Here is a 72,089-nt window from a genome sequence, read left to right on the forward strand (position 1 = left end):
CATCCAAGAGAGCTTTAAAAAGCCTGTTGAATTTTGTTTTCTTCTGGGTATAATTAGTGAATTGAAGAGCATGTGAAATTTTTCAAAATACTTCCTTAATCCTTAGAAGCTTTAGTCACCAGCTGTCAACATTGAAAGCCTTGAGTGGTAGAATCTTGAAGAGATGTTTTCTTTATTTTCAAAATGTCAAATGTCTACCTTTCTTCTTTCATTTTTTCTCTCTACTTTTTTGGCGTCTCTCTTTTTTCTTGTATTGAAAATGTTCATTCATTGAAGACTTTAACTGAGAACAGAGGCATTGATGATTCAGAGAAACATAAGAATTCATGGAAAGCTACCAAAAAAGAGTGAGAAAGCAAGGCATAACTTTAAAAAGTATTACTTTCGACATTTACTGTGAAAGGGAAATGGAAAATGATATTTGAGTAATTATTTTAGAAATCTTTCTAACTTGTTTAGGTACTCAGAACCTCTAGCACTTTAAACACTGTAGGTAACCTATGAAGAAGTAATTGTTTCTAATATAAGAATGATGAATGGTTTAAAGGGCCATTCTATTCAAAATTTTATCTCCTACATGCTCCTGGGACGATTTGCCCAAGGGTTAATAAGGTACGTTTTGCAGACACTGTTAGACCGTGCTTTTCATTTCCAAGACAGTCTGTATGTGTGCGTGCGTGTGTGTGTGTGTGTGTGCGCACGCGCCCCTGTTGGTGTATATGAATGAATGTGCACAAGTACTTACAATAACTATCTTGAGAATCCTCGTGAGTCTAATTTCCTTTCTGGCTATAATTTGTGAAATGCTTTGTGACATTATACAATGGGAAGAAATTAAAAAAACCAGTCCCTCTTTGTTTAAAGCAAAAGCAGCTTGGTGCTCATCATGTGGTCAGTAAGGCAAAAACCACTTTTGTTTATTTGTTTGTATGAATCTAAATTCTTATGATTGTCCTAAGATCTGCGTAGTTAAACAACAGTTTCTGTTTTCCTAACAGCAGAATTGTTCTCTCAAGGATCAAATCGAAGTTATCCAACAGTCCTAAAGAGAAAAGTAAAGTAATAATCAAAAGAATGAAAAGTACCGTGATTAAACAGTTGAACCACCTTGATTAGTAAGCTGTTTGGTGTGTGAGATCTAACAGCAAAATAAAGGTAAAGAGAAATTAATTTCCTACTCTAATATTCAGAAGATATTCTAATGTGCTTCTAGAAAAATTTCCTGCTGTAAGAATATTTCTGAGAATGAAATCCTTCTTTTTAAAAATTTTCTTGCATCTTAAGTCCTAAAAGCAGTATTAATATTTGCTAGAAAATACATTTCACTTTATTTTGAATGCTTCTTCAATATATATTCTCTCCCTACTTTTCTTTAGACGACACCTGTTACACGAAGCTTGGCAAGATTTAAGTTGAGGCTTGACACTGAATTAGTTTCCCCAGAAACATTTGCCTCTCTCATTTCACGGACCTAGTGACAAGAAAAATAGGCAAAATTGGTCACCTTTCCATTGATCCAAGTGACATCTTTGCTTCTCTTTCACTTATTCTAGTTTTAGACTTCTCTGGTTTTGAGACCCTTGACATATGAACTTAACTCATTGTTTTATCATCTAAACAGTATGAAACTTGTCCTTTCGCTTTCTCTCTTAACAGTGGGGGTAGGTCCAAGGTAAGCCAGAATGCCAGTTGTGGGGGGAAGTATTGCTTATGAGTCTTCCTACTGGATTTATCTGAGGTAGGCTTTCAGTATTATATGATAATTTGCATCTCTCAATTCAGGTCTTATTTTTCATATGTTCAAGGAATCCCATGATTGTCAGGCATCCTAACATCCCACAAACCCAAACACTTCTTTCTTTAATAAAGAAACTGAGATCTAAAGATCTTAAGTGATTTGCCAACCTCGTGAAAATAATTGGGAGCAGAGCAGAGAATAGAGTACAGATTTTCAGGCTTCTATTTCTGTCATTTCTACTACTTCATGTGGCCTTTTCTGAGGCCTAAATCATCTTCTGTGTGGTTACTCCTTAGAAAGGAACTAAATGCAAATCAGAGAATTTCAGTATTTTTAATATTCATTTGAGAGTCTTAGCTATTGGATTGTTAGAACATGTTCCACAAGTCATAAGTGCAGGGTGGATAAAGTTACGATCTGTGGCAATGATTACTGACTTTCTGAGCCCCAAATAGCCTCTTATGGGAAGAATAAAAATAATTTTAGGTTTCCCTGGATAGAATTAATTGTACATTACAAGTTCCTAAGATAAAGAGGCATTTTGATTCAATTGGGTTTCTATCTCCCTTCCCGTCTTTCTTTTCATACCAGTTGAGGTTCTGCCACCAAAACATTCAGTCCTTGAATGATAAACCCCTTTGACTCCAAAGGGAGCCAGCCAGCTTGAGTTCATGGCTTTGTAAAGACTCTCACAACACTAGAAATGGAAAGTACTTTGGAGATAATCTCATCCACATCTTTCATTTTACTGACAAGATCCAGAGAGTTGAGTTGGCTTGTTAAGACCACAGATATTAATGGGGCCACAGCTACAACCTGGGATTCCTACTTCATAATCCACTTCTCTTTCCACTACTCCATGATATAATGAGATAGTTTAATACCCACAGATGGTCCCTGACTTACAATTTTTCAACTTTACGATGGTGAGAAAGCGATAGCATTTAGTAAAAAAACATACTTTGAACTTTGAATTTTGATCTTTTCCTGGGTTAGGGGTATGCCATGCAATTCTGTCTCGTGCTGCGGTTCTGTGGCAACACGTCGCAGCTCCCCGTCAGCCGTACTAGGGTAAATGACCGATATACACTCACAGCCCTTCTGTACCCATACTACCATTCTGTTTTTCACTTTCAGTGCCGTGTTCAATAAATGACATAATATACTCAGCATTTTAATATTAAATGACGTCGTTAGATGGTTTTGCCCAACTGTAGGCTAATGCCAGGGTTCTGAGCACATCTAAAGTAGGCTAAGCCAAGCCATGATGTTCGATAGGTTAGATGTATTAACAATGTTTTTTTTTTGGGTTGGGGGGAGCTCCTGGGTGGTTCAGTCGCTTAAGTGTCCAACTCTTGATTCAGGTTCAGGTCACAATCTCACGGTTTCGTGAGTTCGAGCCCCACATCAGGCTCTCTGCTGACAGAGTGGAGCCTGCTTGGGAGTCTCTCTCTTCCTCTTTCTCTACCCCTCCCCCACTTATGCTGTCTCTGTCTCTCTCAAAAATAAATAAATAGGGGCGCGTGGGTGGCTCAGTCGGTTAAGCATCCGACTTCGGCTAAGGTCATGATCTCACGGTCGGTGAGTTCGAGCCCCACGTCCGGCTCTGTGCTGACAGCTCAGAGCCTGGAGCCTGTTTCAGATTCTGTGTCTCCCTCTCTCTCTGACCCTCCCCGTTCATGCTCTGTCTCTCTCTGTCTCAAAAATAAATTAAAAACATTTAAAAATTTTTAAAAATAAATAAATAAGCTTAAAAAATGTTTTTTGGACTTATGATTATTTTTAATTTATGATGGGATTGCCAGGACATAACCCCATTTTAAGGCAAAGAATATCTGTACTTTTTTTGTCCTAGGTAAAAAGTAGAATTAAAAAAAAAAAAAAGTGATAGTCTGGACATACTGCAGGCATTTTTGTTTGAATTTACTATGAAACATGGATGCAGATATCTATAATCTCATTTATCCCCATGGATACAAACATGGAAAGATTTTCAGTTTCCTTACATTCAGCGAATCAATTCTTCAGCATTTTTCAATGATCACAGTAGAAGTTGAAGACGCTGCTTCTATAATTGTAATAGGTATGGTGGAAAGTTTTGGGCAGAGAAAACATCTCTGTTACATTAAATCAGTGATTATTCAATGAGAAGAAAAGTACAATCTATTCATTTGTTTCACTTTGCTCCAACAACTTCGAGGCAACTAAAATATATGTAAATACCAAAGGAAAATGATTAGGTATATGTTGTTTTCATGGCCACTGTGTCAGGGGCAATTGTAAGTGCTCGTTTATTTCCTTTTCTTCCTGAGTATACAGCATAAGTATATTTCCCAGCCTACCCTACCTTTAGATGGGTTCAGGATACTGAGTTTTGGCCAATGCAAAACAGAAGCAACATATACCTTAAGACCTGGTACCTGGTAACCCGTCTCATGATCCCCACACTCTATTTCTCCTTGTCTTCGGCTGGACGCAAAGTATATAGTAGAGTAACATGAGTTCTCACTAAGGTGGTAAAACCACCTTAATCAAAGACATTTATATTAATAAAAGACATTGGTCTCCAGTTTTCTGTTCTGTAGGGTGTTTGTCTGGTTTTAATGTTAGGGGATGTCTCCCTTAAACTGCAAATGATTATGGTAAGTGTAAGAAACAAACCCCTGTGGGGTCCCTGGATGGCTCAACTGATTAAATGCCCGACTCTTGGTTTTGGCCCAGGTCATGATCTTAGGGTTCCTGGGTGGGATTCTGTGATGACAGCGGAGCCTGCTTGGGACTCTCTCTCTCCCACTCTCTCTGCCCCTCCCCTGCTCGCTCTCTCTCTCTCAAAATTACTAAGTAAACTTAAAAAAAACCCACAAAACTTCTGTTGTATTAAGAGATTAGGTTGTTAGTTGGCATAACTGTAATGTAATGGTGGAATCTTTATTTCCTGGAAAAGTTTGTGTATAATTAGTATCATTTCTTGCATAAAGGTTTAGTAGAATTCATTAGTGAATCTTTCTTCTTCTCTTTCTCCTTCTCCTCCTCTCCTACCTCCCCTTACTTCGTCCTTCTCCCCCTCCTCCTTCTTCTTTAAATATTCATGGCACTTTTAAGGTTACTTTTTAATTGAGTGAGATTTGGTGGTTTATGTCTGTCATGAAAACCATGCATCGTTTTCCTTGCCTATTTACTTGTTTGTCTTCCCCATTAGATCATTATAGACTCCCTTAAGAGAAAGGCAACTGTACTTTATGTTTAAGATTCCAGATCTGAGTATAGTGTGCCTACACAGTAAACATTCAATAAATATTTCTTAAACAAATGAAGAGGCGGATGAATTTTTAGTGGGTCTGTGAGGAATTTCATAGGGGAAATCCAGAGATGGATCAAGAGGGATTAAGATAAAAAAAGAAGCAGAAGCCCACAAAGAAAGACAGCAAAAACATAATCAAGAGGAGACGAGGGCAGGGCATGGTGAGGGAATGGTGCAGTGTATATCTTGGGATATTGAGGTAGAACTTAAGCTGGATTAAGATAAGCCAGAACTAAGCCAAGGGGTTTACTGAACAGAGGAGCTTGGATATTAGTCTGTGTACTCTGGGAAGCCATTGAAGGTTTTTGAAAAGGGGAGTTCTAAGAACTCTTCTGTGTTTAAAAAGATGTTTCTGGTGGCACAATGTGGGACTGATTAGAGAACATAGAGACACGAGGCAATGAAAGCAGTTAGGACGCTGCTGAAATACTAGTTTATTGACTAAATATGGGGACTCCAACTTGGCCATGCTGGAGGTGCAAGGAAAAGAAAAGAGATTTTTTTTTTCAAAAGTAAGCTCTTTTTTTTCAAAAGTAAGATTCTTAAGATCTTTGCACTTGCAGCGGTGGTAAATGAAGAGATGACGGGTAATCCTGAGTTTGGGTGGACAGTGATGCCATTAACTAAGACACAACTTGCAGGGAAAGGGCGGTTTTGCTGCAAAGGGGAGCCATAACCACAGCCAAATAGCAGGTTTGGGGACTCAAGAAATTTGAAGAATGTGAAGCCACATGTGTAGTAGTAAAAGCCAAAGCCACTGAGATAAATAAGAACAGTGGATGGGAAGAAGCCCTAGGAATGGACGAAACACTCCATATGCGTAGAGAAAAAAAAAAAACAAAAAACAAAAAACAAAAGCTGGTGATGTTCAGGCAGAAGAAGGAGAAGAGACGAGAAAGCACAGAGATGTGATTGCCTTTCAAGAGTGCCTTTCAAGGTAATGCTGCGGACTGGGAGGAGTAGAGCCATTAAGAGGCGAGAGCCATGAGTCGGGCAGATTTCCTATGGAATCTCTGCTTTAACGTCTGTACAGTATGAAGGCGATCTTACGACGTATCTCATATGGCTGTTGCAAAGAATAAATGAGAAATAATACCGGTAAAGCGCTTCTTACATTGCGCGGCATATAGTTAGCCAGCAGTAGTATCTACTATTATCAACAATAGTAAAAGATGCTGCAGAGAGGTTGAGAAAAATGAAGGTAGAGAAGCAGAGGTACGTTTTGCTTCTCTGGAAGGCAAGGCTGGTTACAAACCTGTTGGGACTACTCTTACTCAGACATGGGGTTTTCATGTCTTTCTGGAATACAGATAACTTAAAACGCTCACCTGCAGGATGTCTGGATGGTGTGTGTGTGTGTGTGTGTGTGTACCTGAATAAAAATAGTTACTTCTAAATAGGTCTGATAATTTACATGAAAAGAGGTTCCAAGGAAGATATCAAGAAGGTTACTGTTTCTCTATTTCTTTTGGAAAGATATATGAATAAATGCCTTAAAGAACTGAATCAAAGGCAAATAGATTCTAATTTAGCTTTATTTCTTTTCCGAAAATTAACTTCTTTCATCACAGCATATTACTTTTAATAATGTGTATTTATTTTTGAGAGAGAGAGGAAGAGAGAGTGCCTGTAGGGGAGGAGCAAAGAAAGAGAGGGACAGAGGATCCGAAGCAGGCTCTGTGCTCACAGCAGAGAGCCTGACGCGGGGCTCGAGCTCAGCCATCACAAGATCATGACTTGAGATGAAGTCAGACGCTTAACCAACTGAGCCTCCCAGGCGCCCCTACCATGGCATCTTACATTTCTTCTTATTGCTTTAAAGCAAATAAATAATTTAGGTTTTGACCACGATTTGAACTTCGGCCAGTTTGCTTGTGAAACGAGCCAGGAAATCAACAAAAGCCAGAAGCCTCTGAATTTTCATGTTCAAACAGAATCTATAAAATTAAAAATAGGGGCGCCTGGGTGGCGCAGTCGGTTAAGCCTCCGACTTCAGCCAGGTCACGATCTCGCGGTCCGTGAGTTCGAACCCCGCGTCAGGCTCTGGGCTGATGGCTCAGAGCCTGGATCCTGTTTCCGATTTTGTGTCTCCCTCTCTCTCTGCCCCTCCCCCGTTCATGCTCTGTCTCTCTCTGTCCCAAAAATAAATAAACGTTGAAAAAATAAATAAATAAAATTAAAAAATAAATAAATAAAATTAAATTAAAAATCATTTAGCATTTTGATTTATCATTTGATAGTCTAATCAAATTAATATTTAAACATTTTTTTCTGTGGAGTTTGGAAAGCAAACTGTGAAATATGAGATAGAATCTCAAAAGTTGGAGCATCGTTCTGAAAAATGTAGTTTAAATGTCATTGAATGTATGGAAAGTCATTTCAGTCAGAAAAGAATAGCAGGCATGCTCAGCTACATCGTACAGCACATACATAATTTACACACATGCGTCGTGGGTACTGATTCCTTTTCAGGGTGAATGCCCAACAAACATGCTTACCTAGTAGAGAGTTTTAAGCTTTCCCACCTACTTTGTGATTTTGGCAAAGGAAACACAACTGCTTACTCACCTTTCTTTCTGTTTGGTTCCACATTTATTTCAGTAGAGCGAAATGACTGGCTTTCCTCCACGGCACCAACATAACGCCTCCAGAACTGAAATCCCTAGTTTCACTCTTCTGGCTAAAAAAAAAAAAAAAAAGATAAAAAAACAAAAGCCATTTTTAAACTTTCTTCTTTGCTAACCTCTTAAGGCACAATAGCAGACCCTACCTTTGATTACTGCTGCGGGTCTACTGTGGTCATCAAATATTACACAATAAACTGTTTACATAGCAGTCCTTTTTACAGGTTTTAAATCTTCCCAAGCTGCCAGTTTCTGAAGCTGAGTCCGCCAGCTGGCAGACAGAGAGGTGCTTGTGTGCTAGTTGATTGAGGTAATTAACAGCCCAAACTGTCAGAAGGTGACAGCAGGCAAAAAGTTCTTGCCCCGGGGTCACAGCTGGACTCCAACAACTTGCTCCTGATTTACCAGTAAAACTAATAATGTCAGTAATATTCGTATTAAATTATAAAATCAAGGGTCAAACTAAAATTCTGGTTTGTACCACAAATTCACCAGCAGCAAATTAGCGATAATGTCTTACAGTGACTCTGCCCTCTTAAACGACCGCAGGGAAAAATCAGCAAGTACCCATTTTGGCAACAATCTGTGGATTTGATACACTTAAAGAAGCAAAGTGGTGTCTTTCACTTGGATTTCTTTCCATAAATGTAGCTATTAATAGGATATTGTTTAATGTTTAAGAAAATACTGCCCCCCTCCCTCCAGGCATTATCAGATCATGCTTAGAGCAGGTTTGCTTATATGTTTGTGATACTGAATTTAGTTTTCACTGTTGTGTGTTTGGCTGAGCGCAGATATTAGATGATGCTTATCATCAGAGTTATACTCGCTTAATTTTGCTTTGCAGCTCACATTGAGCATCTTAATTCACAGTGTTATATTTTCCTACAGTGAGCTTGGGTGAGAGGTAGGGGAAGGTAGAGAGTAGATGGATGGATAGACACACAGATAGATTGATAGATTCAGATACACATCCTAAGCATATCTTTTAAAGTGGTTTCCATTTTTGAGGTATAATCATTATTATCAGAAACTTTTCAAAATTTTAAGAGAAAAATTCAGGGCCTGGCTAATTTGAATGAAATCTTAACTTCCCAAATTTTGTTATACCTTTCTAGCAAAAGTCACATTTGATGTTACAAGAGACATAAGCAATTACAACTTCATGTAAACATTTTCTTTCACATATCCATAAATTCCTAGACATTGTGTAGCATCATAAACTTATGGTCATCTAGAAAACAAGTGTTAGGTTTGCTTATTTATAAAATCAATAAAAATTACTTTTTAGACTTATCAAAGAAATTTCATAGAGGCCCCTGGGTGGCTCAGTAGGTTAAGGGTCCAACTTCAGCTCAGGTCATGATCTCACGGTTCATGGGTTCGAGCCCTGTGTCGGGTTCTGTGCTGACAGCTCAGAGCCTGGAGCCTGTTTCAGATTCTGTGTCTCCCTCTTCTCTCACCCTCCCCTGTTCATGCTCTGTCTCTCTCTGTCTCAAAAATAAATAAAACGTTAAAAAAAATAAAAAATAAAATAAAATGCACTTACAAACACATCGAGTCCTTTGAAATATGGTTCCATCTCCAGTCTTAGACATGTGGGGGACTGAGGGCAGAAATCCGGAAGAAGAAACCTAACAGGTTATCTTTAGTCTCCTTATCTTTGGAACCTGAATAAAGTAAAATGCTAGGCTGAATCAAACAAGTTAGCCCTTTTCTAAATCTAATTGTTTACTACATATTATAACACTATGCTAAGAACTCTAGGAAGAAAAATAACTTTAAGATGTGGTTTCTACTGTTTGCGAAGTTTAGTGTCCAGGTAGGAATAGAAAGAATAAAATTATAAAAATAAACCAGTATGTAATAATTTAAGTTGTACAGTGAGGCTCATTGGATAGAAAGGCAGGTGAGAAAAGGCCCAGAAGTTGATAAGGTAAGTTTGCCTGGAGTGGAAGGCGCTGAATTTCTGAGGATGGATTTATCTACAGATATTGATAAGCTATCAAAAGTTTTTCAAAAAGAGAGCACAATGATGAAGTTTTCAGAAATTAGTTTTGCAGTCAAGTGCAGAACAGAATTTGTTGAGCAACAGTAGCAGGTAGAGAAACGATTAGAAAGTTTCAGTGACCATTGTGGAGAAAACAGATGAAAAGATAAAGATATAGGAGAGCCTGGTTGGCTCAGAGGGTGAAGCATAGGCTTCTTGATCTTGGCACAGCTCGTGGTCTCATGGTTCCTGAGATCGAGCCCCCCCGTTGGGCTCTGCACTAACAGCGTGGAGCCTGCTTAGGATTCTTTCTCTCCCTCTCTCTGCCCCTACCCTGCTCTTGCTCTAAATAAATAAATAAATAAATACACTTAAAAAAGATATATATGTATATCTACGCAAAATGTAGGATCATTTGTTAGTTGGTTTATATCCCTCTTTGGCAAGTCACTTTTCTTGTACTAGAGGCTTTAAATAAACCTCTAAGCCTTTGAAGACATTTTATTGCCATTCCAGAAAAAGGTAGGACAACCATTTGAATGTCAGCACAAAGGATTTGACACCCACCACTGAGTCCCCATCCAGGAAACAGCATCGGCTCGAAGGAGGCTCAAAGGCGTGGGTCTACTAAGGTCCTGGTTTAGATGATCGCCGGAAGTCCTGCCTGGTATGTGCGAAATGATTAAGAACCATTCTGATACATCTGATACAGCCTGATATTTAGGAAGCTCAGTCTCTAATTCAGAAGACATCCTCCCAGACATAGCTGACCCTTCATGAACAAAACTTACTAGATAAAATTCCTTAGCCTTTTATAGAGCCTGGAATATAGTAATTTCAATCCAAAGTGAATATTAGAACATTGGTAAAGACTCTTAGAAATTATAATACTGATAAACAAACACTGGACTTCAATTAGCCTAAATCTTCAAATGATTGAATTTTCTTTCTTCCAATCAACTTCAAAAAGCTTTTTTATCATGGACATTTTTATACATAAAAATAGGGAGAAGAGTAGAATGAATTTCCATGTACCCATTACATAGTTCAATAGCTATCATTTTGTCAATCTTTCATTTATCCCTCAACTTTTATGGGAAAAATTTTTAAATTGTTAAAAGTTAAGCTTTAAATATCATATCCTTTCATCTGAAAATCCTCCAGACAAGAAAAATGCTCTATTCTTTCATTTCATTTTATTTATCAATTTTAAAAACTTATGTTAGGAATAATAAATCTTTGCCTATAAGCAGGATTTTAGAAAACATTATGTTTTTTAATCTGCTTATGTTTTTTTTATTTTTGTCATGAAAAACCTGTGAATGTGTGTATGTGTGTTCAAAATTATCATTCTTTCCTTTTTTTTTCTTTTTCTTTTCTTTTCTTTTCTTTTTTTTTTTTTTTTTTGCCTCTTGGGCTCTAAAGTTCACCCCTGTCATTTTCTATTGCTTATATGGTTTCAAATCCTACATTTGGATCTGATTAGTTTGGAATTTATTATGTGTAAAAAAGATCCAGTCTTAAGTATTTGCATATGATTATTCTCTTGACAACTGGGATCTTTTTGTTGACTCCTGTATCCTCAGATTCATCCAACTTTACATAACCCTTATTTCTGCCATTTTTGCTTCACTTACAATCTTTGGTCACTCGCTATGCCATTAGATTTCATTATAGTAAATGTCCCATATTAAGCAACTGGGATACAGAGAGGAATCGTTGTAGTTGTTATAATCCATATGGATATATAGACAACTAGACAAGAATTGTGATATAGCACATCAGGTCCCTCAGTATGAACTAATCTGTGAGTACCATAGACAGACTGAACCTAGACCAGAATAATGAGGGAAAACATCCAGAAGGACATTCAATCTCACTAATTTTTAAGGATAAAGTAGGAATCAATTAAGGAAAGTGGTATTAAAGTTGCAGGAAAAGGACTCTGGATGCCAGTAAAAGGAAGCAGCACGTGTAAAGACAGAAATCAGAGACAGAATGATACCTTCAGAGAATTGCCAGCAGTTTCCTATAACTGTAGAGAATACAAGACTAGAGACATAGCAGCTTGTTTTTATGGAGTGTTTGCCGTGTACCAGCCACTGGACTAAGAATTTTACATGCATCATTTCTTTTAATCCCTACAACCATGCAAATGCAATAGTACTATTATATTCCTTATTTTGCAGGATGGGAAATTGAGAACCAGAGACATGAAGCAACTTCCTAGAATCACACAGTTAGGTAGTGGTAGAGATAAGATTGGAATCCACATTGTCTGGATCCAGGGCCCACATTCTTCATGGCTCCACTGTAATGCCTTAGGGAATCTGATGGGTCACCAAATGGTTTCAGCAGAAGAAGAATGTGTTTAAATTTTAGAAGATCCATCTGGAGGAGAATGTATTAGAAAGGCATTGATAAGTGTGTGGAGATTATTTTGGACCTTAATGAAAGCTGGATGGGAAATGCTAGTTCTAGAGTTGACCTGAATGGTTATAATGGGGAGATACAGGGATGAAGATATTTAACAGGTGAGCCTATTGGATGGGTAAAGGAAGACTGGAAAAATGGATTTGGGTTTTGGCAGCTGAGTACATGGTGGTACATTAGTTACTGAATAAGCCAACTGATGATAATTTCTAGAGAGAGCTACAACATAAACTTTGGGGTTATCTCGATGGAATGTATAGTCTATATGATCATTGGGGCAGCAGTTGGCAACCAATGAAGTTTAATTGTAAGATGATAACATTTAGTACATAACTGTGTCAGATGATTAAGCTTATGTTGGCCTGACATGTTTTACCCAACAGTATTACTTACTAATAGGACATGTGGGCAATGGCCAAACATGACCAAACACAGATGTTCTCTAGAATTCCACAATATGCTGAACTGTCTTTCAGAGTCCTAATCTCCCAAAATATTTTTGGTTTATAATCCTCCATAATACCTTTCCCTTGAGGATATCTGTAAGATTGTTGGGGATTATTTTTGCAGAATTGGGATTGCCCAATATTTTCTTAATGTAGTGTTTGACGAACATGTCAAAATAAAAATCAGGTTTTACAATTAAGCTAAAGAGGCAGTTTTGTAGTTAAAAAACTAGGCTTTTTGGTCACCATTTAGTGGTGCTTGCCAAATATAGTATTCGTTTAGAACATACTTTCTTTGAACATTCACGTCTTTGTGACTCAGTCTAGACTCTTGCCATTTGCTCCTTATTAGGGCTTTTGAGAAAATGTAGTGGGTAAAGAAGATAACTGTTCAGCTATTTAATATGCTTTCATATAGAGTGGTGGTTCTAAACAGTTCTATAATAAGATTTCTTTATATTACTTTTTGTATACTCTAGACATTTCAAGGTTCTTTTTGGTTGTTGTTGCTATTGTTTAGATAGAAAGAGTGCACGAGAGTGGGGGAGAGGGGCAAAGGGAGAGAGAGAGAGCAGTGCAGAGCCCAACTTGTAGCTAGAGAGGACCCTGGGAACATGATCTGAGCCAAAGTCAGGAGTGGGTTGTTCAACCGACTGAGCCACCCAGGCCTCTTGTCATTTCAAGTTTTTTGTTTTTTTTTTTTTAATTATACTGTACTTCATTATCAAGTTGTAACTTTTTCCCCATTTCATATCAGAGTTTCCGATCAACATGAAATAACCAATGTTGCCCAATGAACCAATAAAGTTCCAGTCTAAATTTAAAAAAACATGACCTTAGGATTAGTCTGTGTAATTTCATCTTAGGTAAATGCAATATTTCAATTAAACAACATTAACAATGATTCACCAACTTTTATCAGTTAGGATTTGATTTGGTTGAACTTAACAAGGCCCAAAATAGCAGCGGCTTCAAATAGGTTTATTTCTCTTTAACCTAATATCCCAAAGTAAGGATCCTGGGGATAATATGACAACTCTGCTCCATGGAGTTTTAAGGAAGATATACTCACTACACCAGCATCCCTAGGTGTAGTAGGCCGATAATGACCCTCAAAGATATCACATCCCAATCCCGAAACCCTTAAATCTTTCCTTATTTGGGAAAAAAGTCTTTGCAAATGTGAATAAGTTAAGAATTTTGAGATGGAGAGACTATCTTGGAGGATTCATGTGGATCCTAAATGTATCTTATAAATGGAGGGAGAGGGAGATTTGACACATATACAGAGGGGAAGGTGATGCAAAAACAGAGCAGAGAGAAATTTGAAAATTTTGGTCTTAGAGAGTGGAATACTGTGGCCATAAACCCAGGAATTTCATTCTCAAATTTGAATTCAAAGAACAGAAGATTCTCCCCTAGAGACTCTGGAAGATGCATGGCTTCAGGCACTCTGACTGGGGCCCAGGGATACTGAGTTTGGACTTCTGGCATCCAGAACTGTGAAAGAATAAATTTCTCTTGTTTTAGTTACCAAGTTTGTGGTAATTTGTTACAGCTGACACAGGGCACTAATACACTAAGAGATGGTACATAGTCTCATGGTTCAAAATGGACAAATATCACCTATTTTCTGACAGAGAATGTGTAGACAGAGGAAGGTATACATCCGTTCACTCACTTACCCACTGCAACAGACACGTATAGCAAGCCTGTTAGATGCCAGGCATTGTTCTAAATGTTTGGAATGCACCAATGAAAAACACAAAGACTCCTCTTTCTTTTTGGATGTATATGCTAGCAGTTGAAGACAAATATAGATAAACCATAAGATAAGCAAATCATATATTATGTTAAAGATAAAAAAAATTCAATACAAAGAAAGAAAAACTATAGCAGAGGAAGGGGGATTAAGATGGTCATTCAGAAGTAACGCAAGTTGCAGTTTAATACATTCATCATGGTAGGCTTTGTTTCATTGAATAGGTGGGATTTGAGAAATGACCTGGAAAAGTGAAAGTTAACCAATACAATATATAAGATAAGAGCTCTACAGGAAGAAGAGACAGCTAGAGTGGGAATGCTGAGATATGAGAATGCCTTCTGTGTTTTGGAAACAGTAAAGAGGCTAGTGTGATGGAGTACAGTGAAAATAGTAGACGATGTCAGATCGGCAAGGAAAGGACAATCCAGTGGGACCTTGCAAAGTATTGTAAGGTCTTTGATTATTGAAATGGAAGGTATGAGCTGAGAAGTGACATGATCTAAGTATAAGAAGGATCATTATAGCTGCACTGTTAAGAACAGATTGGTGGGGGGAAGGAGTAGACTCAGCGACCTATTAGGTGATTTTTGTAATAATCCAGGTGAGATATAATAGTAGTTCACATCAGAGTTGTAACAGTACAGATGGAAATACGTAGTTGATTTCTGGGTAAGTCTTGAAGACAGAGCCAACATAATTTCTGAAAGATTGACTAGGAGTTCTGAGGGAAAAAAGAGGAACGAAAAATGATTTCAAAGGCTTGAAGTTGGCCAACTAAAAGGATGCCGTACATGAAGTGAGGGTTTGTTGGGATGTGGGGAGGAGTGTCAGGGGGAGCCCAAGGTTTGAGCTGTTAGATAGCTACATAGAGATGTCAAGTGGGCATTTGACTATATGCATCCGGGAGGGAATCTGGGAGAGAGGTCTGAGATGGAAACATCCAGTAAGACTTTTTGCTTCCAGCAAAAACAGACTATCTTCTTTCAGACCAAGGCACTTACCAAGAATAATTAGAAAATCTAGGCAAAAGTTAAAAATAATTGTTTGTAGGTTATTGGTAAGCTAGTAAAGCAGCAAAGATCTGAGAGGATATCTTCAGACAGAAGTGAAATGATACTGATGGAGGCATGGAGACACATTAAGGGAACAAAACACAATAAAAGGTGAGTATGTTAATATCTCTAAACGAAGATTGCATGACTTTTCCTTTGGATTTGAGGTATTCGTAACATTAAAATATATCTTAATAATTACATAAGAAAGATGGGTAATTGGAGTTCTACTATTCTTGAGTCTTTGCAATTTCTGGAAGGAGGTGAAGTTACAAATTTATATCAGATTTTAATAAGTGAGAAAATCATGCTATAATCTCCAAACTAATCACTAAAAGGAGTAATCTATCATTGAGAGCAAACAAAATATGATAAAATATTTGATTAATCGTATAGAAAGAAAGAGAAGAGGAAAATGGAATGTAAGACAGGCAAGGAGAGAAAAAAAAAGCAAATGGTAAGATAGCTGATTTAAATCTCAAGATATCGGGTCTTATATTAAATATTACATAACAAAGACTCTCATTTAAAATATATCAAATTCCTTACAAAAGCCAACTTTGTGCTACTGATAAGAGATATTCCTCAAATACAAAAACAACAAAGAATTGAATGCAAAAAGGATAAAGAATCATCCACAAAGCAAACTAACTAACGAATACCAACCTTGATTTTAGATGTTGTGTAATGATAACAGTTCAATCCAGCAAGATGACTTAAGAATTTAAAATTTGCATGCCCTTCATACACAGCTTGAAAATACACACAGCAAAAGTTGACATAACTAAAAGGACAAACAGAATACCCACCGTCATTTGAGGACATTTTAACGTACATCTCTCAGCAACTGATAAGATGGGCAGAAAAAAAATCAGTAAGAATATAAATACAGTTCACTTATTGGATAGAATTAAATAAAGGGGCGCCTGGGTGGCGCAGTCGGTTAAGCGTCCGACTTCAGCCAGGTCACGATCTCGCGGTCCGTGAGTTCGAGCCCCGCGTCAGGCTCTGGGCTGATGGCTCAGAGCCTGGAGCCTGTTTCCGATTTTGTGTCTCCCTCTCTCTCTGCCCCTCCCCCATTCATGCTCTGTCTCTCTCTGTCCCAAAAATAAATAAACGTTGAAAAAAAAAATTAAAAAAAAATAAATATATAGAGCACTGCACACAAGAACTGCAGAATATATATTTTCAAATGTAGCTGTCACATTTATCAAAATTGGCCATAAAAATAAATAAATACAGATTAAGTGGGAAATTTCTAACATAATCACCAATATAATTCTTAAAAGTACATGAGTTAAAAAAAAACTGATGGAAGTTGGAAAATGCTTTAAACTAAATAATAATGAAGATATGATATACAGATACTTTATGGGGAAATTAGACAGAAATTTATAGCTCTTAATTTATATATTAGAGAAAAAGATGAATAATAAATTATTTCAAGTATCCATCTCAAGAAGTTGTGGAAAGAGTAACACATTAAACATAAAGAAAGTTGAAGATAGCAAATAAAAATAGCAGCAATCACTGAAATAATTTCTTTTTGAAAATAAAATAAAATTGATTAACATCTGGAAAGATTGGTAGAGGAAAAACGAAAGTTACTAATGTTGGCATGAAAGCAGAATGATCACCACATATTCTGTAAATGGCAAAAATTCTAAAATTTGGATGAAATGAGCTACTTCCTAGAGGAATGTAACCTATCAAAAACTAAAGCAAAAAATTTAACAAATGTGAAGAGTCTTGGGGCGCCTGGGTGGCTCGGTCAGTTGGGCATCCGACTTCAGCTCAGGTCACAATCTCGCAGTTCGTGAGTTCAAGCCCCGAGTTGGGCTCTGGCTGTCAGCCCAGAGCCTGGGGCCTGCTTCAGATTCTGTGTCTCCCTCTCTCCCTGCCCCTTCCACACTCCTGCTCACACTCCATCTCTCTTTCTCTCAAAAATAAATAAACGTTAAAAAAATTTATTTTTTAATGTGAAGAGTCTTATATCAGTTATGGTAATTGAATCCGTAATTAAAAGATTCTTTGCAATAAAGTTTCCAGGACTAGTTGTCTTTACTAAAGTGAATTCTACCACACATTTAAGAAAGACATAACACCATTATTAACATATTCTTCTAAAAATAGAAAGAGAGGGAATATTTTCCAATTTGCTTCATAAAGCCAGCTTAATTCTGATACCAGAATTACAAGGCCTCACAAAAACTAGAAAATTTCAAGCCAATCTCTTATGAACATAGGTGCGACATTTTCTTAACAAAATATTAACACTTTATACCCAACAACATATAAAAGTGATAATATATCACAATGAAATTAGGTTTATTCTAGGAATGTAAGTTTGTCTTAACATTCTAAAAATAAACCAGTATTAATTAGCACATTGACAGAATAAAGAAAAAAATGATATCTTTATAATGGCAGATGCAGAAAAACATTTGACACAATTCAACATCCGTTTATAAAAAAGAGATATTAGAAAATTAGAAATGAGATGGAAACTTCATTAATCGAATAAAGGACAGTTACAAAAGAATATACAGTAAGTATTATACTAAATGGTGAAACAGTGAATACTTACTGAAATCAGAAACAAAAGGTTTGTGACATACAAATGGTATTCAAAGGCATGGTGCTTGATGACATCAGCCAGAGAATGTATATGGAGGAGAAGAGGACTAAGGTATGAGTCCTAGAGAACTCCAACATTAAAACATCGTAGAAAAGAGAAAAGTACAAAGGAGATTGAGAAGGAATTCTATATGAAGAAGAAAGAAAACCAGAGAACAAGTAAGGGAAAAACATTAAAGAAGAGGGAGGCATGAATTGAGTCAAATACTACTGCCCAGTCTAGATAAGGACAGAGAAATGACACCTTGAGAGCGACCTGGAAATCAGAAGAATGGTTGAGAGTAGTTGTTTTGGTAAAGTAGAAAAGTATTGGAAACAGTGAGTTTTGACATGTCTTCTGAAAAATTTTCAGCAAAGGGGAGAAAGGAAATGAAATGGTAGCTGGCAAGGTAAGTGAGGTAAGAGAAGATTCTTTTAAAAGATGGATGAAATGCCATCATGTTTTTGTGCTGACACAAAATGGTCTAGGAGAAAGGAAAAGTATTAGTGATCTGGAAAAAAGATGGGGAGAATTATTGGAATGAAACCCTGCAGAAGGCAAGAGGAATGGGATCCAGTGCATATGAGGGGCAATTGGCAAGAACAAGAGATAGTGAGGAAGGGTCTGAGAGATGCCTACAGATTCCCTTCACACACCATTGACCAGAACTATAGTATGTGACCACATCTAGGTACCATAAGGAAGATTGAGATTTAATCCTCATTCTCACTGGCTATATGCCCAACTTTCTATTATTATTATTTTTTAATTACTGAGGACAAAACAGATGGAAATTTAAGTGGGGAGCACTAGAATCATCCGATATACTAACATTTTCTCAGCTACTACAGTTTTAAGCATTGGAGGGACTATGGACATTTTTTAGATTTCTGATATCAGTTGATAATTTATTTACACTGAGATGGTTTTAACAGCTTAAGATAAAATAGAGGTGAAGGGAATTAGCATTTATTGAGTGACTTTTAGATGTCAATCCTTTGACAAATCGTCTCATTAAACCTTTAATGATCCCATCAGGCAGGCATTATCATGCTTATTTTATTGATGGATAAACTGAAACTCAGATTGGTTAATAATTACTTGAAATTATGCAGCTAATAAAGTCAGACATACCCTTAGGCCTATCCAGGAATAAGACTAAACACATTATATCCACAGCCTTTAGATGTATTGGAAATATATACATTTTTAATTCTGAAATAAACCCTGTTCTCCACTAGTGTGAATTAACCTCCCTTTTTTGCTTTCCTGGCATTTCATAGATATCTATGCTATAACATTTATCTCATTAGTTTTTTATTGTATATTTATTTGTCTGTGCTAATTGTCTTTTCCACGCCTCTCACCCTTCCATAATTGTGTGATGAATTCTTTAGGAACTGAGATTTATCTTGTTCATTTTTGTACCCTATTTTTGATACAGAGGGGCACGGAAATAATGTTGTTGAATAAATGAGTGCATAAGTAGATATACTTTAAAACACATTAAAAGTTTTAATAGGACACAGAATGTGTCCCGTTTAGAAAAAGATTGACATATCGTGGGGCACCTGGTGGCTTAGACGGTTAAGTGTCTGACTCTTGATTTCGACTTGGAACATGATCTTCTGCTTCAAGAGATAAGCTTCATGTTGAGCTCTGTGCTGACGGCTCAGAGCCTGCTTGGGATTCTCTCTCTCTCCCCCTCTCTGTCTCTGACCCACCCCCACTCATGCTCTCTCTCTCTCAAAATAAATACATAAAAATCATTTAAGAAAAAAAGGGAGGGGCGCCTGGGTGGCGCAGTCGGTTAAGCGTCCGACTTCAGCCAGGTCACGATCTCGTGGTCCATGAGTTCGAGCCCCGCGTCGGGCTCTGGGCTGATGGCTCAGAGCCTGGAGCCTGTTTCCGATTCTGTGTCTCCCTCTCTCTCTGCCCCTCCCCCGTTCATGCTCTGTCTCTCTCTGTCCCAAAAATAAATAAACGTTGAAAAAAAAATTAAAAAAAAAAAAGAAAAAAAGGGAAAAAAAAGAAAAAGATTAGCATGTCAGACTACATTAAAATTAGGGGATTTCATTCCTCTGAAGACACAAGAAAGTATTACAAAAATTCCCAGGTATTTTCCAAACATCCCTAAAATGTTTTAAATGTTTCACTGTCATAACAGAAATTCATGTTACTTTAAGAATATTTGTGCAGTAATTAAGCTTTAACCCAGACAAAATGTTAAATTAATTGCAAAATGATAGATTCCATTACAAGGATAGCATTTCTTTTGCTGTAAATTCTGCATGAAATTGTTTCCTCAGTCTAAAAAGAATTAATTTATTCCTACTGGGACATCATTACCATTTTAAGTTAATATGCCTTTAATTTTATTAATACTCCCATTTTCGCAATCTCTTCTTTCATTGTTTTTATTTCAGAGGAAGTTAGTTCTTTGTGTAAGAAACATGTTTTAGTTATTTTCTTTGTGATTGAAATTTAAAGCATTTATTAAAATTATTAGCTATTATGTGACTGTTTAGCAATTTGTGACTATTCCCATTACAAAGTTTAAACTTTGTTGCCTTGAATTTGTGAGTGGAAGAGTCACTTCAGAAATGTAGGCATCTATTTTTTTTTTTAATTTCAACCCATGGATCTTTGACAAAACCAGTTAATTAACAATATTTTCCATTTTTTTGACTTGGAAAAGCGGAACAAAAAGAAAGACTATTTTTTGAATCATGAGATATTTCCCATATGTTATTTTGTTAGTCATCAGACCAGTTTGAATATAGGCACTATATAACTAGATTGCCAAGATGAAAATTTTGAGGCCCAGAATATTTAAGTTTTTTGCCCATAGTCATAAGCTATTAACTGGTGGAGCCTGATTTTAAATCCCTAGATGTATTACCTCAAAGCTCATGAATCTGCTTTTGTCAAGGTCATCATTCACCTCCATTTGCCATTGTCTTTCTCTACCAATCAGTAGTATTTGGCAAAATTGATCACCCCTTCCTTCTCTTTCTTCCCCGAAGTCAGTTCCCTCTATTGAATGTTGATTTTCACAGACCAGAAATACAAAATAAAAGTAGAAATAGGCCCCAGTTAGAAGCGACAGGACCGACCTCACATGACCCCTGCTATAGCAACTTGACCTGAACAAGAAGCATATATCCTAAAGGTTGGAAATTAGGAGGATTTTGATCCTGCATTACCCTGCCTCTGACCCAAGCTCTCCCAAGTTATAGAGTCATCCCTGAGAAGTAGCAGATAAGACACCTCTCCTGCTTCCCCAAGGAAGGGTATATCATCAGGAGAACTTGTTTGGATGGCACATAACCTGAGGATGACATTTCACACAAGGAGAAACTGGTACTGAAACATGGATGGAGAGGCTAAGGTGTGACAGGACAAGTACAAGGAAAGAACATTTCCCTCCTCTCTGCTTATCAGATCCTGTCACGCAATCCTCTGAGCTGGGGAAGTACTGGCTAGTTCCTCTTCTTCAGAGTCCTTTCCTGCTTGTCTTCTTTTTTTTTTTTTTGCTTTTGTTCTTTCCTGAAAAGTTATCTTCACAGGACACAGACTATTTTCTTGAAGGCCTCACTTAGCTGCCTTGAGAATGACTTGGATAATGAGCTCCTAGAAGGCATTGATTTCTTTCCCACATTTAGTTTTCTTTTCTTTTTCTTTGACTTGTCTCTCTCAGAAGACTCACCATGGACCCCTTTATGTTCTTTCATGGCTTTGTCATATTCCCTCTGGTATCCTCAGCCTTGCAATCCCACTTGTCTTTCTTCTCTTTGGACATTCCCCTCCAGGTCTCGTTTGCCTTCTTGGAAAGTTTCATAATACTAATGTTAAGACTGTCTGACTTGATCTCTTCTCACTCAGGATCGAGCCACAGCATCTATGCATAAATATGCCTTTGGGGGGGGCACTGAGGCTTTTTCCCTTCTCCAAAGGCTTCTTGCAACCTTTATGATTCTTGGTCTTTTTGAGGTGTTTCCTCTTCTCACTGCAGGCACTGTCGTCCTCATTATTGGAGGAACTGGCAGAGGGCTTGTTGTCAAATCTTTCTGCCATTTCTTCTTCCTCTCCTGAGCTGAATGACTTATTCGTTCCTTCTCTTGAGTCATCTCTACTGTTGATGGCATTCTCTAAGTAGGTATCCTATTATCAAGTCCAAGTGGGCGTGGTGCTCCTCTTCATCGCAGTTAGAGCCCTATTCGCTGTAGTTTTGGTTTACCTCTCTTCCAATATTTCATTTTTGATGTTGAACTTTTTGCATTAACAAAATCAGGTTCCCATGCACCTGCCTCTTGATGCTTCTGAAGGTGCCCTGCTTGGTCTCAATATCAAAGTCAAAGGAGCAATGGGGGTGAAGCCACAGCAAAGTTGACGAAGGAGATCTTCTCAAAGCAGATGTACACGGGTGGCTTATGAACGTAGATAAACCTTGCTCCGGCAGATGCAATAGTCTTGAGCCTGCCTTACAGGAGCAGATGATGCACATGCACCGAGCCCCCGAGCGCCCTTGGAAGTTGCCTGGAAACTTGTGGTTGACCGGTGTTTTCATGACCCAATTAACATCTCTTGGAGGCATCTTGACATGTTCTTGGTGATCTGCCTGTCAAAGGGTTCCTTCATCTCTTCCTTATTCGTAATAGGAGTCAAGAAAATGTCTTTGTTCTTGGGGAAAAGAAGGATCAGGAAGTGGCATTAGGTTTGATCTTGCCTGATGGGCAGATTCAGGCTAATCACAAAAAGCCTCTGGTGCTGGTCGTTGTAGAGTAGCGAAAAGAGATTAAGTATCATGGCGTAGGGGATCTTATAGTCAAAGAACTTGCTGTGCAAGTGCAGAAGGTTGGGGTAGAGCCAAATGTTCTCACGATCAAGAGAAGTCACACATTGCAGCTTCTGGAAGATGTATCCTCAATGCCTCCAGGATTATGTACATCTTAGCATGCATTGGGCAAAGGCCTCAATCAGGTCCACATCATCCTCTAGGGTGGGAGACCCACAGAAGTGCACCTCCGTGAGAGAGATTTTCACATCAACATTCTGGCGGAATTCTGGTGTCACCTCATTCTTGCCTGTGGTGCACTGAGACATGTTGCTGAGGAGTATTTCAAAAAGCAGATGGCCACCAATGTCAAAGGAAGGCAGCAGTCCACCAAACTTCACCGTCCCTCAGCTTCTGCCCTTCATAAATAGGACCTCCTCCATTAGTTCGAGTTTTGAAGAAATCAGAGTTCCCTAAATCCAGATTCTCATATGCCATCATACTTGTAGACGTGGCTGTTCTTTTTGAGTAATTTAAGTCCATGATCCAGAACTACATTGTACTAGATGACCTTCCATTAACGCTCCAGCCTGGATGTTGTCCACTTTGCCTGTCTTGCTATTCTTAAATATCACACCCAGGAGCCTCAACTTTAGCCAATTAGCATTCATAGAGCCTTTCACTTCTTCAACGTTTATTTATTTTTGGGACAGAGAGAGACAGAGCATGAACGGGGGAGGGGCAGAGAGAGAGGGAGACACAGAATCGGAAACAGGCTCCAGGCTCTGAGCCATCAGCCCAGAGCCCGACGCGGGGCTCGAACCCACGGACCGCGAGATCATGACCTGGCTGAAGTCGGACGCTTAACCGACTGCGCCACCCAGGCGCCCCGAGCCTTTCACTTCTGATAGGCACCTTGAACCCCTGACTTTCTGCCATGAGAACAAAGATTTGTCTTACTTGTTCCCCACTGTTTTTCCAAAACAGTACAGAGCCTATTTTGCACTCAGTAAATATTTGTGGAGCAAATGAAAGAATTAAGGAATGTATGCCTTTCATAGAACAGCTTCATATGGATTGTGTATAGGTTTATGTCCCAGCTATGCCTATATATACGTCAACAATACCTCAGTAATAACAAATATTGTTTCTATAAATGACATCAATGTTTACCCTATCATTCACATAAAAAAAAAAAACAACTAAGGGCTTCCTGTTTCTGGTTCCACATGTAAAGAGCTTGGAAGTTGCCACTCTATCCTAATAACAAGTAAAATGCTGAACAGACAGAAAAATCAACAACTCTTCTAGGATCCAAAGGAGAAATGAGAACACAGGGCCCTCAAGATAGGAGAGACAGACAGGCGAATATAGAAAGTCATAGCTCACAGGAGCAGAGGCTCATGTGTGGAAATTGCCATGTGAACCAGGTATTATTGGAGCCTAACTGTCTTAGAGGGAGGGAAAAACCAAATTCCAGTCGCTCTAGCTTTCCATGTGGAAGAAGGGAATATCCAACTCCAACCCACTCTAGCCATCCTTTACCACTGAAGGATGGAGGAAAAAAACTAAGAAATACTTCTGAACTTCATAGTCCAGGGGTATAGGCTTATTAAAAGTCTGAGACCTAATCTCATGACTATAGAACACTTTCTCTTTCCCCACATCTCACCACCACATTACTAAAGACCTATTTACAGCAACTCCTTTTACCCAAGTACCTCACATGTGGCTCTTGAGAAAAAATTACACGGTATACCAAAAGGCCCCTCCACCCCCCCCCCCCACACACAATTTGAAAAGATAGAACGAGTGTCAGAACCAGACATGGCAGGACTGTTGAATTTATCATACCAGGAATTTTAAAAACTACGATTCATATGCTAAGAGCTCTAATGGATAGAGTAGACAGCATACAAGAACAAATAGTGATTGTAAGCAGAGAGATGGAAATCCTAAAAAGAACCAAAGAAAAATGCTAGAGATAACAACAACAATGACAACAACAACAACCAAAAAACACACTATAACAGAAATGAAGAATGCCTTTAATGGGCTAATTAGAAGAAAAAATCCCTGAGCTTGAGGATATGTCCATAGGAACCTCCCAAATTGAAAAGCAATGAGACAGAGACTGAAGGAAAAGAACAGAATATCAAAGACCGAGGGACAACTACAAAAGGTGTGACATACGTGTAATGGGAATTCCACAAGGGGAAGAAAATGAGAAAGGAGCAAATAAATATTTGAATCAATAATGATGGAGAATTTCCCTAAGTTAATGTCAGACACCAAGCCGTAGATCCAGAAAGTTCAGAGAACACCAAACAGGATAAATGTCAAAAAAAAAAAAAAACAAAAAAAACCCCAAAAAACCCTATACCAGGCAGATATTTTTAAACTACAGAAATTCAAAGCTAAAAATAAAATCCTGAAAGAAGGCAAAGGGAAGAAACACCCTGACTAAAGAGGAACAAAGATGTGAATTACATCTGACTGCTCAAAAACCATCCAAGTGAGAAGGGAGTGGAGTGAAATATTTAGTGTTGAGAGAAAACAAAACAAAACAAAACAAAAACACCAATTAGAATTTTGTACCCTGAAAAATTATTCTTCAAAAGGGAGGGCAAACTAAAGCCTTTCTTACATAAACAAAAATTAAGAGAATTTGTTGCAAAAAATGGTAAAAGAAGTGCTTTACAGAAGAGGGAAACAATATAGGTCAGAAACTCAGATCTACATAAAGAAGGGAAGAGCACTGAAGAAGAAATAATAAAGTTAAAAACTTTATATTTCCTTTTTTTTTTTAACATTTCTTCATTTTTGAGAGACAGAGAGAGACAAAGCATGAGCAGGGGAGGGGCAGAGAGAGAAGGAGACACAGAATCTGAAGCAGGCTCCAGGCTCTGAGCTGTCCGGCACAGGGCTTGAACCCACCAACCGTGAGATCATGACCTGAGCCGAAGTCAGACGCTTAACTGACTGAGCCACCCAGGTGTCCCAAAACTTAAAATTTTCTTATCCTTAATTGATATCACAGATAACAGTTTGTTCGAAACAATACTAGTAACAATGCATTTAATTGAGAAACAATTTGATAAACATCACCATGTAAGTTTAAGGTGTGTAGCATGATGATTTGATTTACACATGCTGTGAAATGATTAACACAATAAGTTTTGTTAACATCCATCATTTCATATAGATGCGATAAAAAGAAAGTAAATCCTCCTTGTGATGAGGACCCTTAGGATCAATTTCATTAACAATTTTCCTAGATATCATACAGCAATATTAACTCTAGTCATCGTGTTGTACATTACAACCCTAGAACTTATCTCTTATCACTGGAAGTTTGTATATTTTGACTACATTCCTCCACCTACCCCCCTCCACCCTCTACCTCTGGTAACCACAAATATGATGTCTTTTTCTAGGAGTTTGGTGTTTTTTGCTTTGTTTTCTTTTATTTTGATTTGTGTTTAGATTCCACATATAAGTGAGATCATATAGTAGTTGTCTTTCCCTGACTTATTTTATAATGCCCTTCAGATCCATCCATGTTGTTGCAGATGGTTGGATTTTTCTCATTTTTTATGCCATTGTATATATATGCCACATTTATCCATTCATCTATTGATAGACACTTAGGTTATTACCATGTCTTGGCTATTGTCAATAATGCTGCTATGAACATTGTGGCGGGGCGGGGGGGGGGGGTGCAGGTATCTTTTCAAGTTAGTGTTTTCGTTTCCTTTAGATACATTCCCAGAAGTGGAGTTGCTGGATCATATGGTAGTTCTATTCTTAGTTTTTTGAGTATCCCCATACTGTTTTTCCATCATGGCCGTGACAATTTACAATCCCACCAACAATGCAAAGGAGTTTCTTTTTCTCCACAATTACACCAGCATTTGTTTTCTCTTGTCTTTTTTATGATGACAGGGGCAGGTGGTGATATCTCATTGTGGTTTTAATTTGCATTTTCTTAATGACAAGTGATTGTTGAACATCTTTTCATGTACCTGTTGGCCATTCATATATTTTCTTTGAAAAATATCTATTCAGGTCCTTTGCCCTTTTTGAATTGGATTATTGTTATTGTTATTGTTATTATTTTTGCTTTTGAGTTGTAGGAGTTCTTTGTATATTTTGGATATTAACCCCTTATCAGATACATGATTTGCAGATATATTTTTCTTATTCCAAGGGCTGTCTTCTTACTCTGTTGATGGTTTCTTTTGCTGTGCAGAAGATTTTTAGTGTGGTATAACCCCACTTGTTTATTTTGATTTTGTTGCCTTTGCTTAATGTGTGATTTCCAAAAAAAATATTACCAAGACCCATGTCAAGGAGATTTTTTCTTGTTTTCTTCTATGAGTTTAATGGTTTCAGGTATACATTTAAGCCTTTAATCATCAGTTTTGAGTTAATTTTTGACTTTCATTCTTTTCATGTGAATATACAATTCTCCCAACACCATTTATTAAAGACACTGTTTTTTTCTCCATTGAGTATTCTTGGCTCTCTTATTAAATATTGGTTAACTGTATGTGCTTGGATTTGTTTCTGGGATTTTGATTCTGTCCTACTGGTCTATTTGTCTGCTTTTGTGCCAGTAATGTACTGTTTTAATTACTATAGGTTTATAATACAGCTTGAAATCAGAAAGTGTGATGCCTCCTGCATTGTTCTTCCTCGGGACTTCTTTTGCTCTCCAGGGTCTTCTGTGGTTCCATATAAATTTTATTAGTATATTTTTTAATTTCTGTAAGAAATGCCACTGGAATCTTGATAAGGATTGCATTAAATCTATAGATGGTATTTTAGCAGCATTCAATATTATTTCTTCCAATGCATGAACATGGGAAACCTTTCCATTTATTTGTGTCTCTTTCAATTTCTTTCATCAGTGGCTTGTAGTTTTCAGAGTAGAGATCTTCCATCTTCTCAGTTAAATTTATTCCTAATTATTTTATTGTTTTTGACGTTATTCTGGATGGAATCAATTGTTTTTGTTTCTTTTTCAGAAAATTAGTTGTTAGTGTGTAGAAACACTACTAATTTTTGTGTGTTAATTTTGTATCTTGCAATTTCACTGAATTCACTGATTAGTTCCAACAGTTTTTTAGTTGAGTCTTTAGGATTTTTTATACATAAAATTATGTCATCTCCAAATAGAACAGCTTCATTTCTTCCTTTCTAATTCTGATGTCTATTATTATTATTAATTTATTATTATTATTTTGTCTGATTTTTCTAGCAAGGATCTCCAGCACTATGTTGAGTAGAAGTGGTGAGAGTGGGAATCCTTCTCTTGTTCCCTATCAGAGGAAAAGCTTTTAACCTTTTATCATTAAGTATGATGTTAACTATAGGCTTGTCATATATGGCCTTTATTATGTTGCAATGCTCCTTCCGTGTCTAACTTATTAAATGTTTTTATCATAAATGGATGTAGAATTTTGTTAATTACTTTTTTTGTGTCTATTGAGATGATCGTATGTTTCTTTACTTTCAGAAACAACCTATTTGATTATGTGTGCTTATGTATGCATCTTACATATGTATATATATTTATACATATGCTTATGTATGCTACAATAAGTTAAATGAATGACAACAATGATTCAAGGGATGGGAGAGAGGAATTAAGATTATTTTATTATTATAAGTTACTCACACTACCATGAAGTGGTATAGTGTTATTAGAAAGTGTTCTTAGATTTATAATAAATATGTAGTATAAATTCCAGAACAACCACTACAAAAAGTTTTAAAAAATAGCATAATTTGTACATTAACAAAGGAGAGAAAATGGAGTTATATAAAATGTTCAATTCAAAGGCAGAAAAAGAGTAGAAGACAGAAAAGCAAAAAAGAACAGGAACAACAAATAGAAAACAGTAATAAATATGATAGATATTAATCCAACTATATCAATAATCATCTCAAACGCCAATGGTTTAAATTGGACAATTAAAAGATGGAGATTGTTGGAGTAGATCAAAAAGCAAGATTCAAATATGTGTTGTGTATAAGAAGCCCACTATATATATATAAAGACACATATAGACTAAAAATAAATGGATGAAGAAATATATACCATGATAACTCTAAAAAAAAGCAGTAGCTATATTAATTACACACAGAGAAAATTTCAAAGCAGGGAAAAATATTAGCAATAAAAAAGGACATTAAAGAATGATAAAGGGATCAATTCTCCAGGAAGGCAATGATTTTTAACATGTAGGTGCCTAACGTTGGAGCAACAAACTACATGAGGCAGAAGTGCAAGGAGAAATAGATAAGACCACAACAGAGTTGGAGACTTCAGTATCCCTCTATCAGAAATGGTCAGATAAAAGAGGCAGAAAATCTATAAGGATATAGTTGAACTCAGCAACACCATTGTTCAACTGGCTATAATGGACATCCACAGACTACTTCATCAAATACAATAGACATGCTTCTTAAGCTCACATGAAACATGCAACCAAGGCAAACCACATTCTGGGCCATAAACACACCATAGCAGATTTGAAAAAATAGAAATCATACAATGTCTGCTCTCAGATCACAATGGAATTAAACTAGCGGTCAATAACAGAAAGATGAGTAGGAAATCTCAAAACACATGAGTTTAAAGAGCACACTTCTAAATAAAGCATGGATCAAAGAAATCCCAAGAGAAATTTAAAAATATTTTCAACTAAATAAAAACGAAAACACAACCAAGTTTGTAGGATGTAGCAATAACAGTCCATAGAGAGAAATTTATAACATTAAATGAATATATTAGAAAAGAAGAATTGTCTAAAATAGGTAAACTAAGTCTCTTCCTTAGAAACTTAAAAAAAATAAGAGCAAATTAAATTCAGAGTAAGCATAAGAAAAGAAACAATAAGCAGATATCAATGAAATTGGAAATAGGAAATCAATCAACAAAATTGTATACTTGTTCTTTGAAAGATACATAAAATCAATAGTCTTGTAGCCAGGCTAAGTAAGAAAAAAAAAAAAAAAAAGAGAGAGAGAGACAATATAAATTACTAATATGCGAAATAAAAGAAAGGACAGCACTACAGATCCCTTGGACATTAAATGGCTAATCAAGAAATGCTATGAATAGGGGCGCCTGGGTGGCGCAGTCGGTTAAGCGTCCGACTTCAGCCAGGTCACGATCTCGCGGTCCGTGAGTTCGAGCCCCGCGTGGGCTGATGGCTCAGAGCCTGGAGCCTGTTTCCGATTCTGTGTCTCCCTCTCTCTCTGCCCCTCCCCCGTTCATGCTCTGTCTCTCTCTGTCCCAAAAATAAATAAACATTGAAAAAAAAATTAATTAAAAAAGAAATGCTATGAATTAACTCTATGCCCATAAACTGATAATCTAGATGAAATTCCTTGAAAAACATAAAATACCAAAAGTCACACAAGAAAGAATAGACAAACTGAATAAGCCTATATTTATTAAATAATTTGAGTCAAAAATTAATAACCTCTTCAAATAGAAAGGTGGGGTCTAGACAGATTCACTTTCGAATTCCACTTCACATTTTAGGAAGAAAATGTATCAGTTATTGACAATGTCTTTCGGAGGACAGAAGCAGAAAGAATACTTTCTAACTCATTCTATGATGCTAGCATTACTCTAATACCAAAATCAGACAAAGGCATTAGGAGAAATAATTTCTCTTTGAGCATAGATGTAAAAATTCTCAACGAAATAATAGCAAATAGAATTCAACAATGTATAAAAAGAATTATACACCATAACCAAATGATATTTATCCCAGGTATACAAACCTGACTGAACATTCAAAAATCAGTTTATGTAGGGGTGCCTGGGTGGCTCAGTCGGTTAAGTGTCCAACTTCAGCTGAGGTCATGATCTCATGGTCCATGAGTTCGAGCCCCGTGTCGGGCTCTGTGCTGACAGCTCAGAGCCTGGAGCCTGTTTCAGATTCTGTGTCTCCCTCTCTCTCTGACCCTCCCCCTCCCCCATTCATCCTCTGTCTCTCTCTGTCTCAAAAATAAATAAACGTTAAAAAAATTTAAAAAAATCCGTTTATGTAATCCATTGCATCAACTTTCTATGAAAAAAACCCCACATGGTCATATTAGTAGGTGCAGAAAAAGCATTTGACAAAATCCAACACCAATTCATGATAAATAATTTTAGTAAGCTAGGAATAGATGAGAATTTCCTCAACTTGATAAGAAATATCTATAAAAAAACAAACAACCCCCCACCCCGCCCCAAACAAACAACAAAAAATCCCTATAATCATATACACTGAATATCTGGGTTTCCCAGATTCAAATCCAATCACGTTCATTGTTCATTTTATTTTTCTTCTTTCTCTTTCTTTTTAACAATTGAAATATAACTAACATATAATGTTATCTTAGTTTCAGGTGTACAATATGATGATTCAACAATTCTATACATTACTCAGTGCTCATCAAAATAAGTGTACTCTATCTCCTTTATCTATTTCACCCATCCTCCCACCCATCTCCCCTTTGGCAACTGCCAGTTAGTTTTCTGTATTTAAGAGTATGTTTTGGGGGGCACCTGGGTGGATCAGTTGACTGAGCAGCCAACTCTTGATGTTGGCTCAGGTCATGATCATGGTGTCTTGGAATCAAGCCTCGAGTTGGCATCCATGCTGAGTGTGGAGTCTGCTTAGGATTCTCTCTCTCTCTCTGACCCTCTTCCCCCTCCCCTGCTTGCACTCTCTCTCTCTCTCTCAAATAAAATTCAAAAACAATTGTATTTTTTTGTGTGTCTCCCCTTCTCTTTATTCATTTGTTTTATATCTGAAATTCCACATGAGTGGAATGGTATGGTATTTTTGTGTCTCTGGTGAGGATGTGGAGAAAAAGGAACACTTGAGTACTGTTAGTGGGAATGTAAATTGGTGCATCCACTGTGGAAAACAATATGGAGGCTCCTCAAAAACTTAAAAATAGAATTACTATATGATCCAGTAATGCCACTACTGGACCTTTACCCAAAGAAATAAAAAACACTGATTTGAAAAGATACATGCGCCCCTATGTTTATTACAGAATTATTTACAACAGCCAAGGTATGGAAGCAACCCAGCTGTCCATTCATTGTTGCCTATTATCTTCAGATGAAGATATAACAGACTCTTTAAGATTTTGTCCCAGTTTTCTTTTCTAGTGGTAGGTCTCCCATTCTATATTCTAGCACCTCATACTTCACCTTTCCAAACTTCTTTCAGAATCCCAAACATGCAATGGTATATCTCACTTTAGAGCATGCTTATCTTATGCCTTGGAATACCCTTACTTTGGTATTTCATTTGGATACTACCTATTTATCCCTCAAAACTTAGCCTACAGGGCACCTGGGTGGCTCAGTCAGTTGAGCACCTGACTCTTGATTTGGGCTCTGGTCATGATCTCACGGTTCATGAGATGGAGCCCCACCTATGGCTCCATACTTACAGTGGGGAACCTGCTTGGGATTTTCTTTCCTCTTTCTCCCTCACCTTCCCCCACCACTTGTGCTCACTTTCTGTGTCCCTAAATAAATAAATAAATAAATAAATAAATAAATAAATATTTTTAAAAAATTAAAAAGAACATTTTAAGAAAGGTTAATCACATGAATAAATAATTGAGTGAACAAATAAAAATCTTTTCAAATTTAAAAACATTTCTCACATGTGTCTTCCCTCTCTTTTCCTACTGGCACTTTTCATTTCGGGTTTTATCCATTATAAGTAGAACGTTGTAATAATGCCTAAGTAACTTCTTTCAATATGAGGTCCCTTCTCTCCCTACTTTTCCTCTCTACACACACACACACAGTGTCACAGGGTCCTGGGACACACACACACACACACACACACACACACACACACACACGCCTATTCTTCTATCCTGAGCACTATTACATTAGACTTTCTTAAAGATTCTTGTCTCTATTCAATCCCTTAACTAACATCTTTCTGCCAGTTGTTTTTCCAGTAAATCTCTTTCTCCCCACTTGCATTAATGTAGATGATATTCATCTACCTCATCCACGAATATGCGCTGACTGCTCTTGCTCTGAGATTTGAAACCCTTTCTTCAGATGACTTCCTTCAGCTTGTATGTGCACCTCAATTTTTATCAGAAATGGATACATAACATGGATTATAACCCCGACTGAATTATTAACCTCTTGGGAGAAAAGCATGCATTTTAGATGTCTATAGCATTCTATAGAATAAAATTCTGAATTAAGAACACAGTATGTAATCGGCAATGATTTAGTGATTGATTCCATGCTAATTTTGGAAATCTTTTTTTTTTTTAATTTTTTAAATCTTTATTTATTTATTTATTTATTTATTTATTTATTTTTAATATATGAAATTTATTGTCAAATTGGTTTCCATACAACACCCAGTGCTCATCCCAAAAGGTGCCCTCTTCAATACCCATCACCCACCCTCCCCTCCCTCCCACCCCCCATCAACCCTCAGTTTGTTCTCAGTTTTTAACAGTCTCTTATGCTTTGGCTCTCTCCCACTCTAACCTCTTTTTTTTTTTTTTTTTTTTCTATTTTGGAAATCTTTATTGACATTTTCGCTTAACTATTCTTAGATACAAGTACAATTGGATAGTCATGTGTTAAGGTAATCCATCTTATTTCAGTAGAACCTTGTGGATTTTTGCATTTTTGTTTAAGGTATACTACAGTGTTGATTTCCATGGATCTGTATGTATGTTTGATTACAGTATTAATATGTTAAGAGCTTAAGATGTAAGACCGTAGAACAAAAAGGTTAAGCACTTGGGTTATGAGCACAAATTAACTTGTATTAATTATAGGTTTGAAATGATCCCTGGGTCTCATTCCAGCTGAATAACCTGAGACAAGCCACTGGATTTCAAAGTCTCAGTTTCCTCATCTGTAAAGCAGAGATAATGAGTTCCTAGTTCATAGACTCCTGGGAGAGTTAAAGGACATGGAATGTCTTTCAACTTGTAAGAAAAGAACAGTCAACAGCAAAATGTATATCCAGGAAAACTATCCTTTAGGAATGAAGAGGAAATCCAGACATTCTCATATGAATGGACACTAAAAAAAAAAAAAAAATGGTCACAAGCAGACCTACCCTTCAAGAATGGCTAAAGGAAGTTCTTTAAATGAAAAGGAAATGACAAATAAGGAATCAGGGAGCATCAGGAAAGACAGAACAACGGAAAGAGCAGAAAAACGGGCAAGTATAATAGACAATTTTTCTCCTCATGTGTTTTGCAAGTACATAATGCCCCTCTTTTGTCCATTATAATGTTTTAAATTTTAATTTAATTGGAATTTGAAATGTTTCTAATTTAGTTGTATTAATAGCAAAAAAAACAAAAAAAGACATAGGGCTTCTAAAATATTTAGTAGAGTGCCTGACACAGAGCATAAATGCTTGATATACACCAATTTTTGTTATAAAGAAGATTTAAAGATCAAATCTAAACTTCTAATTTAATCTATGAGGAACGTGAGATCTAGAGAGGGCAAATGACTTGCTCAAGACCAATAGTTAATGAGAGAAATGGCCTGGATAAAAATCCCGGTCTCCTGATACTCAGTGTAGTCTTGTAATGTCCATATTGCTTTGCAGGCTGTGGAGGACTCCCTGAAGGCCTTCTAAAGGTGTTCCGCTTCCTCTTACTGCAGGTATATAGTGCTCTGAGAGCATTGGATATGTAAATTTTTGAAACTGAAAGAATAAAAACATACGGAATCGTTGAATCACCATACAGTACCCCTGAAACTACGATAGCACTCCATGTTAACGAACTGAAATTAAAATAAAAAGTTTTTAAAATTTTTTTTAAAAAGAATAAAAGCAAAAGTATTTATCTCATCATATCCAGTTCCTTTGTTTTTCACCAGGAAGGGCCTATAAAATTGTCCCTTGCCGGCTAGTGATAAAAATTTCATTTGAATTTATACTACCTTGACTTATATTTTCAGGTGGTAAACATTATTTTGAGTCAAGCATAGTGCTATTTCTATCTTACAGGAGTTCATTGTTCTATTTCAGAGGTTTCTTTTTAAAAATTCTTCTTGGAGTTTAAACATGCTCATGGTTTTCCTCTTCGAAATAGATCCTACATGCAGTTTTAAAGAATGCTTTCTTAAACTATGAGAAGGATGACTAATTCCATTTTAAGTTTGTGGCCAAATGATGGAAAGCAAAGACATCCTCCAGAGAGTTTACCAGGGGGCTGGGGTCCACAAAAACCTTTTAACAGAGATTTGAAAATGCAACTGTATTAATTATCAGGAAGGATACTTTTCCCCTAAAAGAATATTCAGCTATAACAATAATGATTTGTTTGCCTCATTTAGAAGCATAGATTTTTTTGAAAGTAAGGAAAATTCTTTTACAAGGAGAGCTAAGCCAACTCTCGTGCATATGTAAGAAATAAATCCCAATTCTTTCTTGTTTCTGTTTCTTTTTTTTCCCCAAAAAAATTGTATAAATGAGGAAGTAGTGCCAAGGACCTATTAGTAATAGTTATTTCCTAATTGCAGTGGGAAGCATCCTGCATGTTTAAATAAATATTGTTAACTCTGACCCCTCGCTTTGCCAGGACTGATAAGGCAATTGTTTGACCTATATGAAGCGCATACAGTATACACAGAGTGGAGTGCAGCAGGAAAACAGGAAACAATAAATCAGAAATTAGAGCACTGATTGTTGTAGCTAATTACATCAGGCTTCTGCTTAATTTCTCACTCTGTCATTCTAACCTGATTTTCTTGCCAACAGACTTTGCAAATTGCTGGTGTCACGTACATTCAGCAAATAATAATCCTTAGTTACTGTGACTGACAAATGAATGAGCAGGAGAAGATAGTTTATTATGCAAGGATGAACTGAGACATTCACCAGATACCTGCCTGGATGCTTTTTTAATTCACTTACCTACATGTGCTGCATGATGCATTTCTCCAGGAGCAGAGATTTTGGCCATCAAGACAGCTTAATTAGATTTGTGGTTTGGTTTGATAATATTGAGCAAGAAAAGACGGTACTGTAAAGCGGAGGGAGGGAAGAGATTGGCTTGGACAAAGAGAGAGATAAAGTGGTAACTTAGCTATTTAAGTCAAATCCAAAAATAATACGTTTAGGGTGAGTGAGATTACTCAGCATGTTATTGAAGGTAAACCTTGTCTAACATAGATTTGGGGAGCCAACTTGGTATTTTCAGCCTGTTATGGTTTGAGTATTGAAATTCTAAACCGCATGTGTTAAAAAAAAAAAAAAAGAATAATACAAATGAGATGCTCTTATTCCGAATTAATTGATTACTCCCAGGTGCTACTTCTGTACGGAGATAATGCATGTCAGTTCAGTTTTCCTTGAACCCAGTCCTGGTGTTATTTAAATAGTCTAAAATCAACTTTCCTTTCCTTTTTTTGATTTTATAAAAAATCCTTAAAAAGTTCTGCTATAGACCCTGAAGATGGAATATGAAAGATCTAAGTGAAGAGAGTTTTCACTCTTGGTTATTTAATAAATTTTCATATTCTGGGTATACTCTCTAACTTTGTTATAGTATTTACTAATCAGATTATCCAACTGCTGAGCAAATCTCCAGCTAGATACAACTTCACCCAGGCTCGCTGCTTCTTTGGTGCTTAATAAAAATCATATTACTTTTTTTAACTGAAGGTTCCATGTATGCAAGTTATTTAAAATGAAAACTGCTTCTCAGTTTAAAATCAAATTTACTTCATTCTTCTTTTCCCCTGGACTCTGATTTTTACCCCCATCTTGCTTTAGCATCATTTTCAGGGGAAGAGAAAGAGAATTAAACATTGAGCTGTGAGGGGATCACACCGTGACAAAGGATGTGGCAGAGATGTAGGGTCCCATGTTTGAAACCACTGTTCCACTTGGTAAAGCAAGAGGTCAGAGTTAACTATTTACTTAAACGTGTAGGTGATGTCTTACATTCCAGCGATGAACTTGGAATGCAGGCCAATTAAGCAGCCCAGGAACTGTGGTAGAAGGGCCAAAAAATGGAGTATAACGTGCCAGCATTGCTGCTGGTCCAAAGGTCAGAGGGTGCAGAATGCTTCATTCCTTGTGTCTTCAAATTAATTCTCATGTATAAAATGTTTAAACCTCTCCAAATCCCAAGCTGACCTTCCAAGAGTCCTTCTTAATGTCTTTTTTTTTTCATGTTTTCAGACAAATTTTATAGATATATATTAAATAACCATCGTGTGCGTATTGTGCCATTGCATTCTTCCCACGGTAGGGGAAGATGTCTTCCCACTATAGGGAAGACCGCTTAGTATAGCATCCCAAAGTCATCGCCCTCAAGAGCAGTTGAAGGAAGCAAACTTGAACTTACAAAACAAGAATTAAATGACACAAACCGGAACATAATCTTCTAGATTCCTAAATGTGTGGTATTGACAAGGCTATGGAATTTATTTTTTTTTTAATTTTTTTTTCAACGTTTATTTATTTTTGGGACAGAGAGAGACAGAGCATGAATGGGGGAGGGGCAGAGAGAGAGGGAGACACAGAATCGGAAACAGGCTCCAGGCTCTGAGCCATCAGCCCAGAGCCTGATGCGGGGCTCGAACTCACGGACCGCGAGATCGTGACCTGGCTGAAGTCGGACGCTTAACCGACTGCGCCACCCAGGCGCCCCAAGGCTATGGAATTTAAAGAGACCAAATTTTTCAGAGAATGGAGATCATTTGACATGGACTTAGGTGGATAAATAACATTTGGATAGCTGGAGAAGAAGGAGGAGACATTTTAAGCAGAGAAAATTGATTAGAAGAAGTGGGGGAAACACTGCAAAATTGGAAACAGGGAGAAGAGTGGTGAGAAGGGGGTAGGAGGTTGTTGGATGGAGAAGGTGGCACAGATCCTAAGTGTTACAGGAGGGGTTAGATTTATTATTACAGGTAAAGAGATCGCACCAACGGATCCAACAGTGAGGGCTTGGGGTGTGGAAAATAGGGAAGAGAAAAGGCTGGAGCTAGCACATCAAATGAAGACATTATTAAAATAATCCAGGTTTGATGTGATCAGGGTCTGCTCTAGCTGGTGATGGTGAGAGAAAAGGAAAATATAAATTCAAAAGCTACTCAAAAGCAGCGATTGGCAGACACGATGACATTCCATGTAGATGAATAGAAGGGTTGTGTCAAAAAAGAGAGATGGGGCACCTGGAAGAATTATCTTTGCTTTGGCAAATATAGAAAATTTGGAAAAACAGTGTTTCGATGGAGAGATGAAAGGGCATCAGTCTCCAGGGAGGGAAGGAGAAGGGACAGAGCTCTTTTCTGGTCTTCGCTGCAATAAATATTCCAGATGCCTCATTCCTTATCAGTTACAGACATTTGTATTAGCACAGCTTGGTTTGTGTGAAGTGCACAGACTTGTCCCAAGACAGTAAGTACGACATCGGTGTGAAATGTGTCAAAACTAGAAAGGTGTGTGCGGGGGAGATGACAACCTGATGAAATATTATCAAACGCTACCCCTCAAATACCAGAGGTAGCGTGGTATTCGGGGGCAGGGAAGGGCACATACTTTTACAAGAAGCCACCACAAAGAACTGTGCATCCCAAAAGGAGATGCGTTTCTCAGTTTCCTTTTGTCCTCGTCCACTCTGGTCAGCTCTAATCTTAACTGTGCTCCAGGACCCTGGTTCTTGCACCTGCTCGGATTGGATCTGGTGTCAGATGCCAGTTGATTGGTATGTGACTGGCCTGTCTCCTGCTCAACTTTTGCTCTAAGTACTAGGCTTTGGGTGGGGACCAGTGTCTGACCTCATGCCACCCTCTAGTGATTGACTTCACAACTCCTGAGGCATCAGTCTCCACTGAAGGGGACTACACAGTCCAGAATGTATAAATATAATCTTCTATTCTCTCCCACTTCTTTCACACCCATGCGCTATAACATTAGCCATAAAAGGCTGATACTTTTGCTTATCACTCTGCTTTCACGGTCTTCATCCTCACTGCCTGACGGTTTGGGCTAAAACTCAAAGTGGAAGCACACTTCAACTTTTTGCCCATGTTAGCCTCTAGGACCATTTTAAACTGTTGTGCAACAGAAAAGGGTATGATTGTGAATGGCGTGCCTTCATTATCTCGTGTGAATACAATAAGGAGCTCAAGCATATGTCCTTATCCAAGATGGTTCTTACTAATCCAGACATTGTTTGTAGCTACAGGGAGATTTCTGAAGATTCATCACCACCTTTGATTGTGATAGGAGCGATCCCTCCAAATGAATCCAAGATCAAATTTGAAGTTGACTTTTGTAGACGAGCCAGGTAGAGTTTTAAGGAGTCCATGGCTTGGTTTACAGTGTCCAGGGAAGCTAAGACTCGAGGTAAGTCATTAAGTTGTTTTCAGTTTTTACCTTGTGTAAAAGCCATTGTTAACAGAACTTATATAAAAATCAAGACATTGGGCCAAACTTTGCTTCTAGAAGGGAGGCTGGTCAAGGTTGGCCCAAATTGACATTACAAGAAAACCTGTTTTATTTCTCCCCTTTTCTTATAGACTTTAAAGCATTCTTTCTCCATGTAATTTTCACCGGTGAATGGTTTGCTGTAAATGGGGTGCACTGTAATAATTCAAAGGTTTGATTTCATTTATGATTCCCAGAATACCTGGCTTAAAAGAGCCTCAAAGCTTTCCTTCTTTTTTTGTTTTTTAACTTGAATTTGTAATATTCCTGCTTTCTTGGACCCTGATGACACCACAAATGAGAATATAACTAAAAGTATGTGCTGCTCATTAGTGGAGCTCTAGCACACCTGTGTTATATATATATATATATATATATATATATATATATATATACACACACACTGTCTATAAAAGGCTGGCCTAACAGCCTCAGGAAGCACTGCCGAAAAGAGGTTGCTTCAGGCAAGCTCTCTCTCGGGAAGAATATTGTTTTCTCTCAAAGAATATTAGTTCTATTAGTTTCTTCCCACGAGCACGTGTGAAGAGAAGGAAAGAAGCTAAAAGGAGAAAAGCACAGCTCTGCCCAAATCCACTTAACCCCCCCTCATGAAAACTCATTATTAACAAGAGTTTTGATCTTTGTACTTTGCTAATTTACTCCACACGCAAAGATAACTCGATTTTAAGTGTGTGTGCCCGAGGATGTTAAAAGCAACATTATTAGAAGCCGTGGTTCACCTGAAGACTCCAGGGGACTTCAGAATTTCCACACCTACCAGCTCCATCAACGACCTCCCTACTCCTGCAGCCACACCCCAAATATACATGTCATTTCAATAAGAGCAGAGCGGTTGCTATGCAGAGAGGCTTAAATAAAATTAAATCAACTACTTTCCAATCAGAGAGTCACCCCCAAATCTTCTCTAGTCAGGGAAGCCGGACTCAACATGGAGGTCCTCTTGGAATGCAGAAAACAATGATCTCTGCCATGGTCCTGCTGGCTCCCACATGGATTCTGTTTACTGTCCTCATCTTCTTACCGGACAAAACTCTGCTTTTGCTCAAGGGAGCGTGCCCAACTACAAGATCACCTTCCCAGGTCTCTCTTGGTGTTACAGACGCCATTTAACACAGTTCTAGCCAATGAGAACCAAATAGAAGCTTTGAGCAGAGCTTCTCGGAAAGTCGTTTCAAAAGAGTCGACTGACTTTGTTCTTTTTCTTCTTCATTTATGGGCAGAAAATATAATGCTAGAGGTAGAGTACTCATCTTATGACTGGAAATGAGGGGGATGGGAGACAAAACCACATGCCGCGGAGAGTCGGATAGAAAGAAGAGAAGCAGGTTCCCGAAGGCACTGCAGAGTCAACACGCCATTCCACAAACACATAAAACTGTGCAGCCATACCGATTCCCAAATGGTATCGTCTCAGAAGTGAACTTTTCAGTAATATTACCAGACATGGTAAAAAAAAAAAAACACAATTATGCATGTATTTATCTTGAAGTAATAGATCTGTCCCTGGGTCGAGATAATTAATATATTTATTGTGCACTGATTAGATATTCGGCACCTGTTCTTATGCCCATTCATCCAACCTTCATAGCTACGCCAGTAGGTGAATGTTACTATCCCCCCTTTTTACAAAAGAAGAATGCAATGCTCAGAGAGGTAAAAAGGGCATACAGCTCGTGCATTGGATTTATTACATTCTCTTTCCACTCTACAATATTGCACTTTTAAAAAATGTTTATTTATTTTGAGAGAGAGCTAGAGGGAGAGGGGCAGAGAGAGAAGTAGAGAGAGAATCCCAAGCAGGCTCCACACTCAGTGTGGAGCCAGACACGGGGTTCAATCTCAAGACCGTGATATCATGACCTGAGCTGAAATCAAGAGTCGGACGCTTGACTGACTGAGCCACGCAGGCACCCTTATCCTGGACACTTTTCAAATGTTTTAGATACTAATTCTTTCTTTATTCTGCATTAGGCACTACTATTTTGCTTTATTTATAGGATCTTTTGTTTAAAAGTGTTTTCACTTCCAATGGAGACAGATATATCCATCTTTACACATTTTTGTGTGTTTAGCAAGGTGTCTGCCTTGTTTAAAAATTTTCCCTAAAAGGAAAACACTTTTTCCTGACTCACATACCAACTTCGGACACACAATGTAATTGTGTGGCAGGGACTCCCACCCCAACCAATTTTCCAACTCTCCCGACACCCACCCTGGTGTCTTATAAGTCAATTCTGACACCAGCTTCCTGGAGTTAGCACAGACCCCCCCGTGTAGGGTTCACTTCCACAACACTGCTCCCCACTGTAGATGCCAGTCACCAAGTCCCAGCCTCCCATAATTCTGACCAAGAGGCTACAAAATCAAGGGTTCCCATGACCCCTTCCTTGGGTTTGATAATTTGCTATAATAGTTCACAGAATTCAGGAAAGCATTTTATTTACTCTCATTGATTTATTACAAAGGATACAACTCAGAACAGTCCAATGGAAGAGATGCATTGGACAAGGTATGTGGGAAGGGGCATGGAGCTTCTGTGCCTTCTCCACGTTCACCAGACTCCAGGCACCTCGATGTGTTCACCAACCCAGAAGCCCTCTGAGCTCCTCGTGTTAGGATGATGGAGACTTCATTACATAGATATGATGAGTGATATCATCGGCCATTGGTAATTCCTGGCCTTCATTACACAGAACCCTACACCTGTGGGGTCTGTGCTAACTCCAGGAATTACCAATGGCCAATGATATCATTCATCATATCTATGTAATGAAGTCTGGGAATCCATTTCCAGCCTCTCTTCCCCAGAGACTAAGGGTGGGGCTGAAAGTTCTAACCTGCTAATCACAAGGTTGGTTCCCCTAGGAACCTGCTCCCCATCATTAGATGCTTTTCAAAAGTCACCTCATTAACATACACTCAGGTATGGTTGGCCAGACTTGATATGATAACAGAAGACACTCCTTCACCTTTGTCACCTTTGAGCTATTTCTAGAACTGGCAACAAAAACAAATATGATTACAAAAGATGCCCCTTTAGTCCTTTTCAGGAAATTACGAGGGTTTTAGAAACTCTGACCTGGAGCTGGGAACAAAGACCAAAATATATATTTCTTATATCACAATATCATACTCCTAATTCAAAATCATAAAGATAGAATCCTATAGTTTTATTTCTAGTGTGTGTATAAAAAGAATTTTATAGTTTCATTGAGTCAAATTTATCACTCTTTTGCTTCATGACTTTTTTTTTTTGGTATATTTTAAAGAAATTCTTTGCTACCTCATCATGAAGATGTTATCTAATACTTTTCCTCTCAAGATATTATTGCTTTGTTTTTTATATTTAGGCTTTTAGTCCATCTGGAACTCATTTTCATATACAGTATGAGGTAAGGATCTAATTTTGTTTTATTTTACCATACAGATAAGAAATTATCAAGCATTTTTCCTTTCGGTATTTTCCAGACTGTTTTGTACTATTACCATTTTTCTGTAACACGTTGCTGTATCTGAGCTCTCTATTCTGCAACATGTATCCATTCTTGCACGATTTCCATGTTGTCTTAATTACAGATAATGCTTAATTACAGCTTTATCATAAAGCTTGATATCTGGTTGATCAATACTGCCAATCTTTATATTCTTTCAAAATTATCTTACGTATTCTATTTTTTTTCATATTTAAAGACTAATTTTTTAAAGTGGTTTTAGGGTTCACAGCAAAGTTGAAAGTAAAGTAGAGTCTCATATATTCCTTGCCCCTCCATATGCATAGCCTTCCCCATTACTAACATCTCCCACCAGTGTGGTACATTGGTTCTAACTGATGAACTTACACTGATACACCAGAATCGTCTAAAGGTCACAGTTTACCTTAGGGTTCACTCAGTGTTGCACATTGTATGGGTTTGGAAAAATGTTTAATAATATGTAGCTATCATCAGAGTATCATACAGAGTATTTTCACTGCCTTAAAAATCTTCCATGTTCCACGCATTCATTCCCCCAAACCCAGATCCTGGCAACCATTGATCTTTTTACTGTCTCCATAGCTTTGACTTCTCCAGAATGTGGTAGAGTTGGAATTATATAGCATGTAGCATTTTCAGATCGGCTTTTATTTAGTCCGATGCATTTAAAGTTCCTCCATGTCTTCTCATGGCTTAATAGCTCATTTCCTTTCAGCATTGCATAACACTCCACTGTCTAGATGTACAGTTATTTTAGCCCTAAATCTCCTGGAGGACACCTTGATTGCTTCCAAGTTTTGTTAATTACGAATAAAACCGCCATAAATATCCCGGTGCAGGTGTTTGTGTGCATTGAAGTTTTCATCTCCTTTGGGTAAACATCAGTGAGTGTGATTGCTGGATCAGATGAGAAGAGTAGGTTTAGTCATGTAAGAAACTGCCAAAGGTCTTCCAAAATGGCTTGTATTTCCACCAGCAGTGAATGAGGATTTTGGTTTTCCACAACCTCTTCATGCGAGGTGTTATCAGTGTTCTGGATTTTGGCCATTCTAAAATGTGTAGTGGTATCTTAGTGTTGTCTCAGTTCACAGTTCCCTGATGACATATGATGTGGGGCATCTTTTCATATGATTATTTGCCATCTGTATGTCTGTATGTCTTCTTTGGGGAGGAGATAAGGATTGTTTGTTTTCTTATTGTTGAGTTGTAAGAGTTCTTTGTATATTTTGAATAGTAATTTTTTTTTTTCAACGTTTATTTATTTTTGGGACAGAGAGAGACAGAGCATGAACGGGGGAGGGGCAGAGAGAGAGGGAGACACAGAATCGGAAACAGGCTCCAGGCTCTGAGCCATCAGCCCAGAGCCTGACGCGGGGCTCGAACTCCCGGACCGCGAGATCGTGACCTGGCTGAAGTCGGACGCTTAACCGACTGCGCCACCCAGGCGCCCCTCTTTGTATATTTTGGATGGCAGTGCTTAGTCAGATGTGTCTTTCCAAATATTTCCTCTCAGTGTGTGGCTTGTCTTCTCATTCTCTTGACATTGTCTTTCACGGAGAAGAAATTGTTTTAATTTTATTGAAGTCCGCTTCTCAATTATTTTTCATGGATCATGTATCTGATATTGTATTTAAAAAGTCGGCACCATGCCGAAGGTTGTCAAGATTTTCTCCTATGTTATCTTCTAGTTCTATAAGTTTAAGTCTGTGATCCTTTTTTTTTTTTCTAAATTTTTTAACATTTATTTATTTTTTGAGAGACAGAAACAGAATGTGAGCAGGGGAGGGGCAGAGAGAGAGGGAGACACAGAATCCGATGCAGGCTCCAGGCTCCTAACTGTCAGCACAGAGCCCGACGCGGGGCTTAAACTCGTGAACCTGTGAGATCATGACCTGAGCTGAAGTTGGACACAACCTACTGAGCCACCCAGGCTCCCCAAGTCTGTGAATCATTTTACATTAATTTTTGTATAAAGTCTGTGTCTGGATTCATTTTCCACGTGTAGAGATGTTCAGTGTTGTAGTACTGTTTCTTGAAAAGGATATCTTTTTATATCTTCTCATGCCATTTGAAAGAAGAAAGGAGAACATTTACTTATCAAATTTATTATATTTGCAATTTCTAGTTGTTTTTTGTTTCCACCTATGAATTCAATGGAACATGTGTTGTTATTTCCTTACTCTGAATCAACTTTGTTCCCATCCATCTCCTTTTTGCTGGCATTGCCAATTGCCAAATATATTTCTATATACTATAGGCCTCTCTCTCTCTCTCTCTCTCTATATATATATATATATGACTATATATATTTATATTTCTATATATATATATATAATATATTACCTTTACTGACACTCTGTGTGTGTGTGCAGATTTGATTTGAATTACTGTCTGGTATCACTTTTTATCTTAAGAATTTCCTGGGGTGCTTGGGTGGCTCAGTCTGTTAAGCATCTGACTTCAGCTCAGGTCATGTCATGATCTCGCGGTTTGTGAGTTCGAGCCCCGCATTGGGCTCCAGGCTGACAGCTCAGCTTCATGTTCTGTCTCCCTCTCTCTGCCCCTCCTCCACTCACACTCTGTCTCTCTATCTCAAAAATAAATAAAAACATTTAAAAAAGTTTTGTTTTAAAAAAGAACTTCCTTTAAGTGCTTATTATAAAACATGTTTGATAGCAACAATTTCACTCAATGTTTGTTATCTTAGGACTTTTTATTTCATTTTTTGAGAGATATTTTTTGCTGGCTATAAGATCCTTATTTGATAGTTCTTTTCTTTCAGCACTTTGATTATGCCATCGCAAAGCATTCTGGCCTGCACCGTTTCCAATAAGACACCAGCCATTACTATTATCAGGGTACCTTGAACATAAGTAATTTTTCTCTTGCTGCATTCTTATTTTCCTATTTGTCTTTACCTTTCAATATTTTTACTATGATGTTTCCAAGTATAGATCTCTTAGGGTTTTTTCTACTTGGGGTTTTGAGCTTCTTGGATTTCCAGATTAATATTTTTGATCAGATTCGGGTAGTTTTCAGCCATTATGGCTTGGAGTATTTTTTTGTGCATCTTTCTCTCTTCCTTCTTCTCCTGGTACTCCCATTACGTTTATGTTGCTATGCCTAATGGTGTCCCATGTTTCTCTTAAGTCTCTGTTCTTTTTTTTTTCTCTCTGTTTTTTTTTTTTAATTTTTTTAATGTTTATTTGTTTTTGAGACAGAGACAGAGCATGAATGGGGGAGGGTCAGAGAGAGAGGGAGACACAGAATCTGAAGCAGGCTTCAGGCTCTGAGCTGTGAGCACAGAGCCTGATGCGGGGCTCGAACCCACGGACCGTGAGATCATGACCTGAGCCGAAGTCGGACACTTAACCGACTGAGCCACTCAGGTGCCCCTCTCTCTGTTTTTTAGACTGTATACTTTCTATTAATCTATCTTCAACATCACTGCTCTTTTCTTGTGCGAACTGAAATCTACTGTTGAGCCCCTCTAGTGAAGTTTTCTTGTCACTCCAGAATTTCCAGAACAGAAGTTGATTATTTTTTTTTTATTTTGCCTATCTCTTTGATAATATCTCTATGTGATGAGATATTTTCACAATACCTCCTTTGACATTTTACTTATATTTTCCTTTAGATTTTTAACATATTTCTAATCATTTCTTTGAATTCTTCTCTGATATCTGGGATCCCTCAAAGACAGTTTCTGTTGCCAGTTTTTTTTTCCCCCTGTCTGTTGATAAACACCTATTTCTTTGCATGTCTCATAATATTTGGTTAAAATCTGGACATTTTAGATGATATAGTAAAGCAACTATTGATACCAATTCCCCTCCCCCACCCAAAGGCTTATCGTTTCCATGTTGGTTGTTTTGTGACTTGGATGTGAACTATTTTAGTGAAGTTTATTTCCCCTCCAGAAAAACCTCTGATGTCACTTCCCAGTAGGTACAGCCTTGACATGGATATAATCACCCTTAGTTGAGAATGGATTTTGCAGTGACTGATTTCTCTATTAGGGATTGCCTCTGCTGATATCACAAATTGCTGCTGGCCTTTAGCCACTGATGGTGGATTACTCTATTGTTTTTGACTAGGCCTTGGGGCATAAATTGTTTCATAGTCTGATCCAATAAATTTGATCCCCTTTGCAGGCGTGATCTTTGAGGAGAATCTTTGTGATTTGTTTCAACCCTAGGAGTTCTCTTTTTATCTGTCTCTCTCTCTCTCTTTCTCTCTGGTTCTCCCTTTTAAACTTCTTGTTCATCTACTGTTTAGCTTATTTCCCTCATGGGGTTGCTAGCCTCCTCTTAAGTGCTTACCACCAAGATCTCAACTGTTTTCCACAGCACCCCTAATCATGAACTTCCCCCATACTCTGTTCCAAATAGAATCAATTCACCTTAAGCTGAGCTGTACTGCTCTCTGTTCTTTTTCAATGTTTATTTATTTTTGAGAGAGAAAGTGAAAGAGAACGGGGGAGGGGCAAAGAGAGGGGGACAGAGGATCTGAGGCAGGAACTGTGCTGACAGAAGAGAGCCTGATGCGGGGTTCGAACCCATGAACCACGAGATTATGACCTGAGCCAAAGTCAGATGCTCAACCGACTAGTCACCCAGGCACCCCTGCCCTTTGTTCTTTTAATCTCTCTCTCCCCCTAACTGAAACTACTGTGCCACTGCATTGCAGCTGTAGCCCGGACAGGAGCCCACTTCTGCCAGGGTGATACCTCTGGTCTGTGATTAGAGCTCTGAGTGGAGACACTCGACCCTGGTCTTCTCATTTAGCGCCGCCTGGCATGGAATACTTGCCCTATGAGTGAGCGTGGGCAGAAGCATGAAAAGTCTCAGTGTTCTCAGCTTACTGTCCCTGGAGTAGAGCTTTTCTATGACTGGGGTTGTGTCAGGAAAGAAGACAGGTTCCCTTGGCCATGTCTGCCTGGAATAGCACTGGGGGCTGCGGACAGGGCCTACAACGTGCATCTCCAGTTCCATGTCTTCTAGCCGGTCTCGGCCCCTAAGTGGCTTATTTGGGCCTCTACTCAGGAATAGGAACACTCCACCAAAATCTAATTTTCAAGCACATTTTAGGCCTTGCCCCCTCCCAACAACTACTTACTGCCTGCTGCTAGGTCAGACATTAGCATGACTCATAGCTTTGTGCTTTGGCTCTGTTTTTAAGCCATTAAAATGATTATCTTGCTTTTGCGTTCTACTTTATCTTTTTAAATTTTTTTTTAATGTTTTATTTATTTTTGAGAGTGAGAGAGAGACAGTGGGAGTGGGGGGGGGGGGTAGAGAGAGAGACACACAGAATCCGAAGCAGGCTCCAGGCTCTGAGCCGTCAGCACAGAGCCCGATGCAGGGCTCAAAACCACGAACTGTGAGATCATGACCCGAGCCGAAGTCGGACGCTTAACCAACAAGCCACGCAGGTGCCCCTCTATTTTATCCTTTTAAGTTTTAGTTTCTGTAATCATATTGTTGCTATGTGTCCAATGACAGGGGATGCTTCAAAGCGTCAACTCACTCTGCAATTTTGGCTGCTAATCTTTCCTGACTTTACATTCCCTCCCCCAAGCCAACATGTTGAAAGTCATATTGTAAATTAAATCTAATTTTAAAGATGATGCTATGTATTATTGAGCATTTACTTTGTGCCACACTCTATTAAGTTTTTTAAGTACAGTTTCTTGTTAAAGCCTCATACCCATCTCACGAGGTAAGTACTATGATTATTTCTGTATAATCAATGAGGGAACTGAGGCACAGAGAAGTTAACCCGGCTGGGTGCAAGGAGCACAGAGTTAATAATTAAGTTTTGGACTAGAATATCATCCAAGACAGTCTGGCTGTGGCATCTACCCTTTGAAATATTATACTCTACTCACCTCCAGATAGATATATCCCTATCTCTGTCTGTCTATCTATCTATACAATGTATAGTAACACTATGTATAATAACCAGAGGAGAATGAGCCATCACCTTATAATCCAACACATCATCATCTCTACTATAAAACACAAGTGACACAAATAAATATAAATCAAAAAAAAAATTCAGAGTTTTTGTCTGGTAGAAAAGATACATTGATCTTTCTTTAAAAAAAATTTTTTTTAAATGTTTATTTATTTTTGAGAGAGAGAGAGAGCACGAGCAAGGGAGGCACGGGATCCAAAGCAGGCTCCAGGCTCTGAACTGTCAGCAAAGAGCCCAACGCGGGGCTCAAACTCACGAGCCATGAGATCATGACTTGAGCCAAAGTCGGACGCTCAACCAACTGAGCCTTCCAGGCACCTGATACATTAATCTTTCAATCTTTATCTCTCTCTCTCTCTTTAAAATTATTATTAGTTTTTAATGTTTGTTTATTTATGAGAGAGAGACAGAGCATGAGCAGGGGAGGGCAGAGAGGGGGAGACACAGAATCCAAAGCAGGCTCCACGCTCTGAGTTGTCAGCACAGAATCCAATGTGGGGCTCGAACCCATGAACTGTGAGATCATGACCTGAGCCGAAGTCGGATGCCTAGTGGACTGAGCCACCCAGGCACTCCACCTTTCTTTTTTCTTTTCTTTTCTTTCTTTTCTTTCTTTCTTTCTTTCTTTCTTTCTTTTTTTAGTAAATAGACAACAGATAATTAAGGGCACGGCATAGAATCGGCATGGTGCTTTTTTGATTCACTAGCTATAAAGACTATGTCCTCTGAGACAAAGGCAGGACAGATGTAAGACTAACAAGTAGAATTTACCAAATAGGAATTAAAAAAAAAAAAAAACCAAAATATGAAAACAGAAGTAATAAACAATTGGTAAGTGGGGAGATTTGGGTCATGTAATATTAATAAGGAAAGACTTCTTGGTGAAAGGAGAAGCGTTCAAGATTAAAGGAAGAAAATTACAATGTGTGGAATGGAACAAAAGAGGCTATTACATGTGTAAGTGGAAATCTAGGGAATGTTCAGAAAGAATTCTGCCAAGCCCTTAGAGACCAACAAATTGGGCCATGATTGGAGAAAAAGGAACACCCTAAATTGTTTCAGGGAACATAGAAGTGTGGTATTTGAAGAATAAACAGAATGGTTTATATAGCCCATTTTGAGAGCTATAATCCTGAGAACCACTGAAAGGTTTTTCAGGATGGCTGTGATGTGATCCGAATGACGAACACTGGGCAATTATGTTCGTGGAGTTGTGAGGAATCCCGCTAAGAAATGGAGCCATTGGGTTTCTAAGGGGGCAGGAAATGTGAGCAAAGTACCATTTTATTGGCAGAAATGGGTTACTTTAAAAAAAAAAAAAAAAGCATATACACAAAAGGAGATGGTCCAAGACCCCAGGGAATTATCCCTGACATTGATGGAAAGTGAAGCAGTGTAAAATTAAGATACGGAAGCGGTTGTCAAATTGGCCTTCTGGACGTGAAATACATACAGATGGAAACTGAAATTTACAATAGCAGATCCTACAATAACCTAAGGGGCTAAGGCACAGGCTCAGGAAAACCTGGCTACAACTTGCATGTAACTGGAAAAGGTCAGTTACAGTGATCCAGAAAGGAGCAGAGGAAGAAAAAATCTACTTAAGGGGTGTCCACCAGACGATGCAGGGGAGAAAAAGAATTGCAGAAAGCTGGAGAAGGGTAATTCCTCCGAAAGTGCCCTCCTTTCCTTATTGAGTCATGTGTCAGATTTTTCATATTCAAAAAACTATGGATTGGATTAAAAGAAATATTTTAATTCTGACAGATCTCCACTAGAAACTTGGATAAAACATACCTTATCTTCTGGTTGTCCACGACCGGCAAAAATTAACTTTAACTTCTCGGTCGACCAAAGTTCAACTCTAAGAGTTTGACTTTGATGTTCTTTTTCTTAAAGTATAATTGTGTTAGGTTTTAAATCGTCGCGTTAAAGTATGTTAAAACAATGGAATGATTTCACACAGACCGAGTAAGGGGTAGTACATTCATTATATCCAATACATTAATATATTACGGGAAATTGGGAAATTTATTCCTTTACAGTTCATCCCTCTTCTCCTGCCCCCAGAAGTGTTTGTTTCTTACGCAGAAGCATCATAGCTAGGGATAATTAGTTTGGTCTTTGGGAACATTTCCCAGATAATAACATCGTGCCCCAGAGACCTGAGAAAAGAACATTGTGCATATGAAACTCTGAGCTCTAATTGAAGCCTAATCACTGACTCACATTCAGATTCCTTGAGAAAATTACTTAACTCATCTCTGGGTCTCTCCACAGCACAAGGAGAATAATGCCTACTTTACAACAATGTGGGATGTATTAGCAATTAAATGGTGGTAAAAATCCCTTGAAAATACAAAGCTACACTATATAAATAAATGTTAAATGAGAATGGAGAAAACAAAAGAAGAAACGAGCTTGGGAATATGTTAGGAATAATTCCTGGAAAAGCCCCTCTAGAGGCCAGGGCTCCCTGCATGGGCTTGTTGGGCACAGCAGCTAAGTCAATAGACCACCCTTCATAGGTAAGAAAGGCGGAGGGACCCTGTGAACTTCACACTGGAGAAGCACAAATTAATTTGGTACAGGTGTTTTTTATACGCTGAGGGAGAATGTTCACAGGGTCCTGTAGCCTTCCTACTCCCGAGGTGGTCTGAGCTGAGGAAATACTAGGCTGTCATCTAAAACCCGTCAGAACAGCAGCCGGACGTAAGCGGTTAGAGCCCTGCATGCTGACTTATGTTTGGTATCTCAAACACATAGAAAAGCCGTGTAAAATATTCAAGAAACATTTTAGAAGACTTATGCAGGCCCGTGTTTCCTTACCCCCAAATCTCCAGGCTTCATGTGTTTCAGAATTTTGATAATTTTTTTGGGGGGGGGGGTGGTTGGAGAGGATGTACCTACGTATCTCTCTACCTACCTACCTACCTATCTATATCACCTATCTATCATCTATCAACACAACCAGGGAGGACTAAGGCATCATTGTATAATCTAACACATTATTATCTCTGCCATAGATAAGACATACAAGTTGCACAAATAAAGACAAATCGAAAACAACCTCAGGTTGACTCAGGTCAAATTTTTCTGGCAACTGATTTATGAAATGATTGCTTTCAGCTTTTGGAATTTGGCTTTTTCATGTAAGAATTGCAGAAAGGAGATTGTGGATCTGTTAAAGAAATATATGTACCTCTGAGGCTGAAACTGCAAACTCAGCCTTGTGTAGTGTAGTGTGACTTATATAGTCTGCACTGGATTATATAATTTCGGGAGGAAAACTACTTAAGCGAGGATTATACTTATTACTTAGCGGCCACAATTCATTTAGCTCCCCGCTACATAGTTTTTGTGATTTTTCTTAATCTGAAGTCCATGGGCCCATATATAAGCTCCTGGGTGAACATAAAGCTAGATACCTCCTGAAATAGTGTGCACATTTCCGTGCATGTGCCTGTTTTTCCAGAGAGATAATCCATAGCTTTTCTTTTTCTTCCTTTTTTTGGTCCCTAAAATCTCCAAGCATTCCGAGAGTGAGACAAATTCACAAGCTCTGCTTTACCTCTATGAATGTTAATGACAAGAGTATAAAGGCAGGGTTTACATTCGTATTTTAGTAATGCTTTTCATGCTCCTTCTGATGGCCAGGAAGGGCCACATGTGGTCCAGTCCCTTCCAGTCTCACTCCTCTTCCCTCTCCTCCCCCTGCTGAGCGTGCTCTGGCCTCGTGGCTTTCTTTATGTTTCTTGTCCTCCGAAAACCTGTTCCTGCCTCAAAGTTTTTGCTCCTGTCGTTCTGCGTGGTGCCCCGCCCCAGATCTTCCCGAGGCTGGTTGCTTTTTGTCATTGGAATCTCAGCTCAAATGCTGCCTCCTCCGAGAAGCCTTCTCTGACTGCTTACTTTAAAATCCCTCCCAGTCATTCCCCATGCACCATTCTGCTGAATTTTCTTCACAATTCTTAGAGTCACAACTTGCGTGGCTAGACACAGTGGCCCTCGGTGCTTATTCCCTATCTGAAATAATCTTTATTTATATATTTACTTATTTACTTTCCGAACCCCCCCCCACCCTAAGATGTAAATTTACTGCCGTCCTATATGCCTAGAATAGTGGTTGTCGTTTAACAGGCCGCCGATGAGAATTTGTAGAATGAATGAATGATTACACTCCTTGCTGTAGTGATAATGTACTTATTAAGGTGCTTATTGTAGAAAATAAGAACAGGGGGCGCCTGGGTGGCGCAGTCGGTTAAGCGTCCGACTTCAGCCAGGTCACGATCTCGCGGTCCGTGAGTTCGAGCCCCGCGTCGGGCTCTGGGCCGCTGGCTCAGAGCCTGGAGCCTGTTTCCGATTCTGTGTCTCCCTCTCTCTCTGACCCTCCCCCGTTCATGTTCTGTCTCTCTCTGTCCCAAAAATAAATAAACGTTGAAAAAAAAAATTAAAAAAAAATAAAAAGAAAATAAGAACAGGTAAGCAATAGTCAGGTAAAAGTTACTGTGCCAGGGGCGCCTGGGTGGCTCAGTCATTTGGGCATCTGACTTAGGTTCAGGTCATGATCTCACGGTTTGTGAGTTTGAGCCCCTCGTCAGAGGAGCCCGCTTCGGATCCTCTCACTCTCTCTCTCTCTGTCCATCCTCCATTTGTTCTCTCTCAAAATAAATAAATAAACTTAAAAAAAAAAAAGTTATTGTGCTAACCGGGTCAAGTTACTTAACCTTTTTATTTTTTAATTTATTAAAAATTTTTTTTCATGTTTTTTATTTATTTTTGAGAGACACAGAGAGGGAGAGAGAGTGTGAGGGAGGGAGGGGCAGAGAGAGAGAGGGGGAGACACAGAATCGGGAGCAGGCTCCAGGCTCTGAGCTGTCGGCACAGAGCCCGTCGCGGGGCTCGAACTCATGAATTGCAAGACCAGGACCTGAGCTGAAGTCCGGGGCTCAAGTGACTGAGCCACCCAGGCGCGCCATCAAGTTACTTAACCTTTTTAAAAATTGTTTTTTTAATAAGTAAAATAGATATAATAGTATCCACCTTGCAAGTTTATTGTGAAGTTGAATGAGTCACTGCATTAAAAACACTTGACAGACTAGAATACATTTGTTAAATATTATTGTCATTATTATTGCCATTTTACAAAAATTAGAAAATTACTTAAATGAGACCAAAGGCAAATTCAGCAGAATAAGATTAGGTGCCCTGTAAAATGTATTAGTTAAGATTCCAGATAAAACTGTCTAAAGGTATAGTTAACACAATGTCATATTAATATACATTTTAATTACTTATGTATTAAAATGGAAATCCTTAAGAATTTTGGATTGGAATGTAGACTGCTTTGGATTCCAGCTTCTGAGTCAATAACATTTGAAACTAAATATATGCTTTACTCTTTTATCGTATACTGACAAAATGCATGAACAGAATACCAAGGAGTTGATTTTCCTAATACCTAAAACTCTCCAGAATTCAACACTCTGCACTCAACAACTCTCTTGAGTATTTGTATATCTTGGGTGTTCATTTGTCTTTATAAAAGAAACACTCAGAATACACTGGCTAACGAGATAAATGAAGAATATGATTTGAGAGATGTGTTCTCAGGAACTAATTTTATTTTGGAAAATTTTGCTATTGCCCTGTGCAAGCAGAGTTAATGAGTGATTTTTCCATCTACTTAGTACTAGCTAAAAAATCATTTCCATTTCGAATAGCATTTCTCATTAAAGTTTTTGTCAATTAGTTCTCTATCTCATTATGCTGGAAAATGTGGTTACAAACCACATTTCTGAAACCTCTGCGTGTGTCCTAATCCAGTTCACTAAATATCACAGCCTAAATGTTTCTTTCTAATGTTTTCATTCAAACAGTGCAGGCACCAAGTTTGTTTATATCAGCTTTGAAGGAACTGTTTTACAGCTTTATAATATCTTATTTTGCGAAAAAATTATCTTTGTAAATGTTTATTTATTTTTGACAGAGACAGAGACAGAGACAGAGAGAGAGAGACAGAGCATGAGCGGAGGAGGGGCAGAGAGAGAGGGAGACACAGAATCCGAAGCAGGCTCCAGGCTCTGAGCTGTCAGCACAGAGCCTGACGCGGGGCTCGAACTCACAGACCTTGAGATCACATCGGAGCCGAAGTCGGAGGCTCAACTGACTGAGCCACCCAGGTGCCCTGCTTTATAATATTTTAGAACTGAAATAGTCCTTAGAACATCATCTATTTCAATTCTCATCATTTAAAAATGAGTGAGCGGAAGTCCAGAAAGGCAGATATGTCAAAGCTCACTAAGTGAATGAATGGAAGAGGAGACGATAGGACTCCTGACTTTGTTTCTTCAGGTCTTTAACCATGAGTTCCCAAGGGGCAGTCACCTCCTAATGAGCTCAGCACAGGCTGTAGGCTAGGAGTAGTGTCTTCGTGAAAAAAAATCATCATCACAGTTGCTCTTAGGTTGTCAGTTTTTTGAACAACCAGAGAGATATTGCCCTAAAAAAGGGAGAACCCAAGACAGAAAAATGCTTTCCGTTGCAGAGAAGTTCTCCAGGCTCACTCTCTGCCCTCCTTGTTCTCTGGAAAATTCTTTGCTGCATGAGTTCTGGGTTAGACCCACGCTGGTGAGTCCATTTCCTTTCCTTATTTTTTTTTTCTTCTCCCTCCCCCTTCTACGAAATATTTTGTTATCTTTGGGTAGAGTCTAGCAAGGAAGTGAAAAGACTTAACAAATATATCCAGTTAAGCAGAGCTTTTACATAAAATTTAATGTTAAAAATTGAGTCAATTATTTGGCTAATACATGTAAAGAGAATGCCAAAAGTTTTTCTCCTAAAGTAGCCAGGAAGTTAAAATAAGAATTCCATTCTTACATGGATTATGTAATCGGTCAATTCTTTAATTCATTTTCCCCTGACATGCACCCTATTGTTTATCTCTTTTTCTTTTCATTTTTTTTAAACAGAGCCTTTTGATACATATCCGTAGGATTTGTAATAAAATGTTTCAAGAGAAGAGTACTGAAATACACCATTGCCATTGTGTAAATCTTACGTGTTTGTTCTCAGAATTTATGCCATCTTTTCCTCCAGGGATTGTAATCTTAGTTTGTTCACTCTGAAGTCAAGATAAGATTCCAAGCATTTCTAAAATAGTTGGTATAATTTATTGTCACTGCAATGCAGTCAGATTTAAACCCTTTTGGACCCCGATGCCACAAAACAGCTATTCAGAGTTCAAAGGGGTAGGTCTACACATGCGATTAAGTTATCACTAATGGAACTACTCTAACCCTTGCTGTGCCCTGGCTGCTCCTGGTGTTGCAAAGATTAGGTGAGACCCCAAAGCCTTCAGATATTATGCATATTTTATTGCATAAATCACAGGTGTCAAAGTAAAACGCATTCAATGAATTGCTTCCTGCCACTAACACAAAAATTATTTTCAAAATAAAAAATCATGTTTCCTCACGAATACGAACTTCTCCTGACAAACCTCCAGTGCCAAATGTGGTTTCCATTTGCTGTTTTTGGATTTATTTGACTGTGCCAAAGTTCAGGTGTGCCAGCTCTTTGTAATAAGCCATTTGGATGAAAGCTTGGCTAGCTCAAAGGATCCTGATGTATTTTATTGCTGCCTTTTAAGATTATTGTTCAGAAATACCAAGTCTAATTTTGAAATCAATTAGCCATTCGGTCTGATGAGGTGTTGGCCCAGCTCAGGTTCACACCCGCTGTCCACAGATTATTGTTCACTTGAGTCAGATCCTTAGGACTGCACTGTTCCCCAGCATCTGGTAGACACATGTTTGATGTTCTTGCAGAATGAGCTGATGGTTTAAATAGCAAACCCTAACGAAGAAAGCTTTGTACGTTTGCTGCTGTTAGCCAGGAAAACAAACTTTTTATAATACTCTGTAAAAACAAAAAAGAAAAAAAAGGAAAAAAAGAGAGAAAGAAAAGGAGAAACCTTATTTCTTTCATATTTTATTATTTTGCTCTATGATCTGCGTCTAGGGAACTTAAGTTTTCAAAATATGCATGGTAGAATGAACACATGTAATGAGAAAAGAATCACATTATCTGCTGCCTACCAGTATCAGACAAATATTCCTCTTTCCTTGGGTCCTCCCTGGACTGAAAGTATAATATCTTTCCCAGAAAGCCGCTTCCAAAAGAGGACCATACCTTTCTATCACAGTCAATCAGCACTCGCGAAGGTGCAAATTCTGCTTGGCAGGGACAGTGCTTCTGGGAACACCGCCAGAGGCCCCAGCACCACCCATGTTGTTCAAAAGAAGTGGCAGATAGTAAAATATAAAGCTAAACTACCCCTGCCCCGGTTTCCCATTCACCGGCCCCCTCACATTTCGATAGAGCAGGGAGATCTGACCTGCTCGTTCACGAGACGTCGCTGATACTGTGAGTGGGCTCGTTATAGAGGTCTCCTGTGCCGCCGGACAATAATGGGGTAGTTACTGGGCATGTCCCATGACTTCTATAGGCAAGAACATTTTCTTATTCATTTCCCAGCTCTGCAATAAAGTACAAGGTCACCATGAATGCAAAATAAAATTCATCCGATATATTATTCGGTATCAGTGGTACTAAGGATGTAGTAGACTAAGCAAAGATCAAATGGTATGGAGGACTGTCTTCTATCTGCAGCCCCATTGCCTTCCACTGAGCTCTTAGTGACTCAGGAAGACCCGTGAGGCTGGCTGTATGTTTGCCACGTTCAACCCTCACTCTCTTAAGGAGGTTCATTAGTTTTCATTCATTCAATCAACACACACTTGTTGAATTGTTACTGTGTGTTGGGCAAAGGGAAAGCAATGAAGAAAAAACAGACCTGGTCCCTAGCCTCCTAAAACCTACGGTCTAGAGGCAAAGAGACGTGTTCAAGGAGTAAAAACCAACTAGTTGAATGTCAGCCTGCAAATAAGAATAATGAGGAAAAGAGGTACCAGTTATATATCTTATTATATTACTTAAAATTTGAACATTTGAACAACTTTTCTTAAAAACCACTGCACGCTCTGAGTGTTTTGGATAAGAAAGGTACAGATTTTCAATGAATAGGAGGAATAGCCAATTATCTATTTTCTGGTGTATTTTAACCAAGTATTTAAAACCCCACTCCCACTTATTAAGTGTGTATTATGTATGCATCACTCTGTCATACTTTATCACATTTAATCCCTGCCCCCAAACTGTAGCTATTTACCGATGAAGACACCTGAGGATCAGAATGGTTAAGTAACCTGTACCCTGTCCTACAGCCTATAAATTACAGCTGAGATTAAATTAAGGTACTACTTGGCTCTAAGGTCTATGCTCTTTCTAACGTAACCGATTATTTCTCAACAAACTCAATAATGCCCAACGGTAAAAAATCTTTTTACTATTAATTGAATGTACTGATTGAATTGCTTAGCAAATGAGCTCTGAACTTGCCTCTACATGATACCAAGACTCTTCAGGTGTGTCCAAATACAAATGGTGGGCACTCGTACAAGCCTCTGCCGCCTTTACCTACATGTGAGAAAAGGCACCGATGTCTGCAAAATAAATATGATTACAGCCGAGGACATAGTAACATAAAATTTTATACATATTGTGTGTAATCCTGTGCAAAGAGCTACTGTTCTTAAGTCTTCAAGCTGGGGGTGTGAGAAGGCAGGCTTTGGGTAACCCCCAGAGGAGAATTTGTATTTCTTCACTAAAATGGAGGAAGCAGGCTATGGAGAGAACTTCTGAAAAGGAGTTCAAGAACTTTCTGTTGCTTTTATTGAATATATTGGTACTCATCACCCTGGTTGTTCCCTAGGGAAGATTTGCCTCATCTTCCAGGAGAAACATGACAAAATATGGTGATGTAAAGGAGAGAAGGGTATTATATGGAACCATAGAATGTGACACATATTTTTGTTATCTCCAATTTCTCCATTAAAGAATATGTCTGGAGGTTGACGTCATAATAATAAAGCACGGCTTGCTTAATCTTTCTAAAAACAAAGATGAACAACTTGGACCAGAGCACCAAAGTAGGATTAAGGTTGTAACTGCTACCATAAGTTACTACTATTAGAAATTCCTGCCGTTGTTAGTTAGGGACTGAATAACAGGCTATTGCAAAGGTTAATGAAGAAATAAATGCTTGTTCTTTCCTCTACCGTGCAAAACATCTCACCGATTTTTATTAAAGGTAGAATATGCCTAGATATTCAACAAAAGTGAACGTGTAACATTTCTAAAGCCCCTATGAAATCTAAGCTTGGTGAATCTTCAAAACCTCAAAAGCTTAATTTCTATAATTCAATACTGAAAAAAAATGTAAATATCAGATATTGCTATGCCTTTGATTTTTTTTTCTACCCAATAGTAGACCCTCTGATCTCAAATAGGAGAGGATTGTCGGTCGATTAAGAACATGACCACTGAGATTAATATTTTTTCAATGTTAAAAAAGAAACCACATTGGAACAGCATAATGAAGGGGTACATTTACAATTTTCAGCGTATGACTCCTTGTCAAGGTGACTGAAATTCAGGAGTGTAAAATAACGTTGCACGCTGTTATTGCTGGCGATGTTATTATTTTTCCAGTTAAATGCAAGTGTGGATCTTCTGAAGTACAGAAGTCCTACCTTGCTCTTTCTATTTCCATATACCTCATATATTTCATGCATCCCCTCCATTACCCTTTCCTTAGCATTAACATAATAATTTTAACCTTCATGTTGGCTAGAAATTGGCAAAGAGGAACGAGGGACTACCACATATCAAAACCCACCTCAACGTCTTCTGCTAGACATTAATACACCCTGATTTCTGACTGAAAAACACAACCAATCGTGATCCAACATTTCAGAAACAATGTATCAATGTAAGTAATGTAAAAATGGATTGGAACTTTCCCTTACTAAGGTTCTCAGATTTCACATTAACAAAAATATCTAGAACACCGTAGAAAGGTTTCTTTTTCATGTCAACACTGTGATAGTCTTTCAGCTTGGTTTTAGTTTATTCAAACTAAATGGACGATGTAAGCATTTTGCCATCAGCAACCAGAGCGTGCAACTACAATTAGATACACCTTCCAGAATAATTCTATTGACTATAAAATGCAAACCATTTTGTGAGCCTGTGTTCCTAATTTTCAGGAAGGTGTCAGAGATGAGTCATAAATGTCTTTTGATTTTATAAAACAACAAACTACGTGAAATATGCGTAATCCTTTTATTATTTTTTAAAAACTGTTTTGAAACTGTTAAACACCTATTTACCTCTGCGAAGTATAGCTGGGATGGTGGGCACTTGCAAATGAAGACCAAACAAGAAGGTAAAGCCACCTGGCTGAGTCCACCTAGCAGATGAAGCTGTGGTTGAACCTGTTTTTGTCTTTCAATTAGAAAGCCAGTCAGATGGGGCGCCTGGGTGGCTCAGTTGGTTAAACGTCCGACATCAGCTCAGGTCATGATCTCACGGTTCATGAGTTCAAGCCCCATGTTGGACTCTGTGCTGACAGCTCAGAGCCTGGAGCCTGCTTCTGATTCTGTGTCTCCCCCTGTCTCTCCCCCTCCCATGCTTGCACTCTGTCTCTCTCTATCTCTCAAGAATAAATAAACTCAAAAAAAAATTTTTTTTTAAAAAAGGCAATACGCATTTATTTGCGGATATTTGGAAAATGCAGAAACGTGTGGAGAAGAAAATTTAAATCAACCAAAATCCAAAGTTGATACTCCACTCAGGTTAATATGTTCTTAGAGTTCAGTGTAGTATTTTTCTGTGTTTGTTGCTGCTTGAGTCTGAGTACAACATGATGCAAGTCAAAGTGTATATAACATTTTGTATCCTGATTTTCTTGTGAGAATTTTGCATGTCACTAAATATTCTGTGAAGAGATATGATTTATAATGGTTGTAGACTATTGCATTTAGTGCATGTATTGTAATTTATTCAGCTCATCTTTTTTATTGAGTTTTAAAGTTATCTTTCCTACTATAAATAAAGCAGTTATGACTATCCTTATACATAAATCTTAGTGTGCATCTCTAAATTAATTCCATACGATTAATCCCCAGATACGGAATTGCTGAACCAAGATGCATTGACATTTTTCAGGGTCTGGAATCATATTGGCAACTTATTTTTTTCCAAATGCTTTAATTTAATTCATACTCCCGCCTGCAGTATATGAGAGTGTCTGATTTACCCAAACCACACTAGGCACTATCATTTACTTTTTGATTTTTCCAAAGAGAAAAAGAGAAATTGATATTTCAATTAAAGGCAGAATTGAACTTTGTTTTGTATGTCAAATGACTGTTCACGTTTCTTTTTTTTAAGTTGTCCGTTCCTGACTTTTGTGTATAATATCATTAGGGTGTTTGTCTTTGTGTTTATTTGTAGTTCTTTATTAGGACTGTGTCCACTAATCTAGCATGTGTGTTGTAATGCTTTTCCGATTTGTCATTTTCTTTTAATACTCTTTTTGTTTGTGTTTTTCTGATTCAGATGTTTCTACTTTTAATGTTGTTAGAACATTCTGCTTTTGCCTTTATGATATTTTTCTTAGCTTCAGTGCTTAAACTCCTCTACACGTCAAGATTAGAAAAATACTCATATATTTTCTTCTTGATCTTTTACATGTTTTTTTTTTCCCCATCTTAGATATTAAGATTGCTAAACTGCTGACATGGTTTAGGCGGTTAAACCATATTGATGATTGGTAGGAGTAATGGTATAACTTCATTTCCGCCCCCCCCCACCCCACCCCGAAAACCTACATTCATTACTTTAATGGCTAAATCATTCTTTTCCAATTGTTTTTAAGTGCCGTCTTCATTATGCACAACATCTTATTTTCCGCAGTGTTTTCTGTTTCTTAGGACTCTCATCTGGTCTTATTTTTGTGCCCACATCACCACACTTGATTAAGCATGGTAGCTTTATAACACATTTTTGTATCTTACTGCAAATCTGTCTCTCATTAGTCTTGTTTTCTATGTAGCTCGGATTTTCATGCCTCCACTTAGAGAAAATTTACGTTGTTAAAAAAAAAAATACTTTGGGGATGTTGATTAAAATCCTGGACTTGACTTCTTTAACCAGTGTTCTTCTATCTTAAATTGTTGTTGCAAGAGGGTTTATTTTTGTCTTTATATGGTATTTTCAAAAATTTGGTCACACTTCCCCTACTCTATCAGTTCAGTAAATCAGAATAAAAGGAAAACTTAAATCACAGAATCAGTGTGAGATATAGATCTGAGAGAGTATGTGTAATCCTTGGCTCCCCGCCCCTCCCAGAGCGTTTATGTCATTCAGCCCAGAGTCCCCCAGATTTTTCTTTCCCCTGAATTAGGGCAAAATTCACTTGGTCCAAATTATTTGGATACAGAAAAGATGCATGTAAACGGATAAAGAAGAACTTCAAGTGGACAAGGGGATTTGTTTTCAGTTTATTTAGATCTGTAGATCTCTGTGAAGGTTTCAGAGGCTGAATAAAGCTATAATACAGCCACCTCTCTGACCAAACTTGTGTGTAAATACAGTTTATTTCACTTGAAGCCTTCCCCCATGACTGATGGAAATTGTAGTAAAACTTCCACCTGGGTTGTCAACTACGGGAAACTTTCTTATTTATTTTTATTTGTCACAGCAGGTTAAGCTCACAAAGTCCAGGTGTTACATGGCTTTAAATCTGGACACAGGCGCGGGAATAGTCTGTTGAAGGTAGTTTATTTAGGATCCCTAAACATGAAGGGACTTAACAAAATGGATTTTATCCAGCTCTGTGGGTCAGGGTGTAAATTCAACATACAATGACCAGAAACAGAAGAACACAAAAGTTGTACCAATAGAACAAAGTCCTGGTGCCCATGCTGTGACAATGGTACTTCCCCCCCCCCCCCCCCCGAAGATAGCAGGAGGCAAGGGAGCAAGGAGGCAAAGAAGCAGATTTTTCTGCTAATTTACCTGATTGTTTACAATTTAGTTCAAGGGGGCCATCCCCTTCAGCAATCTTTCTGGTTTTATGTGAATTAACGTGACTGCTGCTAACCAGCAGATAGAAGGGTCCCCCCCACCCACATTTAAACATAAAATTTTATAGACCTGAATCCTCCATTATTTTATATTTGTTCCACTGTATGTTTTTTTTTTTAATTTTAATTTCCAAAGCTGTGATTTGTATACTTATTTAGAAAATACATTGTCTTCATACTTATTTAAATTTTTGTTTTGCTTTCTAATGACTTTGCCCAAAATAACATGGTATTTCTTTGTACAGTAATTGCCACTATCTAATTTATTTAACTAGCCGATCATATTTGCCATAGTTTCTCTGTTTCCTTCCTAAAGCAGCTGAAAATAAAATTATCTTTCTGCTTTTGCCCACACTCGAGCAGATGTCTGCATCATCCATCCAAATGCTTCCACTTGTGAGTATACAACTAATTTGGATCCCATTAATGCACAACTAATTAAAGTTGATTTTTGTATGTTATTCTAATTTTCATCACACTGTGCTTGTATTTCAATACTTTGGTATTTCATAAGCTGTCAGCTTGTGAGACATTCCAGTTATAAGAGACTTTAGTTGACTCTTGTAGGATGTATATACGTGCATGTATCAAATTGACCCATCTGGATAGCACAAAATTCCCAGACAAGCCCGTTTGAACCGAGCCACTTTCGTGATCTGCTGTAATAGTTTATTCTGTCCTGTTTTACATTTATATTTGACATTTGCTTTCTACTTCCTGTACATCATACAAGAATTTAGGAATCTTTTTTTCCAAGTTACCTCTTAGACTAAGTCTACATTTGCCAATCTATATACTCTCTCTATCCACCCAAAATTTCATAGTTAAAAAAAAAAAAACAAGAGTTAAAATTTCATCTTGATTCCACTATTATCAATTCACCTAATGCACTTAATTTTTTAAAAAGGAATTTGGCCCAAAAATGCATTAGCATATTTCTAATAAACCAGTTGAGTTGAGGTAAGAATTGTTAGAAAATTCCCTCAAAATGAAGCTCTGAAATTCAAGATGGAATTTTGCTTTGGAGTTCTCATTCCAGATATCTTCAGAAACACTTTTAAAAGGTGATAAGCAAGGAAGAACTCAGCAACTCTATAAAGGACAGAGAGGCAGTCATGAGAAAATGTCACTTTCATCTAACTAGTTGCCACTCTAAAAATTTTACATTTCACAACCTGATTCTTTCAAAAGTGTATTTTATTTTTTATCTTATTCACTAGTTCATAAGAAAGTGTGGGGCAGATTAATATATAAAATTATTTTAAAATGAGTAAATGAATGAATATTATCTTGAAATCTATGTTGTATTTCATATGTATGCTTTTCCACATTTCCATTTTAGTGATTAGTGTATTATAGTGGAAAGTTGGATTAATTACAGGTATCTGTTTTCTTCTATTTACCAGCTGTGTGGTCTTGAATATATCATTACATCTTTCCACTCTTCAATTTTCCTTTAGTGATAAATGGAATAATATCTACCTCTCATATCTCACATGACTAGATCATAATACAGATATGATGCATGTAACTTATACCTGGAAACCACAATATGCCTATAAGATAATGTCACTTACATCTTGAATTCATTTTTTGTCATCTTGTGGATAACCGATGGGTTTTGTTTTCAGTAATGCAACAAACTATAAGGGAGTATTTTCTGATTGGCACATATCTAATTTTATATTTCATAGCCCTTGGGGATTTGCAACTTCCTTAAAGTGCTTTGTAGTATGTATAATTAAAAGAGAATTGAATTGAAAGCTTTTAACTTTGAAAATGTTGGGGTTGTTTTATGATACTTCCTTAGGGGGTGAAATGTAACTAACCTGAGTGTTTCATAAAAACCATGATTTAGAATTAATGCTCCAGACTTTTTCTATCCTCCCCTGACCCCCACCTCGTTCCCACCCCCAACACGTCGGTGGATGGAACAAAATGTCACATTGGCCACTCACTTTGTTAAATCATCTATCATTTCCTTGGCAAGTTAAATTGGCCAATGTATACGATGAATTGGAGCTGAGGCAGTTACCTCTCTTTGAAGCCCCAGGGCATTTGTTTTCAAATAAACTGACTGAATTAGTGAGTCCCCGTGTAATTTATGATTTTTCATTTACTTGACTTATTTCCATGATGATTGGAGATTAGTCCATTTTAAAGAAGACAAGAGAAATTGGGTTGGAGAAACATTAAAACGAGACCAAAAAAGCATACCAAGATCAAGTAGTTCAAAGTTATGGTGACAGATTGTCCTTAACTCATGACCTACTCAAGGAAGAGAAAAATACTTAAAAATTTTTCATTTTTGCTAAAATAGGCTTGAAGAATCTTTATTTTATTTTGTAGGGATGAAAATCTGAGTTTTATACACACTTGAGTCACAACAAACTCCTGGGTATGCGGGGCTTACGGTTTGAAACGTGAAAAACTCCCAGTGTTTATAGTTGGAGTAGCGCCTGCTTAGAGATTAAGGTTTGAAGGCCAGAGTGATGTCACTGGATCAGAGTTAGGAAGATACATTTTGGCAAGACTGAAACCAATGCCAAATCCATGACTCCCAAATTTATGCTTGAACTCTTAGACTGCCTGCAAATTCATGACTCCCAAATTTATGTAACTTTCCAGCTTACAGACTTAAGTGCATGCACTAATAAATAAAGATTCTTGAACCTCAAAGGAAGTTCAGTGGACATCAACGTGCAGTTACCCCTTAAAATCCTGACTTAGGAAAAGCCACTGCAATGACAATGCATTGTCATTGGGTGTGGGTGAGAGTACTATAGCACTTTATAGGCCATTGAAATATTAATGTTCGTAAAATTATACAAATCAGAATTGGAGTGGACTCCTTTTATATGAAAAGCCATCTGATTTTGTGACGTTGTTTAATAATTTATTTTCTTAACTGTGGTCTTTTTTTAAGCCTCAAGGAATAGTGGTAAGACTTCTCCCCTTGGGAAAAAAAAAATTCCAACGTCAAATTCAGATATTCCTTGACCTTTGCCCAAGGGTTATGTTTCTTATTTTTTTTTTTTTTTTTTCTTAAAACTCCAGCCGAATGCTGGGATAATGCCAAGTATCTGGATAGAAAGATCAGTCACACAGATGTTGTATCTAAGGTAATAACAAATAGCTCTGGACTGGCCTTCAAGGCCCTTCATCACCTTGATCCAGCTTACATTTTTCTTTTTGCTTCCATTTTCTCCAAATAATAAACTGTAGTTCAGTAAAACTGGGAAATTTACTCTTCTGCCTCATCCATTCCTTAGATTTATTTCATTTGCCTCAGATTGTCTTCATTTATTTTTGTCTACCAGCACAAATGACTTTCTCCCTTGTTCTTCTCTCACTTGATTTATAGCATTTCTTCAGTAGTTGTCATATACCTCCTCCTATGATGACTGTGTGCTTATTGCGGACCTTTCCTGGGGAGCATGGGTCACCATGCCTTCTATAATCTTGTATTCCACTCTATATCTAGCCTATATAAGACGTTTGATCACAATTTATTAAATTGTCCATTTAGCCAACGGCCAACAAAATATGGGTTGATCAATCTGGTGTTTTCCCTATTTATTTTCTTCTGGTGGTGAACAATTATGGGTTTTATAATTTCTTCTTACAAATATCTCCTCTTTATTTAAAATATTTCATCTTATTCAAAATATTTCATCTTTAAAATATTAATAGGCGGGACGCCTGGGTGGCTCAGTCGGTTAAGCGTCTGAGTTCGGCTCGGGTCATGATCTCGCAGTTCTCGTGGGTTTGAACCCTGCATCGGGCTCTGTGCTGATAGCTCAGAGCCTGGAGCCTGCTTCTGATTCTGTGTCTCCCTCTCTGTCTCTTGTGCTCTGTCTCTCTCTGTCTCTCAAAAATAAATAAATGTAAAAATTAAAAAAAAATTTAAAATGTTAACAGGAAAGCCAATATCCACATGTAAGGCATATTATATGAACAAATGCTACATTTTTGGTAACTTCGAAAACCGAGGAGTCAACAGGAAAATAATTCAAAGGTTGTAATTTAATAAAGTTGCAGATGGAATCGGTTTTGTTTTAGATCAATGCTATTTCAAAAGATGAATTAAGGAACAATTTACAGAATTGTAAAATGAAAAAGAAATGATTGCTACACTCTTTAGTAACTTCCAAAGTTGTCAGAAATTAAAAAAAAGAAACTTGAAGGCCATCAAAGGGCTTGCATGTGCCACAACTGTATAAAAGCATAGCACAGGGGTGTTGTTTTAGGATGGGCTTCTTCTCAAAAATTTTATTTCAAATACATGTTAGGATATTTTGTAACTTTTACTTTTTTTAGCAGACCTAGATCTATTTGTCTTAATGAATCTATATAATATTGCGCCCCCAAATGGCCATCTATCTTCCCAAAATGTACTTGCCATTTTCAATGTTATTTCCCTCTCCGTTGTACCTCCTGGCCAGAAGCAAGGGAGTGTCAGACCTGAAATATGGGACGAGGAGTGACGTCACCACAACCTCCCACACAACGTGGGGCCTTCCGTGAATTCTTTACATTGCATCTTCTTCTCCAAGCCAATGCTCTTCATCTCTGAGGGTTTTCATTCCCTAATGATTTTCCCAAGACAGTCCTGTAAGCTCATTCTTATTTATTAAAGAGACATTTATTAAACGTATGTCCGTTTGACTAGTCACACAAGCACATCACCAGTTAGTTGTTTTCCTTGGGAATCAAGAGTCTCATGGGCTTAAGAGTTGGCTCTCCCTCCTACCTCTAGTTGCATATCGTTGGACAAGTTATTTTCATCTCTTGGTAGCTCAGTTTTCTCCAGTTTCATATGTCAAATATGGCTAATAATAGTATCAGTCTCATAAGAGTCATTGGGGAATTAAACACATTAATACATGTGAGGTGCTTAGAATTCTGCTGAATGTGTGTAAATGTTTATTTTTCATTAGCAGTTCTTTTTTCTCCCATTGTTAGCATTTAAAAGCAAGAAACTTTTCTATTGACGTAGTATGTAGGTTGCTTAAAATATTAAAAACAGAATTGCCATATGATCCAGTAATTTCACTGCTCAGTATTTACTCAAAGAAAATGAAAATACCAATTCGAAGAGATATATGCACCCTTATGTTTATTGCAACCTTATTTATAATCACCAAGCATTATCTATAGTAGTGAAAATATGGTAGGTAGCATTAACAATTCTTAAGAATGATTAACCTTGGGGCATCCCAAGGAAATTGATCAGGTTAAACGGATTAACCTGTTCAAAGATATCTCAGTGAGATCTAGCACTGTTGTAATCATCCTCCTGGGCCAAACAAGAAGAATCCAGGGGACACACATAAGAAGTCAACAGGGAACCAGCAAAAAACAACAACTTATATTTATACCTCTTCATTTTTTGGTTCATCTAGTCTGCTAAGTCTTACACTCTGACTTCTGGAATGGAAGTGAAGGCCCATTTCATTTTTTAAGTTTTTAATTTAAAATCATACTTTCATACTTATTTTTCCAGAGTTGTTGGTTTTTGGTTTTTTTTTTGTTTTTTTTTGTTTTTTTGTAATGAGACAAGAGTAAGCTAAGGATAGTGAAGGATGTTTCTTTATGTTCTTCTACTGAGTAATAAACCATGGGAATTTTTAAAGGAATATTTTATTAAGATTTATGTATTTCTAGGGGCGCCTGGGTGGCGCAGTCGGTTAAGCGCCCGACTTCAGCCAGGTCACGATCTCGCGGTCCGTGAGTTCGAGCCCCGCGGCTCTGGGGGGATGGCTCAGAGCCTGGAGCCTGTTTCCGATTCTGTGTCTCCCTCTCTCTCTGCCCCTCCCCCGTTCATGCTCTGTCTCTCTCTGTCCCAAAAATAAATAAACGTTGAAAAAAAAATTAAAAAAAAAAAAAGAAAAGAAAAAAAAAGATTTACGTATTTCTATATTATTCGTGTCATAGCTGTTTAAACGTTGCATTCGGGGTGATTAATTCACCTTTCTACTTGATAAAATGAGTCTCTCTACCTTCAACCACAGTGCGCTTTTACAAAGTTCCAATGTATAGGGCTATTCCCCTTGGACCATTTGTTTTACAGTTCCTGTTGTATGTATTTATTTACTCTAGGAACCATCATAATCCTGCTATTTTGAGGGAATGTTGGAGGATAATGTGTACTTTGCAATGTCTGCTTTTGAAGTCTGTTTACCTTTGAGTGATTCGGTCCAAGAACTCTTTGCGGGGAATACGTGTGTCTGTGGTTTTACTCCCTTCAGGCGGTCTCCATTTTGATTTTTGATAGAGCCGATGCTCATCTTCCTCTTCATTTTCAGATCCTCACTGCTTGATAACTGATGGCGGGTCAACTCTCAAGTCCTTGGGACACAGGTAACGAATTCTTTGATGTATAGCTACTGGTTCCACCTCCCCCTCCTCCCTTCTTGGGATCTAATTCCCTCCCTCCTCCTTCTCAACCTTTTTCTCTTTCTTTTCCTTCTCCTTCATCCATTTTCCCACCTCTATGCCCTCCTTCTTTAGTTGCGTGTGTGTGTTGGCTTGTTGAAACATCTACATTCTTTTTTTTTCTTCAAATTTTTATTCATTTACTTTTGAGACACAGAGAGACAGAGCATGAGCAAGGGAGGGGCAGAGAGAGGGGGAGACACAGAATCTGAAGCAGGTCCCAGGTTCTGAGCTATCAGCACAGATGCCGACAGGGGGGGCTTGAACTCACAGAGCGTGAGATCATGACCTGAGCTGAAGTAGGACGCTCAACCGACTTAGCCACCCAGGTGCCCCCAAACATATACATTCTTGACACTGTGGGGGGAGGGGTAATTTATTTTTATTTTCTTCTTTAATTATTATCTTTTAATCCCATTTTTGGCCATGCTATCTTTGTAGGTCCCACTTGCCAGAAATCTCATCATATTCTTAATGTCATACAGAACTGTATTTTAGACACTATCTCCTATGTACAGGTTCAAGTTCTTTTTTTTTTTTAATGTTCACTTATTTATTTTGAGAGAAAGTGAGGGGAGGAACAGGGAGAGAGAGGGAGAAAAAGAATCCCAAGTAGGCTCCACACTGCCAGCACAGAGCCTGATGAATGGCTCAATCCCACAAACCATGTGATCATGACCTGAGCCAAAATCAAGGGTTGGTCTCTTAACCAACTGAGCCACCCAGGCAACCCTATTGGTTCAGAATTCTTTGGTAATCCTTGCAACAAATATGATCTTTCATAAAGTAGTACCTGCTAGTGTGTACAGTTTTGTTTTTTTTTTTTAACTATCTTGGATTTCATTCTCAACATATTATTGCAGATAACATTTTGGGATCATAAACTTTTGTAACATATTACATTTGGGTAGGACTTGAGGAAGAGCCATAAAGTTTCCCACATGAAATTTATTCTAGATTCTACTGCATAAATTTGCTAACATGTGATTTTTTCTAGATTTGCAGTTGGATTGTAGGTTCTGTTTCAAGGGCTGAGAGGCATCCCAAGGAAATCGATCAGGTTCAATGGATTCTTCTTTTTTGTTACTGAAATATAGATTATTAAATGTTTAAGATCTTAACTGGAAAGAGAATCTAGAGTTTTCCATGCAAGGTTCACCTTTGGCTATGTGTTACTGGAGATTTATCATGTCTTTTAAAGATACTCAAGTTGTCAACATTAGCTCATTTACCCTGTGTAAGAATCTCTCAATTTGTGGAGGTACCACTCTTAGGAAACTTTTGTCAAAATTACTGGGGAGCTTGATTGATATTTAATGGGCAAGTATGTAGAATGCTTAATGTTCTGTAAAACATGAGCCAATCCTGTAAATGGGTTATTCTGAACAAAATACCAATAGAGTCTCATTAAACACTGAGGAGTCATTCCAGTTTTGCTAAAATGTAGATATACAAAAGAACTGAAAGAAGGATATTCGTTACTGGTTTATTGAACAAATTGGATTTTAGAAAAATAACCATAACCCACTTTATTTTCTCCCACTTTTCTTTCAAATCGGTGTCATGACTTATTTTTCCCTATCCTGAGATGACTCTCAGACTTCATTTCTTAACTTCTGGACACTCAGAAAATAAGAAGACTTGCCCAGTACAAGGTAATATCAAAACTCTAAACTGTTAACCAAATTAAATGTCTCTTTTCCAGCAGCTCAGGTCTGACTGAAATAGGAAATATTTTAGCAGGGGAAAGAGGACATGGTTGTCCTCTTCCTCACCCATTTCCGTCACCACCCCCTAATTGCTCTTTACACAGATGTGATCAGGCATAGGTGTCCCCTGCCACTAGGGAATATCTAGAAATGACTCTCTTAGGGTGTGCCCACTGGAGACCTCTTACTGAAGCTCTCCTTATGCCTGATGTATCCTCTCCAGCTAGCCATTTACGAGACTCCATTCTGCCACTTGGTTTCCTGTGGCCCATTCATTTATTAGATCAAATAAGTGATCTTGAGTGGAATGATTGTTAAACATGTACCCAGGCTAATTTATTGTTGCAGAATCTACATATAGTCTGTAAATGTCTCTGTCCCACTGCTGTTGGAAGGCAGTTATTTCCCAATGTAATCCTTTGTCTGACGCGTTGCCTCAGCCAGACTCTCATTTTCACATTCCTCCCGGTGAGAGTCCTACACCAATCAAGGCCCATCAAGACCCTCTCCATCCCTTGAATTCCCTCTTTGGAAGATCAGAATACTGACATATTTCTCCAAGACACTTCACAATGTCAGAATTTTCAGCCTCACAATTCTATCCTCTGAAGTTGAATAAGGGGCAAAGGCTGGAAGAACTGGCGTAATTCTTCCAAGTGTTGATTATATGGCCTAGGCTTTGCTTTAGAATGTGGGCCCCATTATTCTCAGATTTGGGAGGTTTAAAAAACCGAGACAGAAAGAATCCCATTTGATAGTCTGTCATGTTAGATAGGCAAAACTTATTCATTGAACCACCAAGGTTATGCAAGGAAGTTTGTGATCAAGACCTGCACGAGGAATAGCATGTTGGTAATAGGTAGTAGTATTTACTCCCTATGTGTGTGTGATCTGGCTTCAGGGATGCTAGTCAGAATAAAGGGCAAGAGATATACAAAACAGAAACAAATGCTTCCTTTCATAAATTCTTTGTATAGATCAGACAGACTGGTAAGTGTTGGAGGCTCTGGGTATGAGTCAGTAGAGCTCCTTCTCAAGGTCTGTGCTAGTTTTTGTCACGTTAGGCCGACAGAACTGGACTCACGACCCCCAACTGAGTTAAACCCTAAGACCTAGTTTCAAACACCAGATGCACATGCCACCACATGCTATATATAATATGCAAGATAACCTCCTTCAATAATGGAAATG

At 38.0% G+C, this 72,089-nt stretch overlaps 1 pseudogene; it reads right to left on the bottom strand.

The window, feature by feature from the left end:
• Positions 1-21,267: 21,267 nt before the first annotated feature.
• Positions 21,268-32,477, bottom strand: LOC123596358 (annotated as a pseudogene).
• Between the last annotated feature and the right edge of the window lie 39,612 nt (positions 32,478-72,089).

Source organism: Leopardus geoffroyi, chromosome B1 (genome assembly GCF_018350155.1).
Source record: "Leopardus geoffroyi isolate Oge1 chromosome B1, O.geoffroyi_Oge1_pat1.0, whole genome shotgun sequence".
Taxonomy (NCBI): Eukaryota; Metazoa; Chordata; class Mammalia; order Carnivora; family Felidae; genus Leopardus; species Leopardus geoffroyi.